At 40.4% G+C, this 71,901-nt stretch overlaps 4 protein-coding genes across 10 annotated transcripts in view; all 4 read left to right on the top strand.

Annotated features, from left to right (window-relative positions):
• The first annotated feature begins 5,987 nt into the window (after positions 1–5,987).
• On the top strand, positions 5,988–12,019 carry cxcl12a (chemokine (C-X-C motif) ligand 12a (stromal cell-derived factor 1)). The gene is made up of 4 exons (XM_031739024.2): positions 5,988–6,140; positions 7,770–7,887; positions 8,819–8,902; positions 10,552–12,019. Exons 1-4 carry the CDS (start codon positions 6,074–6,076, stop codon positions 10,577–10,579), a joined length of 297 nt encoding a protein of 98 aa, XP_031594884.1. The 5' UTR covers positions 5,988–6,073; the 3' UTR covers positions 10,580–12,019.
• A 27,791-nt stretch (positions 12,020–39,810) lies between these two features.
• Positions 39,811–54,029, top strand: ercc6 (excision repair cross-complementation group 6). Of its 7 annotated transcripts, none has more exons than XM_031738992.2 (22): positions 39,811–39,911; positions 40,494–40,702; positions 40,792–41,020; positions 41,182–41,302; positions 41,420–41,534; positions 42,131–42,836; positions 44,143–44,274; positions 44,939–45,097; positions 45,979–46,114; positions 46,367–46,537; positions 46,630–46,806; positions 48,060–48,176; positions 48,622–48,717; positions 49,397–49,615; positions 50,052–50,162; positions 50,640–50,759; positions 51,017–51,111; positions 51,595–51,740; positions 51,840–52,415; positions 52,557–52,722; positions 52,860–52,938; positions 53,030–54,029. In XM_031738992.2, exons 2-22 carry the CDS (start codon positions 40,507–40,509, stop codon positions 53,474–53,476), a joined length of 4,314 nt encoding a protein of 1,437 aa, XP_031594852.1. In that variant the 5' UTR covers positions 39,811–39,911; positions 40,494–40,506; the 3' UTR covers positions 53,477–54,029. The 7 variants fall into 7 exon arrangements, with proteins under 7 accessions (XP_031594852.1, XP_039477810.1, XP_039477809.1 ...); XM_039621876.1 differs by having other exon boundaries at positions 39,814–39,859; XM_039621875.1 differs by having other exon boundaries at positions 39,840–39,911; positions 40,497–40,702.
• Positions 54,030–55,904: 1,875 nt separating this feature from the next.
• On the top strand, positions 55,905–60,266 carry drgx (dorsal root ganglia homeobox). Its single transcript, XM_031738968.1, has 6 exons — positions 55,905–55,962; positions 56,765–56,865; positions 57,391–57,492; positions 59,175–59,347; positions 59,663–59,775; positions 59,887–60,266. Exons 1-6 carry the CDS (start codon positions 55,905–55,907, stop codon positions 60,264–60,266), a joined length of 927 nt encoding a protein of 308 aa, XP_031594828.1.
• A 6,563-nt stretch (positions 60,267–66,829) lies between these two features.
• LOC120443423 (cardiac-enriched FHL2-interacting protein) overlaps positions 66,830–71,901 on the top strand; it is an 11,816-nt gene continuing 6,744 nt past the window's right edge. Inside the window, exon 1 of the mRNA XM_039622100.1 lies at positions 66,830–68,932. Within this exon, the coding sequence (XP_039478034.1) occupies positions 66,830–68,932 (2,103 nt within the window). The remainder of the gene's footprint in view (positions 68,933–71,901) is intronic.

Consider the following 71,901-nt stretch of genomic DNA (forward strand, 5'->3'; position numbering starts at 1 on the left):
AGCTCCACGGCTCTGTCTACATCCTAACATTGCACACAATCTATTTTTAATAATGTTATATACATTCGTGTGTGGTTTTGTGCCTTTTTATTTATACCCATATGATTGTATGTCCATGCACATGCAAGCGGACACATAATCCCCTTCATGTTCATTTATGCCTTCATGAAAAATCACCTTCCATTTCCCTGCTGGGGGATTACTTCAAAGCCGCCAAGCAGGATGAATAACATGTAACAATATCTCGTATTTGTCCATGTGAAATAGGACAAGATACTCTGTCTTCGCTTCTCTGCTGGTTCCATTTCCTCAGTCTGATTAATAGGTTTTTGATTGCAGCTACAGCCCCGAGCCCGAGAACACAGAGCTCCATGGCTGCTCACTATTATAGCCTCCTAAGTTACACAGAGAACGCATAAAAGTGACGGTTATGTTAAGCTGCTCTGTCATTTTGACTGACAGCTGTAGCCTTAACTCTCCCTTTAAATGCTGCTTAAGTGTTTTATGTAGTGACCTGTGGATGCAAAAGCAGTAAAGAGACAGCAGCTGCGGTGTTACAGCTCAGCAGAGGACTGACAATAGAAGTACCCTGGGGGTTGTCCAAGAAGAAGTGGCGAAAGGAAAGGGGGGGAAAGTACTTTCTTTAAAACTATGCCACGATTCCTCGATAATTGTAGTGTAGGAAATGTGATATGTCCAGTGCACTTAGCAAATTAAATTCAAGCACGGGAGACTGGAGGCTGCAGGTTGTTCCACAGGTAATTATTTTCAGCCTGGACGATGTGCAGGTTTGCTTGGCAGGTAGACAAAATTGTGTTTTCTTTGTTCAGCCAATATCATGTTTCTCAGTCTTCTCATTAGCTCCTGATGAATTTCTGATATGAAGTCCAAACATGTAAACGCATCTCTCTGGGAGCTGTGGGGAAGTGGATAGTTTTAGATCATACTGTCAGAGTAAAATGAAAAATCTGCTAACTTTAGGGAGCTGAATGCTTTTTCAGCCCTGGACAGTTCAAGGATTAGTATTGTAGCGCTGTTGCAAATTTAGGATAAACATGATTACTTTTTTGCAGAATAAACAGCAATAAAGGGAAAAGCAGTGATTTGTAAACTTATAGATTGACATACACAACTGTGCACAAGCTGCAAAAACTCAAACAAGTACAACTGCATCTTGTGTTACTTTAAGACAATGTAGCACACATATTTTTAGATTAATGTTTTGGTCTTTTTATTGTAATTAAGCAGCAACCTTTGTGTTCACTCTGTTTCAGCCTACGCTAGACTACTTTACAGATCAGGCCAGACTGACTTTTTGCTCTTTCTGACACTTATTCACCTCTTTCAGCATCTCTCAGAAACCTTAGAGTACCGAGACTCATGGCTGCTTGATGACAGACAGAATCAGTGTAGTCGGTAACACTTGTGCTGTATAACACACAGGAATGAATGAATAATGAAATATTAACTGACTCCATGTGTCCTTTAAGCCATTTTTATCACAGAAATGGATCAAGTTTAAGGACAAGCCAAAAACATCAACTTTGTGAGGATACACTGACTAATGTAGGAGCCAAAGAGGCTAAAAAGAAATAAAGGGGGGGAAAAACAAACAAGGGGGCTAAATGTAGAAAGGGATCATGTGTCAGTGTCTTTGTCAAGGATTAAACATGTGGCCGGGGCTGAAGCACGGGGCATATTGTTTGTGTTGTGGTTTTCAGTTTTGGTGACAAAATAAACTGCAGGAGCTTTCGATTGTGAGAAAAAGTGTATCTGGTTATGTGTATCTGCCCTGGTATTTAATGTGTGTCTATGTACAGTTGCAACACAGTAACAGTTAGCTGGACAAATGAGTCTATATACAAGTTTGTAGTTCAATGACTCCAACATACGCAGAGTTGAGAAACTACAATAACTACAATAATCTTTAACAGGTCAGACAAAAGCTAAAACTTTGGTGACTTATCTTTATCGCATTTTGTGAGAGTGAGTCACAAATCTCTTTGACCCATCAAAAAAAACCTGCTTAAAGAGAAAAAGAATTAAGCCACATTTCTTCAATTTACAAAACCGTGACCTCATGAAACCATATATCATCACTCTCGACTTCAAAAAAGCAGAACCGGCAGCGTTACCCTGAACGCTAATGGGTCCCTGAGCTGCTTCTCCGCTCCTCCTGGGGAACATCACACAAGCAGCTGAGGGATTTTTGTTCTCGCGGCCGGACACCACCAGGTGTCAAACTCTATGGATCCACCACCAAGTTGCTCCACACCAGCTGTGGCTCATGTGCCCTGTTCTGGCATAAATTCACAGCTGAAACTATAAAAACTAGCACAACTGACATTTACTTCAACCATTTAATGTCAAGTGAGCATTTCTTTTGTTATTCTAGTGGAAAAAAACATATCTACTCTATCTCAGCAATGCAAAACCCATTCTATTGTTACTTAATAATAGGAAAGTCATGTCTGGTGTCTTGGCGACAGTTACATTTTTTTTTTTTTTTTGCACTGCAAGAAACAGTATCTTGAATCATGTTTTGTTTGTTGCGAAAAAGAAAAATGTAAGTAGTTTTGTTCATGACAGCATTGTGACGCACATAGAATTTTGTGCGGTTCCCAAACTATTTTGGATGATGATATAAATGATAAATATCGACACTGATTGTTTACGATTTGAAGCAAGAAAACAGAGAGAATTAATTAGCAGAGGCAGGGAGGAAACTCTTTACACAGTGAAGAAGTGGAAGGAACAAACATGAGGATTATGCTTAGAAAAAAATAGTGAAATTGTGCAATTTTATTTGAGTGGATCTTTTATTAGTTTGGATAAAATGAAGCAGAAAACTTCTCTTTTTGCGCTTTTAGAAGATCTTACCAGTGGTAATAAAGCCATTGTCCAGACCATTGTCTCCCCATTGATTCAACATCTATTGCTAAAGACTTTGTCGACAGCCCATTGAGGTGGTCCATATGGTGGTAAGGAGGCACCGGGCTCGTGACTTTCTGGAGGACGTAGAGAAAACCAGACAAAAGGCTGAGCCAGCAGGCCCTCAGCCTCACACAGCCTCAATGGGGGCACTGGCAGATTCCCTACTGGGGCTAGCTGCCTGTACGTTCTCAAACCAGTCTGATCTATGGAAACTGGCAACCCCACCATAATACGTTCAGCCATCCATACTTCAGCCCCCCTGCACCACATGGTCTCTTTTTAAAGGTGAATAATGGTAGAGGAATGTTTAACAATCTAGTGGCATGTGACAGACTTGCATTTTTCCTACTTATCATCAACAGCATACAGACTCTTTTTAAATGAGTATGTTTAAACATTTGTTCGGTAAGTGTTATACGAGACTAGAGAAATTTAGACATTGTGCAATCTGAATGGATCAGGAGATTTGGCACAGTAGGCGAGGAATAAACAGTGTGTATGTATGTGAAGTAGGGATAAATATGTAAACTGTATTTAGACATTTATGAGACGTGACATTCTCAAGGATTCAAAAAAACACAAAAAAAACTCTGGAGGACACCTGCTATCCCTTCACGACTTTAGAGAAAAACCTTAACTCTTCCATCTTACCTTATTCTTTGACAGTACAGTAAGATACGACTCACGAAGAGAGCAGATGGACCCCTAGAGTGAGACCTCCCAAACCAGACAGATGGGCTACAGAAGACTATGCTGCAACTCAAAGTTACTGGATGCTGGACAGGTGTGAATAACACATAGCAGGTAGACATGTGTGTGCAATATATACAAACCACTATCGACCATTATAGCCATCAGAGGTAGAGCGCGACGTTTACCAATTGGAAGGTCAGGACAGACTGGAGCAAATCGAAGTATCCTTGGGCAACATCCTGATCATCCTGTGAGTGTAAGCGTGTGAATTTTAGACAAGTTTCATTTTTAGAAAACGTACCCTAATAAGGGTTTCTATAAACATTTGCATATGCTGAGAAAAAAAGAAACGTTTCATTTCGGGAAAACACAGCCAGACAACTTGTTAATGTAAAAAAAAAAACCCGAAACAATTGGGCAGATGTTCTGCCAAATCTGCTTATGTAACCACACTATTATAGTCCATTCACCTCTGGCCAAGAAAGTAAATCTTGCTTACTGTTGCATGTCGCAATACTTGAATGTGCTTTGACTTCTCTCCCGTGACATGTCACAGGTTGCCCCCCACTGACAGCCTGAACTATGCGGATAAACCGAGTAGATGTGAGAGCATGTGTGTGTACTTGTGTTTGAGACAAATGACTTCCATTTGCATGCTTGCGCAAACCCCGCTGCACACGTTTGCTGTTTGTGCAGGCTCACAGGAAAGTGCAGTGAAGTGAGCATAACCTGTAGATTGTAGCGACATATCAGGCATCCTGTGTGAGAACAAGCAAGGTTGATGAGGTGAGCACTTTGATGAAACTCTTCACTCCAAGCTGAGAGGACGCTTACTGAAATATCAGGGCGTTCGTGCTGCGCTCTTTACTTTTTGCCTACTCTGTCTTTCTAACACGCACGCTTGGAGTTAGCCTTTGTGGCCTGTGAGAGAAGTCAATATGTCCTTTCAGCTGTCAGCTAATTTTACCCTCCGAGCGTCTCCTCCCGTGCGTCTGGTATCCATGGCTTTATTCATCACGAGATCCAAAACACAGACAGCCTGCAACAAATCTAACAAAAATGTCTCAGACAGACGCAAAATTATGAACAAACAGGTTTACAAAAAGGGTAAGTATTGGTTATGTCAGGACTTTATTGTCACAAACACTTTGGTCATAAAGCAGATCTTGCCCACACAACAGAGGAATTGTCCTTTTTACTTACGATACCGGGTAGAGAGTTAAAACAAGCGCATAACAATGTTATTCTCCTTGAACAACCGTCTTCTATTCCTCGCTCATTTTCATGATAAAGTGTGCTGTCAGCAGGTGGTTTGCTTTCCCACAGTTGGTGTGATGAGAGGATATGTCTGCAATAACTGAAAAAAGAAAGAATAGAAAATACAAAACCAACCACTTAGTCACATTATTCATGTTGCTCTGAGATTCTGAAAAAAATGTCTCAAAACACAACCTCAGTCTGTGTAAATATAAGCTTTGGTTGTCTGCAGTTTCTATTTACTTAGTGGAATTGCATTGAGTTCAGTTGTGTGTATTTAACTTAAACAACCTAAAAAGGTAATTATGGTGTTAACGCATTAGTATAAGGTATCATTTGATGAACATGTGAATAGGAATAAATTTCTCAGATCTAGGCATATACACCCACACACTCTCCAAAAGGCCAAAAGTGTTGTTTGCTCTTTCTACACCACATTTTTTACTTTTTGGAAACATTAGTGTGTACTCACGCAAATTCTTCCCACTTTTACTTAAGTAGGGTCAGTAAAGTCCCTGCGATGGCCAGTTATAACACGAAAAACCAAGAAGCATGAAAAATGCATGCACAAAAAAATGTTTCTCTTTCTTTTTAGCAGCAGCTTCAAGGACAGTGCAGAAGAAATCGTGCCAATTGCTTGAAGGTACACTGGATCCTTGCCGTATTTTTTAGGAAATAAATAAACAGCTACCAATCAGCTTACTGCCAAGTCTTCTTTCATGTAAAAAAAAAAAAAACCCATACACAAAAAAGAACACTTTCATTAAACACTTTCGTCAGAGGCATGTGCACACTTGCGCGCCTGGGGGTCTACCGTGCGTTAATAGGCTGTATCCGAAAATCCTACTAAAGACAGGAAATAATAAAAAGGTCCTACAAAATAAAAGCATGAAAAATTATTATTATATTATTATTATTATTATATCATCAACACAGATCTATTAAAAATGACGGCTTATCTATGACGTGTTTTTCTGAAAGTGATTTTTGTTACAATTTGATGCCTTATTACTTCATAAATATCCGTTAAAGTAAAGCATCTACTTTTACTTGATGACCGGAAACACCATTTTTTTATGGTAGCTTGACGCAGTGGTGCCTAATTTAACACTCCGCCGGTGCCTCGTCTGTCAGAACTCCTCTGGACTTTACTCTGAGCGGTTTCGGAACTCTTTGACAGTAACGCAAAATGGATGTGAAAATACTGGCGGTCGTGGCTGTACTCATGGTGATGATGTATGCACCTCCAGCGCAAGGTATGGATTTATTTTCGGTGTTGCTGTTTTATGTTGCTTCAGATTTTGTTTAGACTATTGCAGCTGTGATGCGTATTGGAGGGAAGTATCAGCAACATATTTGCTTATACGCTGTCCACCTGTTGACTTGTCTTGTCTGTAGTGCATTCATTCATCCATTCATCCATCATTTCTTCCGCTTATCCAGACACCAGGGACAGGCTCCAGTCGAGCTGCGACCCTGGATGTCTATAGTATTTCTATAAATAATCATCCCGATAGAGTTCTGCAACTCTGTCGGGGTCCAGTACGTCCGCAGTTCTTATTAAATACTTTTTTTGTTACTAATTATTTTACATTAAATACAGTTACTGTAAATCAATGTGTATGTATAATAAATTAGTTACCAAAAATCTGAGCACGAAATCAGATGAGAAATTCCAATTGCGTGCACTCGGAGTGCAAATACTGTGGAAAGAAAGTCGGGAAAAACGTAAATTGGACCTGAGAATTTACATTTTTATTTACATTTTTTAAAATTGCATAAATCTCTCATGCATTTTTTTCCTTGAAGAAGTGAGAGTGCATTTTTCGCCGTGCGTAAAGCACGGCAGGCTGCACATGTGGCTCTTGCCGTATAGGAATTTCCCCGCTGGATCAGTGATCAGCGTGTGTTTGTCCTTCCCTTTGTTTTCTTTTAATTAGCCACAAATGAAGCCAAACCTCAGCTAGCCTACGTGGCGACATCAATCACCCAACTTGAAGGTGTTGCGCTCTTTTGTCATGGTAATCAGGTGTAAAAATAATTAGCGTAGTTTAATCCGTTGGGGCAGGTTTCACCATCTGTGACTTACAGTCGGCCAGTGTCGCTTTAAAACAATTTACTGACAAGTAAAACAACTGTGTATAAACGGTATTTGCGCTAAAACTAACTTCTATCGGCGTGACTGTTTTATCTATTTCCAACGCCGCTTTTAGACGTAACGAAAAGGGGGAAAAAAAGATTCTCTTTATTTTTCCACATTAATCAACTGTGACCATCTCAGTGTAGGAACCTGAAAGCTGAGGCTCCATTGGAAACTGCGCACATCCATCACGCAGGGACCACACAGTACACACTGATGTTTGAAAGAGCTTAGTGTTTGTGGGTGTAAAACCCCCGCTAATAATGTACTCAGTCTCTGTGTTTGCTGTGTGGGATGAGCAGAAACTGGATTTTGTAAAGCTTAAATATGGAATTTTCATCTGTCAGTGTCATTTGTTAGTCCTATTTGGCAGTGTTGACTGTAGGCTTCTTGTCAAGGAAAGAGATAAACAAGTAGAATGGAGGGATAAAAATCAAAAGCTTTAAATCCAAAAGACTCTGTATAGTTCAGTGCAGGGAGCATTTTATTTATTTGTTCATAATCAGAAGAGGGCTTGTGCATGCTTACTTTGTGCTTTGATAGTCTAAAGACTATATATTTATATATTTGCTTGCTGTATCATTTTTATCTTATTTGCTGGTGGAATTTGTGATATTGTATTATGCGTATGTCATTTCATACAGGAAAGATATTTAATTTAATCTAATCTGAATTATTGCTTTGTTTAAATTTTGCTTTACTTTAAAATAGTTTTCTATACTCAACTTCTCTTTTGCTTTCTCAGCAAAGCCCATCAGCCTGGTGGAGAGATGCTACTGCCGTTCAACAGTCAACAGCGTCCCACGAAGCTACATCCGAGAACTTAGGTTCATCCACACACCCAACTGCCCCTTCCAAGTGATGTGAGTATTGTTTTTGACTTCTCCAGGCAGCACGTTTTCTGTCTGGACCATATAAACGTTCGACAGGTTTCCTCCTTGTTCGGACATTTCTCACCATCAATCTCTGCAGGGTGACAAGCCAGAGAAAGGAATCATGCATGAATGTGTACATACACGCCCCTCAGTCGCTCGCTCACTCATTCACAGACAACAAGTCGGTTTTTTGCAACTGGCCCACTGACGCATCCACAGGAAGTGGTCCGTTTGAGTATGAGCGAATGTGAAAAGGTGGTGGAAATTGGACGCAGTTTGGTTTTTTAACCGGGAAGCAATAATTGTGGGTTTTGTAACTGGCTTTGCTTCTCATTTGCTTGTCACGCAGCGTTTTCTCTTCATACTGTTCATGCAACCTTTAGTTCAGATCGCATTTGTCGCCACAGCTTGTGCAGTGCAAATTTATACATGAAAGTGTGTGTGGCAACATGGACGAAAAAGGGTCAGTTGCATTAGAACTTCAGAAGTATGGAAAAATAAAATTGCCATATCTTACAAGTTTACATAAAGAGACATAAAAACATATTTGAAGCTCCTTAAAACAAGATCTGTTGCCAAATGAGGCATGGTCCCCCACATGGAGACATATGATATGGTTGTAGCCCATTCTTTAAATAACCACAGGACTATCATGGCTTTAGAAAGTAGCCTGCGCAATGCAACATATTCTAATTTGACCTAACACTAAAGTACCTTAAGGGTCACTATCTTATCAATATTAATGCATATTAATTTCTGTAGCAGTATCACTTACAAATTAAGCCACTACTGTTAAGCGGTATCAAACTAGCAAGTCAGTGTTAATTCAGTCAGTTGATAACAGTGTGTTAAGATACCCACTGTTAATGATTATGCATAATTCAAGCTTTCATCCTCATCTTATCCTTTCTCTAATCAGTGCCAAGCTGAAGTCAAACAAGGAGGTGTGCATGAACCCAGAGATCCGGTGGCTACAGCAGTACCTGAAGAACGCTCTCAACAAGTAAGTATCAGCAAATCCAGCAGATTTTAGTCATGGGGTCATGTTTTTTCTGCAATACACAATCCCGTCTGGCTTTAACAAATCTGTTGGCACAAGTGGGATATACTCACTTACACTCTATAGAAATTTAAAGCAAAGAATCTACAAATCCAAAGGCGCAAATGCGCATTTGGATGTTTACCAATAGACTATTGTGGGAGTAAAAGCTCTCAATTGCCCAATTTATATTGAAACCCAAAGTCAAAACATGCTGGTACATGACCAAGTGGGAGTAGAGACTGTTTCCACTTTCACATACAAAGTGTGGGTGCACTTAATCTGCTCTTAAGTGCTATTACAGGTTTGTTCCTGGTCATCACGGTTCATACTGGAACACAGTCTAGCAAATGCAGTTTAATATATTTACACTATACACGGCACACTTGCATATTGTTTAGAGTTTAGGACATTTAGTGCATTAAAAGTTACATCGGAGAGTAAAGATAAAGATAATGTTCTAAATTTGTAAAAAAATAATGTAATATGATGGGATTTATGGTCACCTTATGCAACTCTGAATTGCACAATCAAGTTAAATTCATACCGAGACTGGTGGCGTTAAAAGTCACTGTCTCCTTGCTGCCCTGAGGAAGCAGACGCTTTTCTGAAAGATGTTGGTACAACGAAGTTTATAGAAGGGATCAAGTTGCCATGTCTGTTATTTAAAGAACGAAACAAACCCTGCACTGTGCGATGGAGGCGGATAAAAGAGTTTTTGGAATGTCACATGTGGATTCCCGTCTTTTCATGTAAAGAAAACTAAACGCACTTCGGTATTTAATCCAGCTTGTGACATACACACTCAATACACACTGACAGATCCGCCCGCAGTCTAGCAGTCAGACGGCCTGTCTCAAGGATGACTGTGGAGCCCTCGGGTTGATGAGGCGTGAACAGCCCTCTGCATAACAAAATAGCACATGTAGAGTGCATGTTGCTTGTTTACAATCAGTCAGATCTAATGTGTTTCCACTTACACATGCAGTCATAGAGGAGGAGACATAAACCTGCTTGTAATGTGTAGAAATGCACATGATTATAAGCCATGCGTTATTTTTGTAAACTAAATGATGATTGCCTTTTTGTATCTGACGAGTGTGGCAGATATAATTAAAGAACCCACTCGAGTTCCAGGTGTTTATACTGTTAATATCCTGTTTATCCTTTGGCATCATCGCCCTGAGACTGCTTCACGTCAGTGCTCTGCAAAATTACATCTTCAGACATAACATTTTCAGAATGGCCCACCAACTGAAAGTGAATGCAGAAATCAAATTACATTTATTATTGCTAAGATGGTTAGCTCATGATTACAAGTCAAAAACATTTCGGCTTTCTAAACACGCAGCAGCTGTTTTTACTTGATAACCTGGAACTGAAATCAGCCGTGAGTTGTGCCACTGGACTAAATGCTCATTAATTTCCACTTTTGGTGTTTACTACTCACAAGTTACCGTGCATTCATCTATTGTTGTGTTTTGACACTCTATTATATAGAGTGTCAAATATATAGACCATGTGAACAGTCAGCACCAAAAAGCCGTATGATTCTGACGTTGTAGTTCCCGTGTCTACTTTGTTCTCATGACAAATGTGCTTTTCCTTTCCAGGATCAAGAAAACCAAACAGGGCAACTAAAAAGCCTGCAGAAATCCTCCCGAGCCACCGCTGAGGATTTGGACGACATCATCGCAGATATGTAACATGATACCAGATCATGTGTTAAGTTGTAGAGCACTTACTCTAGCTGACACGCTGCAGCCTTTTGCATGGATCAACTTCAAAGTCTTCACCATGAACACCATGTTCCTAGCACTGCTGCATCCTTCACCACTTCATTTCACCACTTATAGATATAACGAAATATTAGTGCAAAGTGCCATTATATCTGTGAGTGCATACTTTCCTAACCATAGTGTAAATACTATTTTGTTAATGGACTTTAAAAGTAAAGAGCTATTTTTGGAGCTTTTTCCATTGGCTTCTCTGTTATTTAGGAAAAAAGCAAAGACCCCACCCGGCGGGAAGGGGCTTAAAGAGGGATGACGTGGCTTAGCTAGAAGGTTTCCTCCATATCAAACTTTACTGAGCATCCCATTTGTGAGGAGCACAGTCTTGTGGTCTGTGGATCAGTTTATTCTGATCATGTCAGATTTCAGATTACACAAATTGATGTATAGGTTCTCCTCTAAAATAAATAATCAGTTTAAGTTAATTGGCACCAAGGAATTTAAGTGAATGCCAGCTGCCCCCCGACTGAAAACCCCTATAAAAATAGCAATTACAATTGTTTTGTGATGGAAATTAATGCAGAAAGAGCTGCAGCATTTCCTACAGCTGTTCTGTGGCTGATTATGCGGCCGCGTCTTATTTCTTTTTTTTATGTTGTTCTTTGTAAAAGCTAAACATCTGGTTTCCAAACAGTGTTTTAATGAGCAGCCAATAAGACGAGATTTACCAGAATCATAAAATTGTGTCAGTTACCGAGAAATTGTGAGAAGAAATTGTGACACTGATCAAAATAGCCTCTCAATGTGAATGCCACTTCCAAACATGGGTGCGCAAAAAAGGTAATTAAAATAGTAATAAAAACAATTGGTAACACAGACGGCTGCAGTAGAACAAATACTACCATTACTGGCAATTAATTTATGTATATAGATGTGACTACCTACAACTGTCATGCAGATAGAAATGCACTTTATACCTGATGTATTCATGTTTTAGCAAAAAAATGTATTATTACTAACTTTAAACACTACATTCTGTATTTTTGTTTTTTTTAATGGTTTATCATCATGTTTCTACTCTTTTGTGATCATTGAATGTGTAACTGAATTTAACTGGTTTGATTTTTTTCCACCCTTTTACTCATTTAAATCTCCTCTTCCTATGTAAAATTTATCTCATACAAATGTTTTATTTTTGTACTCTTTTATGCATTTATATTAAATCCAAACATTTAAATGAAGGAACTGTACTCTCGCAACTGAGCCATCCAGTGTTGTTTTTTTATTTTTATTTTTTATTATCAAACATGTATACATCTGGTCAGTAAAAAGGAAATCTTTAAAATACTATGGGTGTTTGATTCCTGTACATCACAAGCCTCATTGCCACTGATGCACACATACACACTTTCCATTCGAGTGACTCTTATAATCATTAAATTGAATGTAAAGCAAGCTCTGCCAGGGCCGACACACAGCTGCTGCAGTCCTACAGTACCAGCAGGTCAGAGGCTAAATGTAAGGCTTTGATGAGAGAACATGTGTTTGGCTTTACTCGCGAGGGTAAATGAAAGGCAAGGACAATGATCCTGCCAGCTATTTAACTATTAACTCAACAAGCGACTATTAGGAAAGCATTAGCGCTAAAAAGGGTGAACTTTTAACTTCCCACATGGGGCCTTCTTTAAGGCTGAGCGAGGTAGTATATCTAATGTGAGTGTTGTGCTAATAGAAACAGGGAGAGAGAAAGGGATGCAAGATGCAGGTAACAACCCATTTCACTGTGTTTACTGATTTCCTTTCAAATCCAGTTTAAATGTGAGAAAATATGAGTCAGCAGTAGCTTTATTTCTACTTACAGTTTGGAATATAAATAAATCAGATATAATCGCTATCTTAACTGGTTTCACTGCAGGGATCTGCAGGTGGAAACTTCGCAGTACTTTGAAGATAAGGGAGCTTATCTAGTGTTTAAGTTTTTAGTCATACAGCGGAGATTTCCATCCTAGAGTCTTTGTGTAAGACGCTGTATTACAAAGTGGATCATTTAAACATATTTACTAAGGCTCTGCCAGTTCCACAATCTAAGACGAGTAGCTCATACATTATTTGCCTTCTGTCATTATTATTTTACTACCTGCTCATCTTGTCTGCCTACATTATCACTAACTTATCTACGTAGGCTGCACAGGAATCTGCTACATTGAGAAATTATCCTTAATGAAAAGCAGTTGTTTGTAATACTTAATAACTCATTGTGTCTACGAGACCGCTGCCAACACCCACCGGTTTAACTAAGCAGGTGTTGTGACTGGAACCATGGGGGTAGGGAGTATTGCAAACAGGGAATGGTTTAACTTTAGATTTTATTTAATCAGAAATGGAAAATGTAGGTGGAAAAAATTGTGTGAGGGTATCGCATAAATCTAGTAAAGCCAGGTGATTCATATAAAATGCATTGTTTCTAATAAACAGAATGGTTAATACAAGCATCTGAAGAGGTTACTGCAAATAGTCATTAAACAAAAGCCTTTGGGAAATAAATGAGTTGTGTTAAAGCACTAATACATCCTCACATAAAGTTTGACGAAGTGGAACAGAACAGCATGATTATCGGAATAATTATAAGATTTACATGAATGATCTTCCTTAGTGCCATGTGAGTACTTGAGGCCAGCTGGGCACCCAGCCTAAATAAACACACACAGAGGCCTTCAGTGCCAGAGAGTCTCAGATATTCAATACTGTATCTTAGAGAAAGGCACAGATATAATCAGCTATGACTCACTGCAATCTTGCACATAAAAAGTCCCTACGCAGCAATGTTCACATAAGAAAAAAGGTGAAAAAAGAGAAAAGAAAAAAATTAAGTGATTAAAAAAAGACATGTGACCATGAAATAAAGCCAGTGTTGCAAAACTGAGTTTCACAAAATTGCACAATTTTCAAAAGGAATACAAATTTAGGAGAAATCAGAAGGCTGCTCGGCACCTTGGTATGACTCGTACGGCCAGCGCTGCTCTCGTTTGCTCAGAGGTTGAGGAATGTACAAGACAGGAGAAGACATATGAAAGTCATATTCAGCGTGGCCTTCAAAAACTCCATTGGGGTTTTGACTTCAACCACAATGTCAGACAAAAAACCGACACCTTGACACATGAATAAAGATTTGTTACATGAAATGGAAGGAATGACACAGAAACAAGGGACGAGCTGAGTGTGTGCGCTCATTTAACTTGCAGTGCAAGTTCCCGCCATCCTTAGCTGTAAAGGTTCCCAGATGTGGAACCAATGAAACTCCACTTAGTGGTTATTCATCATGAAAAGCTGAGCATGAAAATATAAAATATTGTCGTGCGTGAGTGTAAATGTGTGCATGAGAGGGCAAAGGGGGTCACAGAAAGCCACTTCAAGAAGGTCGCACTGAACACTGCCCTCCTGGGTCAAACTAGTTTTTAATAAAAGCTGCAAGGTGGGAAAGTTAACCTAGGTCAATTATTAATATTTGCGTGTGCATGGGTGTGTCACTTCCTAGCTTTACTTCAAGACATTGACTTTGCTTCAGATCCGTACCTTCAGCCACGCTGGCAGTTACACATAACAGTTTAAAAATGCTTTGCAGTTTGTCACCGCTCGAAATGTCAAGGGATGGTGGAAATTGCCCCGCGGAGCGTTTTAGGTGGTCAAAAATGCAGACACTCCCTCGTCACTGCGGTCTGAAGAAGAAAGAGAAAAGTTGTGCTGCACAACAATAATCTCCTGGAGCGAAATGAAATATCAGACTTACGAACTGTTTGAATTGGCAGGGCGAGGATGCGAGTGCACACAGATCTGGTGCTCTCGCATACTTTGTTCCACTGAAAGTGTTTACATCTGCTTATTCTACAGTACATGGAAAAGCTCTCTGAATTGCTAATCTTTTGAAGGATTCCAGAAGTTACCCGCAAAATTCACAGAGGAAGAAAAATCTATTTATAAAACAATATTGACTGCTGAACTCATGGCCTTTATTTTTCTTTGCTTGTTGTTCTTGGTATCCATATTCATAAGACGGTATTCACTTCTGTTCTCCCAAAGGGGAACTTGACTTTTTCTGTTTCACCCATGCCATTATTAGCTCAGAGCATGGGGTCAGCTACTGCAGGGCAGATCCTTGGCCGTCATATGGGATTGATCTTTGTTTTTTTGCAGTTGATAGGTTGTCTCTTTAAATCCTTTGGCACCCTGAAGTGCTATAAGGTTAAAGATACATGTTCATGCAACTGCTTATTTATTATGGCAAGCAGCATACCAAAGAGGCAAATAAAAAATATCATAGTAATTACACGCTCTTGGGCGTATGAAAGTTGGCAAGACTGCATTTAGCTAATAAATCTCATTGTATTATTAAAGCTGTGGCTTTCTTTGGAAAAGTTGACTTTGGAGCCTCAATGAGTGCGATAACGCGCTCAGTTAATACCATTCTCATGTTTCTGAAACAATATATTGCATTTGAGAGTGTCTGACTCCAGTTATCTAGTGGTTATGAATGACAAGGACACTGTTGGTAGAATATCACAGAAACTCTTCAGAGGCAATCTCACTGAGGTGAGCTTTCACCCTGAGCAGATGTATCACGGCGCATGTATTTGCATATCTTGCATGAAGAGCTGTCTCTAATCTTTATCATCTCTCTGAGTGGATGCCCTTAAGTACTGATTCTTTCCCTTTTCTAATCAAAGTAGACGTCCAGATGTTGTCCATCTTCCTTTACTGAAGCAAATACAATATACCAACTGTATTCAGTCTGTGAGAGAGTGTTGAGCAAAAAGGTTAGGAGCCAAATGGAGGCAGCTGAAGGCTGAATGACCTAAACAAAAGCAAGATTTCACAGCTCATAAAAAAATAAAGCATTTAAAAAAAAAAAAAGCAACTCAAACAAAAAACCCCCAAACAAGCATGAGGAAACAAGGAAAATAGCACAAACCAGGGAAAGTAAAACAAAGGAAAGAGGAAAGAAAGAACTATATATACACAGAGAGAGCTGATTAGTCAAGAGGAGAAATGGTGAGGAGGCACAGCTGAACATATTGAAGACAGGTGAAGACAGTTAGGATGAGGATGACAATTACAAAGGAGGGAAAACAGAAAGTAAAAGCAGAACAAGACACAACAGAAATCCAACCTTCAAAGTAAGGCGGAAAGTAAAACAAACAAGCTACTAAACAGGGGCGAGACCCATACAAGAGCAGACAAGGAAACAAAGAGGAAATAGCAACTATTCCGAGAACAAAGATCAAGACATGAACTGAAACGCCTTACTGCAAGATTGAAACTAATCACTGCAATAACTGTGAAATAAAAACAGCAAAAGCCTCAGTAATATCACATGAAACAAAACTCACAATCTATTAGAATAATAAAGAAATCAAAACAGGAGTTCAAAAATTCAACAAACACAAATCAAGACCACAAATACTAGAACAGCTATAAACCTCTTGGGCCATGACAGCTCCACAGAAAATTTTTGGAAGCACTCTGAGAGGTTTCTGTTCTCTCTCAACCAAAGTGTCCCTCCTGCTTCCTCCTTTTTGTTGTTCCTTATAACCTGCCCCAGACCAGGCCACTGTCCTGAGGCACTGTGTGCACCGAGCTCACGCTCCCCAAGGGAAACACAGGCACAGTCAAAGCTGTTCATATATCAGATGACCTGTTGCACATTTCCACGAATCAAGTAATGATTTGTAAATGACTTGTTGATTGCGTGAAGGGGGGCACCGAGTGCTGTTAATTTCCTTAACACTGCCAGTGACCCGCCAGAGCATTAATCATAATTATGACAAAATTACTCAGCTAAGAGTCTTAGAGGAGTTGGGCTCTGCGGCGGATGTTGAGTGACCAACATGCAGCGTGTAACAACACTGTCATATGCGTTTCTGTTTGTGAACGAAGGGGAGGCAAATAGAGGGGCCCCTGTGAGCGGCTAAAATAGCCCTCCTGAAGTCTCTCTACCTTTCATGTGCTAATATTTCCAAGGTTATGGGTCCCAACTCCATCCATCTCCACACAGCTGTTCTCAGAGATGTGGGGCCTTCCCTCCACACAATAACACCAGCTATGGAACCAAATTCCTTCAGTGTGAATATGTTTTCAAGCCCAGAAGAAACACAGCAATCGCTTGATGTTAGGTATGGATGAGACACAAAGGAGTCACACACTCAGGGGACAGTAGGAGGCCTCTGTCTGTGGGGCCCAGAGAAGCTGAAACACTACCAACTTTAAACCTCACCCATATATCTCATTCTGCTTGCCTTCATCTCCATTCCTTTCAGGATTATCACCCACATCCTAATTGGTTGATCTCTCCATGATGCCTGCATGAATGGCGTGCTGAATGTCCCTCCATATGTAGCTTTGGGCAGCATGTGATATACAAAGAGAGTGGGCAAAAGCCCATGAAGGATGTGACACACCATAAAAAAAAAGAAACAGTTACTCTATTATCTGGAAATGTAGCTGATATACTGTACTTGCCACATCTCCAGCGCTTCTATATAGAGATGCTTCTGTTGGCCTGCAGTATGACTCAGTGGCTGAGCATGCTGCCTATATGAAACATACGGGAGGTCTGATCTCTAATACTATCCACCAACATTATTCATCCACAAACAATTCAGTTTCCCAGAAACAAAATGAAGAAACATCAGTTTTACCCATGATACATCTGAACGGCATTTTGATGCAACTGATACCCCACAAATATTTGGGATGGTCTTTATTTCATTAGGTATAGCTATTTGCATTTCTCTGATCTAGTTTCAAATTTGACAAGGACTGTTTAAGTCAATACACTTGTCAAAAGACATGACTGAGTGGTGGAAACATGTAACCTGTGTTAAATTTGTGTGTAGGTGGCACTATGTGACTGTGTCAGATCAGAAAGAAAGAGGGTTCCTGCTTCAAACCTGCCACATGGCTGCAGACACACTTGCATGGTTTCTCTTCGGTACAACTGCTTTATTCTGCAATCCAAAGAAGTGCTTGAGAAATTGAATAGTGATTCTAAATTGGTTGTAGGCCTCAATGTGAGAATGGCTGTCTGCATCTGTTATTCCTGTGGTAGAGTGGCAACCTGTCCAAGATCTACCCACCTCCCACCCCATGACAGCTGTGATAGACCCCTGTCCCCTCTGCAACTCTGCGTTGAAAGTGGGTGGAATGGTAAATATGTACATTAGGGTTTTTTTTGTGTGTGTGTGTGTGTGTGTGTGTGTGTGTGTGTGTGTGTGTGTGTGTGGGTGTGGGTGGGTGGGTGGTGTGGGTGGGTGTGGGTGGGTGTGTGTGTGTGTGGGCAGAGGTGTGTATTTTGTTTTAAAGGGGTAACATTTGAATTTGATTAAGATTAAGGTAATGAGAAACACCATAAGAATTATATGGACAGAAGTAAAGGACCACCTATACATAAAACCTACAGGCCATGGAAACCCATGCTATGAACCTGCATAGTTTTTATGCTTATGTTATTGCCAGAGGAAGTTCAGAACTTTGCAGTTATTGAGGCAGCAGAGGGTTGACATCTTACACAATATGCACCTCAGCAAACAGCAGCTTAGCTGTACGGTGTTTGGCACTTTGTGGCTGAGATGCCGTCTGAGGTGCTGAGATGCTCTTTAATGCTCTTTAACAGTTTGCAATGACGCCACTTACAGCTGATCGCAGAAGGAAGGAAGAAATTTCACAAACTTACTTGTTGCAAAGGTGGCATCTTATTTCAGCACCACACTTGAACGTAACTGAACTTAAACTCCAGTACTTGTGTCCATACACATATGCAGCATGTCCACATTGTCAATGTACGCATGCTGCTAACTAATTAGCCTCTAGCACTAAAGTCACTAGCAGACAGTCTATAGGTTCTGGTTGTCTAGGTAACCACCTGATAAATCTCCTACCCCCTCATTTGTCAATTAACCGTAGTCTTTGTATCCAGTAGTAGTTGCTTCGACTTTTTGTGTCAGAGTTGAATTGGTACCTTCCCACTTTGTGCTGCTGACCCTCACTTTGTCTTGTATCACTACAAGTTCCCAAATTCCCCCAACATTCCACACTTTTCTTGTTTTTGCATCCCTAATAGTGACTGTTTCTGTAAATCTAAACTTACAATGACTAATGAATATTATTTTCCAGATGCGATAAAAATAACATTTGACTATCTTTGCTCAGATGTTAGCTTTAAATCAGTCTTCACAGCACAACTGGATCAGAGCAATAATCAGAGCAGGATGATCTCACACCACGCAGGCATCCAGCTCTCCTCTCCTCTTTCGCAACCGGCCCTTGAGGTCCAAATTCACAGGAAACCACTGGAGGCACACCAAGTAAGTCAAGTAAAGCTTAGAGCCTTCTGCCATGTGCACAAAGGAACAGTAAAGTCTATCCACCTTATAGTTTGCTTGGTGCATTTGTCTCTATTCATCTGGCTGACTCAGAGACATTTTCCTGGACTCACATCTATTGTTATAAACGAACACAACCTCACAGACAAACCAGTTGTCTGTTGCACTTTAAATAAAACACATCAAAAGAAGCTAGAACAAAGGTTTTCTAATAGCCAGACTGAAAGGAATTCTATCAATCTGGTATGAATTGTATGATACATAGTGTAAAGGCGATCTTGTAAGCTGTCTGTTTATTAGTGACTCCAGTAAAGAGGGAGAGAGTTTAGCTACTAGCTGTTATTTATGGAATAAAATCTAATAGTGTATTCCAATCACCAAAATAAATAATTGCAGCACTTGTACTTTACCCGAGTGTTCTCACCAGTCCAGGATGCAGAGATCATAAAAGCTGTGTTGAAAACATGAACGTTGAACTTCAGAATTACAGCATAACCGAGACTGATCTGGCATGGCTTAAAGAGACTGCAGGGGCTTGTTTCCCTTCCTTTGGCCTCTTCATGAAAGCTCACAAATCAGGATGCACAGTTGCATGGTTTTTGCAGGACTGGCCATAAAGTGTACTCTGAAAACCTGCACCAGAAAAAAAAACATACATGTGCATGCATAAGGCCTGTGTACACTGAGGCAGAAGCTGCACAAAACCATAGATGTAGTTATTTAAAAGAATAATGGCTCAAGTGATAAAAGATCAAATCCCATTGGTGACTTCAGCGCCAATAAGATACAGACACAACAGCTGCTCTGTGAGATTAGTAATCAGCTAAGAGGCTTACTAAGAAATTTATAACCAAACCCAGATGAATTTTGATAATCAGAAGATCTACACTATATTTGCAAAAGCTACAGTTATTAGCCATGAAGTTACTTTCGTACTCTCACATGGTTTAGATTAATTTCAGTGCTCCGAAAAACAAACTTTCTCATGCATGGATATGCTTAAAAAACTGTTCAGCCATTTGGGTTTACTTCTGACAAATTGCAACATGTTAATAAAACAGATATGAACTGAGTCAATTTGAAGTGGAAACAACAAAAGAACCTTCTCAAGAAGTTTGGCTCATCCTAAATATTAAGTAAACCCAAATCACGGACAAAAAAAGAAATGATACTTGGACTGGATAAAATTATTGGAAAAAAGCTATTTTAACGCTGGCACCACATCACCCTTGTAGATTTTGTTACCTTACTGTAACTGCTATGCTCCAACATCCTCCTCCCACACAGGCAACATAAACACTAGCAGAGTGCTTTCTGCTTTCCTCGAAGTGGAAACTTCAACAAAGCTGGCAAAGCAGCCAACATGTGAATCTTCCACTTTGTTAGAGTAACTGAATACGTCTCTCCACCTGCAAGAAGAGGCTGAACTGTGAGCTGTTCCTTCTCAAACTGTCACATGCATTTAAACTGAGTCTTGTTGTCTTCTTTTTAGTGTACTTCTCTTTACAGAGCACAGCTGGAGAAGCCACAGTGTCAAGTGAATGTTTTCAAGTGACGAGAGCCTGCAGCGCTGGCCTAATTTGGAGACTCAGTAGCGAGAATGGGATAGTGAAAGGAAAGCTGTTCTTGGGTGGTAGCGGACAAGCCTCCTCAGCAACATTTAATGACACTCAGACAGAGCATGCTGCTGTCATTTGAGGTATTCCTTTAACACATTAAAATCTAAAGCTTTCAACAAACTGTGCAGCCTCTGGCTTTTACGTGTCACGATAAAGAAATACTCTCGCAAAGTGGGTTGTGTCTCTATCAAAGTACCACCAAGCGCCGGCCATATCCGTCTTCCACAAATTCACTGCCAGCTTTTCAAGGCCACTTACATAAACAATCATGTCAGCATCGACAACCACCTTTCCTGACATAAATATACACCCACAAGCACGCTAACAGTGCCCCTCCCACTTTCAAAAAGAGGCTGTTATTTTCACAGTTGTGGACAAATTTCTCTGTTCTTGCTTAGCTGTGGGGGTTTAATTCAGCCCTGTGAAAAGCACCGCTGCAGTATCCATTCCTGCTCTCGCTTTGGATGGTTAGCTCAGCGCAGAGCTTATTTCAGCCGCCGACCCCCTGCTGGGTTTTTATTGCTTGCAACCAACCATCAAGAGTTAATATGAAAATGAATGTTGTCAACATGTCAGGAATGAAATTTCAAACACAATAAAAGTGGCACAAACGTGATAGCCATGGTTGATATATGTCAAAATAAAACTCACAACAGAAGAATCACAAATGACAAAAAGGACTTTTATGTGTTTTCCTAACTGTAGGGAGTATTAGCATATCTTTGTCCTCCTTCCATTCTTGTCAAATGAACATCTGTGGACATGGCTGTTCAGAAAAGATGGGTTTGCTGACAGCATTGAACAGGGTAGCTCATTGATTTACATGCCTGCCCTATTTACCTCATCTCCGACAGATTTTATTGGATATAATAGGAGAGCGAATTCTTGGATGAAAGTACCTACTAGACATGATTACAGCATCAGTAACAAAAAAAAAGAGGAATCAGGGTAATAATTTAAAGATGTAGGGCAGACTGACATAAGAAGGAGGTCAAGGAGAAAGTAGTTCTGCTTTCCAGCTACAATGAGTAAAAGACTTTGCATGAATCAAAGAATCAGAAGATGGAGAGAAAAAAGAGTAGAATGACAGATAAAAGGGAAAAGATATAGAGGAATAATTTGGCATTTTATTGGACAGTTTATGAAAAAATACAGTGGAATTAAATGCGTGTTTGTGTGTGTGTGTGTGTGTGTGTGAGAGACATGAGTGGCTGCTTTGTGTGTGATTTCCTCTGGGGTGAAAGATCATCTCGCACCTTCTCAAGCCTGTTAATTTCACTCCAGAGAGTGAAGCTGTTATTGCGGTCCCATTCAGTAATTACTCTGCAGTCCAGAAAATGCTTAAGGTTACATCCATGTTACCCAGCCCCTCCAGCCCCTGGGACGGACCTGAAAATTGCTCTCAATGCTATTTCTTACAAACTCATTACTCGGGCTCTCTGTTTATATATACTGTCCTTATATAGAGCATTTATGAATGTGAAATTGAGTCCAAATTGTGCTGCACAAGCAGAGACAGACAACAAAGAAAACCTAGAGCAGTTTACCTAAATCCAGATTTTTCACGAGCGACATGGGGTTATGTCTGATTCCTCCCTTACAGGCTTTGTCTGGATACTTTCTGCCAATAAATCTTTTCAATTCTCAAAAAGCTGAAAAACAAAACACTCATGTGAAAGCCAGCGTCATTCTCCATCCAACTCAGACAGTTTCCCAACACGTTCTGTCCAGTAAAGCATGGCATTCCCCCATAGCTTAAAGAAAAGTCATCAGATTTCCCCACTGCATTTTCAAAGTGCCTGCTTCTGATCGAGTGATAAAAATGAATGATGATTGGCATGTTGAGGCTTGAACAATTAGGAGAAAGCCAAGTGTCTGTAGGTGGTTCTGGGAGACCGAATGTCAAACAGGTCATGTCACATTCACGTTTTCCTGGTTAATCCTCTTAGTTTGCTCACCAAAGTTCTCGTGCTCATTTTGATGTGGACATGAATGTTTTCACCAGATAGATTTAATCACAGTCCATCCAATAGCTTTGAAGTCATTTTAATTTCAACTTTAATTAAAACCGTACATGTGAAATTTGTACAAATTTGAGAAAAGAATTGAGGATCACCAAAGCCATTATCTAAGAATAATATTATAATGGGGACGCTGGAATGAAATTCTTGGCAAACAATCCATTATTGACATGTGTTAGTCATACACCAAAGAACTGAACTAGACTGACTCACCACAGGCTCATAGCTGAAAACACACAGCCATTTCATTTTTCAGGTTTAAATATTAGGATTCCATCAAGCAAATTCAACATGTGTGCATAAGCAAAGGAAATGACTCAAAGTACTTTATCGTTCATCTTTCAAATACTTTCATCATGAAGTACTACTGTTCAGGTTAAGTAAATGTTTACAGAAGCTCACACGCTTTAATCGCTGTTCTGGCTTTTTTTTTCTTCTTGTCTTTATTTTAATGGGTGAGGATCCTCAAGCTAAATTCCAATAAGTCTGTGTTTGGTCTTTTGCATAAAATGACTAAATTTCAAAACAGTTTCACTTTGACCTCTGCCTTCAACAATAACAGCTACAAATCCAGTTTCAGAATGACAGTTTAAGGGAAATGTAGTCTTTGGCAGACTTTTCAATTTCCTTGTTTCACTTTTTTGATCTATTCACCCACATGCACCATGGTGAGCTTCTTCTCTCTACAGACCCCCATAGCTGGAACGAGTTCCCCGTTTCATTCTTGCACTGATGCTTCACAATGAGGCACCAACCCTTACCAAACCTGCCTCCACAGGCATTCAAGTTTAGGCCAAACGTAGGAGAAAGAAAGCATTTTATTTTCACTGGATGAAGCAACTCAGCTGTCATTAACAAAACAAAACAAAAAAAAACAGTAGAGGTCAGTCTTTGAAGAAATGCACTGCAGAATCCGACCTCCAAAGCATGGGAACCTCTTGTTTAGGATTCTCATGTACTGAACAATGTTTTCATTCCACTTTGTTTTGTCTTGGACAAATCTGCAGAACATCTCAATAACCAGCCAACTAATTTACAATTTAAATAACTTTGCAGTAACTGAATTATTCTTTTTACACTTTTTAGTGAAGAAAATGTGTTATTATGTTCACTGAAAGGAGATTCAAAGAGCAATCAGTTGGTTTTGGTGGTGATCTGTATCTTTTGTAACTCATGACGCTCCTTACGCTAACAATAAGACTACACAATGTGGTTGAAAGCTCTGGAAAAAAAAAGGGGGTTAACTTTATTAACAAATAATGTGGCCACAGTCAAATGCAAATGTTCCCAAAGCTAAAAATAGAGAATAAACTAGACATAAGATAAAAGTTCTTATATTTCTTTCATTTGCATCGGCTACTAAAATCAAAACTAATATTTCCACTGTGGAAATAAATTGATCTTTATGATTACTTTTACTTTTTTGTGCTCATTTGAGCTTCCATCGCCAGTATACCTTATCTTTTTTGTCTAAATCTTTTTTGTCAATCTTGCATTTAAGCAACATTACGGTACATTGTGGTAGCTAAGATTGCAAACTAGTTTAATTATTGACTAAATTAAGCTACTTGCACTGGTCGTTGGAAAGGAAAGAGCAACAAATTATGAACATATGCAGGCCTGCACGCTAGCATTTATTCAAAGAAACAGTAGGCAAATCTTAACATATTACTAAGTAGTAATAAAAAAAACCTTAAAGTTTAAAGATGAATGGTGTAAAATCACCACAAAAATTTACTGGGAAAAAAAAGCAATCACATTAATTTTGTATGACAGTTTAGCCACTCATCCTCAGCTAAACCCTGACACTGTGACACAAACCAAATCAAAATCAGGTGCCAAAATTAACGCTGACAGATTGCTAAAGCATACATGTTACTGCTCTGGAAATGACCTGCATCACTTCAAAGTGGAGCATGCTGTCGCCTATTAAAGGCACATTACAAAGCCACATGTCCATATGTGCTGTATTGTGCTAACTCGTCATGTAGTCCACATTATTTGCGCTCAAATGTAGCTGCAGAAGTATGACCTCTCTGCGGAGGCATGGTATCTGTTAAAGCAGATATTGAGTTTGTTATTTCAGCCCCAGGAGGCAGAGAGGATCTGTTTTCAGATGTAACCATGGGGGTGCTGGTGTGGATGTTTATTTGTCTTTGTCATTGACAGAGGCTGTTATCTATCATAAGGAATCACCACTGATAATCCAATAAAACATCACCTACAGATGCTGGTGAGTGCCACGGGCTGATGTACATGCAAACTATGGTGCAATTAAGCCAACCAAGCAAACAACCATGTCCGGCGATCACTAGCAGCCATTAAATGTGACTCTGGGAATCATGGGAGCCCAGGCTTGACCAATATGAAGGTAAATTTTATTTAATGTTTTTTTCAGTTAGTTTTATTTAAATTGGTTACTCAATTCATTTGATTGGTTCCAATAAGAGATATGTGTGATGCATGTGATACTGGCTTTGCAGCGAGACATCATCCTTCTTAGATCATTCAGCACTAAATGCCCTACTTAGACTAAATTGCATTTGATGTGTTGAAAGCTCATGCAGGCAGAGTGACTGACTGCTTCAATTTAAAGAAACTAAATTTAAAATGCTCTGAAAATAAATTCCATTGCAGAGGATGTGTGTGATGATAGTGTGAGAAACTACATTTGAGTCCCACTCCCACATAGCCTGTCTCATTTAATTTAATTTTTTTTTCTCCTCAGAAGACTTTTTTGAGCTTGATAAATCAGGGAATCAAGCACACTAGCTGTTAATAAATCCCCACAACAGTAAAATTGTGTTGCAACGTGATCCCGCACCGCAACAGTTGCAACATTTTACCCGAGGAGGCTTGTTAAAAAGGAATACAAACACATCACTTGGATCTTGAGGCTGATACAAACTGAACGTATTAGAGAGGATGTTGAGATGTTTAGTCTCAGGAGCCCCCAAACCCTTCTGGGAGAATTGGCAATGTGGGACCATAAAACTCCACTGACCTCTAACCTCTCAGAGGGGCTCTGAAAACATAGAAAGCACTCATGAATTTTAACAAAAAGATACATATAAATGTATAAAGAGGGGAAGGGATGATGGCAAGCGGAGACAGCAGGAGGGAGAGGGCAGCAGAGGGGAAGAGAGATCTGCACAGGAAGGTTGAGTGTGGCCCTTCAGTAAGTGTTAAGGATAATAAAGACGGGCTTAAGAGGTTTCAGGAGCTGTTGGTGGATAACAGCAGGACAAATGAGAGGTTCTGTCTACCAGCAGCACTTGACTGACCCCAGCTGAGTAAACAAAAAGCCACGAGAAACTGGAATTTACCTAGAAGGGAGGAAAGCTATAGGAGGCTGTTTCTCCTCTCAAGTGTGAAAAATCATTCTTACAGAGAATGGTAAATAGTTTGGGGTTTTATAGCCATTAAAAATGAAATGAGCATGACAGTGTGGTGATGCAACTGTCACGAATTCAGTTTTATACATAACATATTAGTTTCCTGCATTTGATTTTACAGTGTAAATAAAACAATGATGTTCGTGATGCCTTTTCCTCTCAGAAGACTTTAGATGACTGATAAAATTCCCGATGTTGCTGATTTTAACTTCTTAAAATTAAAGGGCTTGGTTCACATAATACCACAAACCAAAGTACCATTTATCTATTTATATATGATAGATGTCTTTAAGATTTAAGGGTAAGTCAGGAATTAATAGAATTTGTGCTTTAATCATATTTGAAACTATACATTTAAACAATGTAATGGTTAGGATAATTCACAATGTTAAATAATATCTGCTGGCAGAAAATTAGATCAGAAGATTAATGCCATCTGTCTGAAGGGTAGAGCCAGATAGTTTTGCATAGCACAAAGACTGTAAACAGTGGGAAGCCACTAGCCTGGCTTTGTCTATTGTTAACAAAATAAACCTACAGCTTGCTATTTCTAGTGTGGGAGGAGTAATGTAGCTGAATCTCATAAAAATAAAACCTCTGGAAGGCACTGAGTTATCATGTTTACCCTCCAGTTGTACAAATTAAGCCAAGTATGACCTTAAATTTATTACATTTGGTACCATTTTCAACACAAGATGCAAAAAGAAGCACATTTTCTAAAATTTTTAAACCATATCCTTTAAAAAGATCTGATTCCTTCAAGTTTTTTTTTTACTGAAAAATGGCAGAGCACTCCAGAGGAAAATGATAATTGTACAGTTTATCTCAGTCCTACGTAATTGGAGCTCAGCCCTAGGGGCTCATGTCCAGCATGTTTAACTTGTTACTGAATCAGCAATGAATGACTTTCTTCACAGAAAGTTTCTGGGAGTGGTTTCTCAATGGGCATCAAGCAGTCAGAACAGCAGTGCTTCCCTTGAGGGAGGGAGTTGATTAACAAAAGCTTGCTGAGAACTGGAAGACGTCATATGGACTGTGTGCCAGTTCTCTGAAGCAATGAGAACATGTATGTGCCAGCAGTCATAGTAAAACTACTTCAACAGATGCATTAGATCATGCATGCAAAAGCAGGCTAAGGATAAAAAAATAAAATACAAATAAACATCTGTCAGTTTTGACAACAGATGCCAGGAATGTTAAATCAGCAGCTTTTTACTGCTAACTGTGAAGCACAAAAGACAGCATCAGAGCTGATGGGCAGGTGAGACCTCACACAGTTGTGTTGATGCAGCTACGGCACTGTGCACAGAAAAGACTGAGTTGTAATAATAAATGAAAAGTAAATGAAAAGTTTTCTTTCTTTTCAAAGCATCAACTTTGTGAAAAACCTCTTCTTTGTGTGTGTGGTTTGTTAAAGAAAGGCGTATTTGATTAGCTTCTCAGTTTGAAAACTGTGGCATAAACTGGCGCGCAACCTCTACAAATAAAGTCATGGAAAACGATCTCGAAGATGAAAGATTTCCTGAATGCGGATTTCATCGGCTCAGAAGGAAAAAAGAATTATGAAAATTATTATTTTTCTGCAAACCAACAGAGCTTTGTTCTACACAGCTTTCCCTCCTATTTTTGTTGGCAAGAGAGACTGTAACAAGTCAAAACTCTCTTTTAATTCACGTCTTTACAGCCAAGGAGTGCATGTATTTTTTTAATAACTGCACATTTGATGAAGCATTCCCCAGCCAGCTTGCTGTTATGTGTTTTTTTCTTCTGTAGACATTATCTTAAACAGAAACTAAAAATCACTGAGATAGTGAGATCATTAAAAAGTGAATATTGATGGTTTCAAATGTAGATAAATTCCTACTTTCTTTTCTGGCTCATGGGAAAAGCCAGTAGGCATCCTACTTTTTACTCTACTTTTATAGCCAGTAATTATTCTGTAATCAATAACTATGTTCAAGCTCTGACACTATTTCCTTCTTGGCTTCACTCTCACCCCAGACTTGATAAACTTGTTTATCTCTTTCTCTTTGTGGAAATTACACATCTGTGCTCATTTTAGACCACCTGATCGTACCGTAATGCTAAGGAAGCATTTAAGCGATGCTAGACCAGTTCTCTGTGATGAAATATGCTGACCTTGGTGAATGAACTCTGTGGGCTAGGACATTTCCTTTCTCAGTGTCACAGCACATTAACTGCAGCCTCTACAGAAAACTATAAAGATAGCTAACTATATACGATAGATACGAGAAAAAAAAATGCTTAAATATTAATCACATTTTTAATAAAAAGCTCCCAAAACAATGTAGACATGTGAAAAAAAAATCCTTTGTCATTAGTTCAGTGTCTGAAAACTGTAAACTGAATAGAAATATGGCCTACTAATATAGCCTGCATGTTTACATGCAGCAGAGTTGTGGCCAGCCTTTTCCAAGAATTGCTTTGTTTACACTGAATAAAGATGTGTTGGATTCTTCTGTTGCTCCCAATTTTCCTGTTTTGGCTTGAAACTATGCATCACTGTCTTCAGCTAGGAGTTTCCCTGCTTGTCCACTCTGGACAGACTCCGGGTCACCATAAACATGTGGCAAGATGACGACCCCATTATCCCGGTTCATGGCTCCTCAGGATGTTGCAGAGCGAGGGAAAACTAGTTCTGGAATATAAAATATGCCCCGATGCAGGAAACACAATAGCTTGTGCTGAATACTGACAATAAAAATGGCACGACCTTAAGCATTTGCCCCCAAACACAGACTACAGGCGAATATAAATGGATAGCGGTGTCACTAGGTCTGACATGAGAAATTTTGGTGCCTGCAAAATTGAGATTAAAAATGACCGAGACAACAAAAAACAGTTTAAAAAGCATCATTAATCTCAACAAAGGGCAAATAATAATTTTATACACAACAAGGGACCTAGGAAATTTTCACTGTGAAACAGGAAACATCTTTCATGGAACAATGAGGCTCTTGTCAACAGTAATGTGTAACCTATTAAAGTCCACCCGCCTGCTTATTTTTTGTATTATAAAGAGTTACGTGACAAGATTCATTCTTATGTTTGGACATTAAGCACCTAGATGTTAGTGCATTCTTGGTGGGCCCAGCTGTTGAACTCATGTTGAACTAATTGACAGGTTTACATTTCACTGTGTGTGGATTAATGATGAGACAGTTCAGCTGATAGCCTCTGGTGTACCAATCTATATCCATGTCTCCAGAGAGATTCGGAGATGTGCTCTCGTCAATAATACAATTAAGCTACAAATGTTGGAGTATTTGTCACAACACATGAATAAATACTGAACACTAACTTTGTTCTGTCTGTCAAAATCTGACTGCTTACCAGAGGTGCTTATTAAGCAACCACATCTTCAGTCTTAATTGTTTTTAATGAATCAGTCAGTCAGTGTCAAATCAGATCAGCAATTTGCTCCCCTTACTGGTGTCTGCAGCATTTGTTAGCTTAGCCAAATGATTGTCTTGTTGAAAGCTTATTGTGGCTAACCTATTGCTATCTGGACACCGAAGCCAACCAGAATTAGAAACAAACATCTTATTGTTTACTTAAAAAGTAAACTGTGATCTGAAATGATCCCAGTGGAAGTGATTCCTAGACCCTGCCCCATCTCCTCTCCACTGCATGCATTTACAGGCTTGGTAAAAAGAAAGTATACCTTGTAAGGTTTTACATGCCAGGAAATATATATGTTTTCAAATCCGGTTATAACCTCTGAAGAACATGTGACATATAACACCATGCCATTAATAAAAAGCTAAGTCAAACATTGTAGAATGACCTTTACGAGCTTGAAGGAGAACTTCTGTATGATATTTTTCTTTCAGATCATTTGGGAGGAATTTTAAATGTTGTTTCAGTTCACTGAGACCCTTAAGGTCCTACTACCACATTTGATTCAGATCTGGACTTGTGGCCATTGCAACACTGATTGTTTTCTTTTTCATTCATTCTGTTGCAGATTTGATGGTGTGCTTCAGTTCATCGTCCTGTTATATGACCTCTTACGTGGGTCAAGATTTAGCTGTCAGACAGATGACTTCACTTTTGCCTCTGGAAAACAGAGAAGTTCATGGTCATCTCAGTGACTGCAAGGTGATCAGGTCCTGTAGCTACAAAATAAATCCAGTCATTAGCCCTGCACCACTGTACACGACAGTGGATTTAAGGTGTTTGTGTTGATATGCTGTTTGATTTTTGTCAGACATGGCAGTGTTCATTATGACCAGACAAGACAGACATTTCCATTTTGGTCTTGTCCGTAAAAAGGACAAGTCTTGTGCTTTATTCAGATGCAACTTTGCAAACTTAAACTGTGCCGCCATGTTCTTTTTAGAGAGAAGAGGCTTTAATGTGGCAACGCTTCTAAACAAGCCATTCAGTCTTTTTCCAGCTGTCATGAACTTTAACTTAAAACATGCTAACTGAGGCTTGGATGTTGTAGTTCTTCCTTAATACCTATGGAAGGAGTAAGAGCATACTTAGTCGTTTTACACACTGCTTCCGTATTTTGGTTTTGGTTTTGTCAAATAATTAACGATGCAGTTTTATATGTCATGTGCTGTTGTTCCTTTGAGGCTGTATTTTTTTTAAAATGTAAGACCTGCTAAGAACCTACAAATTTTCTTTTTATTACCCCGATATGTAAAACTTTAAAACTGAAAAACATTGTACATTTGTGCTACCATTACTCCATTTTTAGGTGGGTGTGCTCCCCTCTTTGTCAATTAACAATCACTAACTGAGGGAAGAGAGCCGGGAAGGAAGGGCAGTTGTGGGTTAGGAAAGGAAGTCGACTCGGCTGGCAGCAGAGAACTAAGTGTATTTTCCATGACTGCCCACCTTGTGTTAGGTGACTGTGAACTGTCAGGACAGAGGATGTGGTAGAGGACAGAGGATGCACAAAGACACAATAAGAATGCGAATGAAAGCATTCACTTTATGCTTCCCTGCTGACCTGTAACACACACAAAGGTTTTATTTTTACTCACCGGCATGTCTCCTTTGCTGATTCTTCGGCCCAGAGCTGATATCAGATTTGGGTTACATAGCAGTTAACAGGCTCTCAAGACTCAAGGCTCTTGGCATTTTATCTATTCCTGAGTCAGCCTTTCACTTTCCCAGCAGTACTCCTCATTTATCTGGAAGTGTCTTTAGTGCTTATACATAAATCTGCTGTTCTTCAGTCTTGTATACTTTTGAAGAGATATGGAGTTACCTCAAACCCTACAATAAAGGGTCACATTATGGCCAGTGCCACTCAGTCTTAACACAGAATAGACTTTATGCTTACCGGGCTAATTTAATGTACTCTTTATACTCTGATGGGACACATGATACATTTGCAATGGGAGCCTGAAGCTCTGGTTTGCCAAGTGTCTGTTGAAAGTGTAGAAACCAGAACATACTGGCAGAGAAAATATTTCATGAGAAAGTGACAGAGAGTACTTACTATCATCTAAAATAAGTTACTGCTGACCTTTGATATGGTGTTTTGTAAAAGGGATTTGGTGCAGCACTTCATATATTACTGCAATGCACTGGCTTTTTTACTACATTGGTCATTGCCTCCCACAGTTGATAGCTTTGTGCAGCTGGAAATAATTCTGCATCTGCGATTAAAATTGGTCTCAGAGGACAGCAGCATGTTTGATTTGGTCCACTAAAAAGATTAGCTAATCTTATGCATGCATTTAGTTTTACTGGTCAGTTTTTTTCTCATCATATCATTCCAACATGTATCAGATTATAAAAGAGAGTTTAAAAAAAAGAAAGAAAGACTGCAAATCTGTAAATCTCTACACGTGCTAGCAGCATGCTACCAGTGTGAAGAGTGATGTAGTTTCTCTGCTTTTCACTCCACTGGGGACAGCAACAAAGTCACTTAGGCCTTTCTGTTATCGGCCAAAGTAGAGCCACTGCTACATACCCCGCGGCTCTGTTTGCTCCCGGCTGGATGGCATGGGGCAGGCTTCTAATCATGCTGAGTGAGGACAGGGGCCAAATCAGTGGGGATAAAGGGTAAGTGTGGCAGAAGGGCAGGAGCAGAAGACAAAGCTGCTAACAAAGCTTTCGGGTAATTTATGATTCCCAGGGTAGGCCGGGGCCTGTTCCTAGATTTGTCGGCTATGAGCAGCCTTAACTCCATGGTCCATGGGCCTTCCCTTGAATAAATCAACAACTCTAAATGCTGACATACTGAGGGCTGCCCCTAGCAGCATATCGTCCCCTCACAACGCCCCACACTCCTGTTGTAAATCAGTTGGGGATCACAGAGATGGACAGGCAGACACAGGGAGTATGGACAAAAGACTCCCTTGAGGCAAAAACTCCATAAGGACCGAAGGTTTCTGTCTCTTTTTAATGCATAGTTTTAGTTGCGCAATCTTACAACCACAGACCATCTTACAACTGGAAAATGTACGAAAAATAAACAATAATAAACATGAATCAAATTTGATTTTCTTGATGCCTAATAAAAGTCCTTCAATCTATAATTTTTCTCTCTCTGTTTTGAAGTATATTTAATAAAAGACAGTTGGTGATTTATTCACCAGCTCCTCGAGAGACACTGAACCCCAAATTGCATTTGCCAAATGAATGACATATAATAAATTGCCTTTACTTGCCCAGTTAAAGGATTTCATGTTCTTTCTTAGATTGCAAGCATATTGTGACCTCTGGGCTCATGAAAAACTTGCCAAGGTCATGTGTTCTTTTGCACAACCTTAAATGTGACCCAACAGCAATGATAAACTCACTTTTCATATGAACTCCCTAGCCATAATGCAAGACAGATGCTTTTATACTTAGTTTCTCAATATATATCTGCACCAAAGTAGCAAAATCCTTTGAGATAATAAATAAATTATTTATCTCAAAATGTAATGGGTTTTTTATCCAAGTCTGTTCAGCACATAAACACTCCCGAGGTTGAACTTTTACTGTAGATAATGTAAGTCTAGAGTTATGAAGAAGTGTTGAGTTGTTTCCTGTTCCCAGCAAACTGGAGTATGCAGTGGCAGGAAGAGAGAGTTTTGAACTTGAAGCTTGAGCTGACCTTTGTCACCAAGCTTACTCTCACTCATTACTTTTATTGGTTGTGCCCTTATTTGTCCCAACTTTGGGAAATCCCAATATTTTCATCTTTTTCCCCAAATAACATCTGATAATCCACTTTTTAAAAAGAAAGTCCACCTTTTTTTTATCATCTACCCTTATGATCCTTTGTACGTCTTGGTTCAGCATTCCACCACCTTTGACTCATGATGTTGTGCTGTATCACTTCAGTTTACTGCCAATCTGCAATATAATTTCCCACTGGGTGAGGTCTCTGCGCAGAGGTCCAACAGTCAAAGTTCTGTGTGTTCAGCACACATTTCCGATGACGGTACACATGTTTCTTATTAGACTGAGAGAACAAGCACACAACAAACAATAGGGCTGTTCAAAACTTCTCTATAGATGCATCCCATGTGGGTACAATAGCATCAAACCTATCTCGCACCGCAGGGTAGCGGCACAGAGAAATGTGAGGAATCTGACAGTTAGTGCTGAAAGGCGTGGAAAATCACAGCTCAAAGGCAAACGAGTCAAAGAAAAGTGAGAGGCATTTGACAGTTTGGAAGTATTTTTTTTTTCCATGCCAGTCAATAAGAGGGTAGACAAAAGATAAGTTGCTGAAAATTAACTGTATGAAAAAAGAGTTGAGTTAGATTTGAATTCACAATTAATTTTACTGTTTGTAGCTTGTCGAGCATGAGCCATAACCCTGTTTAAACATTTGGGAGGTTAACAAATCTTAGTAGTTTTAAGGTTTCCTGTTGTAGGAAGTTTACATTATCAGCCTTCCTAGGTGCTCCCTATGCACATGAGTTGACAGATAAACTGCTGTTTTTTTTACCAGAGGCAACTGTCCACAGTACATCTATCATCAGTTTGACAACTGCAAATGTATGTTTTAGCAACTTGTGAACCGAATGCTGGAAATCAGACCTCTGGAAAAGTAAAATATGCCCTTGTCTGGAATTGTCTAGTTTCTGCTCAAGCTATCTATTACATCCGTTCTACTGTATTCCCTCTGCTTGTGTTTCAGGTCATGGTCTTGTGAGGCACTGCTGCCACTGTATATCATCATAGAAGTCCTGATTTCTGTGTTGTGGTCTGCAGCTATCACTGGTTGGAGTCCTCCAAGCCGCAGCAAAGAGAAGAGTCTAGTTATCAATGGAGAGTGATGCAGAGCTAAGCCAGCTCTCACACAGTGAAACACAAAGGCACACACACATAAACACGCAAGTACTCATACGATACGTTTTGCCCACATTGCGGTTCTGGTGGTTTCATGTGATGTGTCACCGAACCACACAGACCTCATCCTGATTCTCTCTGGTGTGGTTTGTTCCAGCTGTGTTTGAGGACTACTAAATACACACTTGTGTGTGAACTCACACTAATGTGTTGACACAAGCTGACCTGGAAGAGGTAGGCATACAGTGTGTGTTAAAATGTGCTCAGCCTTAGCTGGAGCTTGCATGCAGGTGATTTCCTGTGCTCTCTAGGAATCACTTTAAAACCTTTTATTTGATGATTAAAACCGTTTTCCCCGGGCCCAACGTTTCTGAATTGTTCACCTCCGAAACAAATTTTTTCTCAAGATATTTAAAAGAGCACAGCAGCGTACATCTGTCATGTGGTTATGTGTAAATGCACACCTGCTGCTGAGTGGAATCACATCCAGATGAATTAGACATTTACAGCAGCATGGCAGTGGTCTGATGCACCCGGATGAGAGCCTAGCCCACCCCTGTAATTATTGTCAGACACACAAACAGACATGTATTAGCTGGGACAGGAGAGCACATGGGAGACATTAGCACTGCCAACACTGACACACATGTGTAAAGCATGCTGTGGCTGGAATATACATTAATATAGACATGACGATGCTTTACTCATGTTGATTTATTAACCACTTTGAGGCTTAAGAGAACATCATAGGCCGTATGTCTGCCCGGTTGGGCCATGAAGCAGGCACTCAACTAAGAAGCACAAAGCAGGGGTTCAACTTAATGCTGCACACATCAGCAGCTGAAATTAGGGGACTTTATTATGTGCGTGTGTGCTTTTTTAGTTATCTTTAGCCATCTGTACACATTAACTTGTGTGCTGGTTTTGGAGAGTTTGTCTGCCTGGGTGGGATGTGCAGGAGGCAGACCATGTGATGACCACTCACTGGCTGAACATACCCCAGAAGACAACCTGCAGTGTTCTCACATCGATGCAAATCGTGACAACCAGACATCACACTAACTTTGCTCCAGGGAGCTGTAAGGCTAAAGACCATTTAATGTCTAATCCAACCTCGTCAGATGTTTGCGTTCTCATATGCCCGGTGTGGGGTGATGAATAGAAGCATTCAGGGCTGCAGTGCATTTTTACTATTGGCTTTAGGACAAGTAAGCTTGTTTGGTGCTTACTTACGGTTTCCTGCACCATTTCAAAGAGCTATTTAAGAGTTTCTTTTAGAGTTGCCGTTGGGTTTAATCTAAAGGTTAGTGCACTTAGTTAATGTTGTAATAATAGAGAAAATGTGTAGATGAAAAGTCCTTTTTAAGTTCAGTTTTAATTCCACAGTGGGTTTGTTAGTTTCAGTTTTGCTTTTATTTTGCTTTATCTAAATTATAGGGGGATTTTTCAGGGACAAGAATTTCACAATACAAATAGAAGTGAATGTTCTGAAGGCTGCTGACTCACAGTCAAGTAGACTTCCCAGAATTTAAAAGAAAAAAATCAAATTAAAAATTAAAAAAATGGACCAAAAAATAGACCACTATGGCTCATTGTGTTAATAAATTTCACAAAGACTGCAAATCAAGAAACACACAACACACACACATTTTTTTAGTTATTTATAGGTATTTTATAGGTATCTATGATAACTAACATTTTTTGGTGAGGCAGGTATTTATATATTTCTTTTAGGAACCAAAATTCTTTCTATGAAGTCATATCATGAGGATATGTCTTCCTTATAGCGACAAAAAATAAGCCATCATTACATAAATGATTGAACTGTAAGGTGAAGACATACTTTAAGGTTCAGTTTTAGGTTAAGGTTAGTCGAATAGTAGTTATGGTTATAATGACTCTCCAGGAAATGAATGTAACTCAATGTAATGTCCTCTGAAGTCATGCTTTTATATGCTTATATGTGTGCACTGTGACAAATGGAAGTGTGACATAGAGTAACTCTATCCCTGTGGCCTGCATGTGTATGTTTATATACCCACAAATTTATTAGGTGTCAACTGAGACACGGAAATTGGAGTGTATATATGTAAGAAAACATTTATTATTGGACTACAACTCATTATTTTCACTGTCATTTACTCTGCCAATTATTTCCTTCCTCAGTCAATTAATGTTTTAGTGCATAAAATGTCAAAACAGGATGAAAAGATCCACATATGATCATATATTTATAAAGGTGAAAGAGGCAAATGTTTTGAATTAAAACATTATCAAATGCAATTATCAAATAAAATAATTTGTCAATGCATTTAGTTGTCATATATTTTGTAAATCAGATTCGCATGAAATCATTCATTTATTCATTGATTTGTTCTCCTTGTGTAAATGTGTGTCTTGAGAAGAAACTAGGGTCTGTCACAATAACAGATCTCCAGTATATTCACTTGAAGAATGAAGTGTGAGGGAAACAAAATGTCCCAGAGCCATGAAATTACTCTGAGAAACAGATCTCCACCATCATGACCATTCTGAGAAGAATGAAATTATACATTAGGTTTGTGGGGGGGAAAGGACCAGATGAAATGATCATATTTCAGTTTTGCTTTTTTATTTGTGTGTGTTTTTAAATACACACAGAGAGAGAGAGAGAGAGAGAGAGAGAGAGAGAGAGAGAGAGAGAGAGAGACATTCTCGTTTTGATATCTTAGTGAGGACGTCTAATTGACATAACACTTTCCCTAGCTGCTTACCACAACCATCAAAAATGAATGCCTAACTCTAACTCTTAGCCTAAACCTAACCATAACCTAATTGTAACCCTGACACTAAAAATTTTGAGTCTGAAAAATGCCTCCAAGCTCGTGAGGACAGGTACTTTTGTCCTCACAAGTGACAGTTGGTCCCCACAAGTATAGTAACATTCCAATTTTTGGTCCTCACAAAGATGTCTAAACAGGTACACACACACACACATACACACACACACACACACACACACAGCATTTCAGTAAAGAAAGTCTTAAAAATTAAAATCCCTTAGTACGAGGCTGAAGAAAGGATCTGGTTCATCAACACAGCTAATGGACCAGTTCTTATAGAGACTGTATTCAAGCGCTACTCTTCTCAAGCACTTAAAACGCTTTTTACAATATGTGCCATTCATCCATTCATACAAGCACTTTTTTCCACGTCTGACTGTTTTCTATCTGGTGTTCACACTCTGATGAACACATTGGAAGCAACTCTGAGTTCATTATCCTGGTATCCAAGGATACTTTGGCATATAGACTGGAGCAACTAGGGTTCAAACCACCGGTCTTCAGATTAGCAGGTTATTCCTGTTCTACCTCCTGAGCCACAGCCACCTCACAATATCAACATAGATTAAGAGCAAGATAAATCTTTGCTATCAGTTGGAAGTACGTTTTGGACGTGGATCCAGTGTTTCAGAAGGCAACCTATAAATTAAATGACGAGTAAAACATCTTCTGCACACCTATGAGAACTGTTGGATTCATGAGAAGAATACTGTATAAACAAAGATAATGAACACAAGGAACTCCCTTGATTGTCTCTCCAGCTGCCACACCAAATTCTCTTAAAATGATGTCATTCTCAAGAAATTCATCTGGTCCCAGAGAGACGATAAAGGTTACCGTTACTGAAAGCGAGGACAGTGTGCCAGCGACAGCAGATGAAACACAACTTCATACTGGAGCATGTATCAGCATTTTTACAGTATTTTGACACAAAATCCATAAAAAGTAAGGACCACCCCGATTTTCACATATATAAATTCAAACCTATAACACTGCCTGTAAATCTTGCCCCCCCGTGTTATTCTACTGTCAGGATGCAAAGTAGCTCAGAGCAGCAGTGTTAATAGCGCTCCGCAGCACCCTAGGAGATTTGCACCCAACCCTCATATGCCTTATAAATCTACAATCTATTCTGTGCATACAAAGAATGGGATTTATCACAACTGCATGCATTTAAGATAAACAGATCTGCTACCTGCAAGCTTGACATGGTCTATCAGTTAAATTTAACCAGTTGAACTCTCCTACATTATAATGCACATAAAAGCACAGCTGTATACTAAATATTATCCCCCTTTTCTCGATAAAGGCTGGCAAGTACTGGTGAAATACGTGAGCGATGGAAGGAGAAGATAGAGGTTTGCATTCCTCTTTGCAGCTCATCGTGTGAATGCATCAGTTTATTTGCCACCTATGATGATTTATAAGCAGCTCGATAGTTTATTTAACCCTTTTTGACTCCTGTATGCGGGGCCCTTATATACACTACCCTGAGAAAAAAGAAAAAAAAAAAACAAAGAAAACACTGTGGCTGTGAGCTACCTGATCACAGCTCTACACTCTGCAGGTCTTCTACTAATTAAACTACAAGGTTTTGCTGCGGCACACTTTTATTTTAGTTCAAATCCCCACCAGTATCTCTGGAGAGGTTCCACTGAAGGTGACCCACATTTACTGGTTAAGCAAATAAAACAGGCAAATGTCTCCATTTTCCTACATTCACAAGCCAAGGGTGACAGCAATATTCATCCCTATATAGTTATGTTTGCTTACACAGATAACACTGTTTGTAAAGATTACTGACTGCTGCTCATGCGCTACAGTGCAAGACGGAGAGGAAATTTTAATTAAGCCCTTCATTTATTTTTGCATGAAAGTGGAAATAAACTTCCTCCCAGAGGCAAATACTTGGAGCTCCTCATCCATGAAGTGCAGGCTTTCCAAGACTCAGAAAAAAATCACAGACACTTGGCAAATTAGAGGAAAAAAATAATATATAGTGTCTTAGTAACATGTTGGAGCCCCACGTGCCACCAGAAAAGTTTCTGTGTGAGTCTACAAATCCCAAGAAATCTATTCTCCAAAGGAAATGCCCTAATTTGGTGTTTTAATTTTAGTGATAAAGAGTTCTGCCTAACATGTTTATCCAAAATCAACAAGCACTGTTCAGTTAAGCCAAGGTCTGATGACTGTGAGGGTCATAGTGTATGATTCCCGTTATTTCATAACATACTCATCACTCAGTGATCCTTTGTGCCTGTAAATGGGATCATTGTCATCCTCTGCCATTAGTGCAAAAAACTATTTTATCAGAAGATAAAGATCATAACTTCTGTGCTGATCTGCAGTGATCCTTCCCTCTAAGGAGACAAAACAATAAATACCTGCAAAGCAGGTAGCAGACCCACCAGATCTTCAATCTTATCGGCATTTTCCTTTAATTTGTCACATTCCTGCATATTAATAATGACTGAAGAGTCTAAGTGGCTCCTAAAAAATGCGAAGAGTTGTTTTTGAAAATGTGGTTTACAGTTTCTCCCATGTTATGGCAAAAATAAGTGGTTTTGTGGCGCCATCTAGAGTGCAATGTTCTCTGCTGCTGTCAACCAGCAGAGGACGCTGTTCAGCAAGTTAATCATTGAACGGATGCCTTCACTACCACCGGAAACCAGGAAGAGGCTGGTGAGCAATATGACATAAAGCGAGCCAGTGATGTTGTATAACTGCACGTTTTGTAAGTATCTCATTGTCACTGTCGCTTTGACGCTGGGCTTAATGGACCAAATTTCACTCAAACAGCGAGAAGCAGTGGGTGCTGTAGTAGGAACATATCTGAACATGTTTGGTCCTTTGAACGTCCTCTGTTTGTTGAAGCTGAACAGCTGATGATGTTCGGCTCACTGTTAGCTTAGCACGTTAGCCTAGCCACGTAAACAATAGGTTGTGAGAGACTTGAACGTTTCTTTCAGTTTTATGCCTGTCCTATAACTCAGCGTCTACCCGCTAATGTGGTACATTCTTTAATTTAAACGGGTATTATTTACATTCATTTCTTCCCATTACGAGCCTCCACATTCACATGATAATTAGTTTAAAAGACCCTTCCGTTAATCGTTAGTAATCATGGATATAAGCTAGGTTTTGATTCCGATCGTTACATAATAACGTTCAGCGTTAACGTAGCCTCTTTGGACCTAAGAAAAAGACGACAAGCAATAACCGTTTAGTTTTATTTCTCTATTTAAAGCAGTTCTTTAACAGCTTAGACGAGACAATGGCTTAAATGACTTGTTTGACATCTGTTTGACACTTCTAGCAGCTGCTTCACTATGCCTGTAGACGGTACAGAGGACCAGGTGCCCTCCTCTCTCTCTAGCCCGGCTAGTGCGGCCCTCACCCCGGGAGGGACGGAGGAGGATGGAGCTACAGGCGGCTCAGCAGTCTGTACTTTCCCTGAAAACAGTCAGGCCCCGGAGGCTGCTGCAGCCTATCCTGCCAACACTGGACCTGGGGAGGGCAACAGCGGTGAGCTGTGCAGCATGTTGAGAGAGGAGATGGAGAATGTCATTATATCCTTATAAAATCATTTCATGCGTTATCTTGGGTGCATTTAGCTGGGAAAAGGTCTGGAGCCTTGCTGCAGATTGACCGACAGCGCATCCAAGCAGCTTCTGCCAGTTCGGGAGCTGATGAGCTCCAAGGTCTTGGTGTGGCTGTGTATGACCAGCACATACTTGAACAAGGTGTTTTGCAGCAAGTGGACGAGGCGATCCAGGAGGCCAGTCAGGCTGCTGTTAAAGCTGAAGCCGAGAAGGAGTACCAGTCTGTGTTGGATGATGTCAGGTACAGGAATTTAAAAAAAAATGTAAATGGTGTGTGTGTGTTGTGTTGAAGTAATCATATTACTGTGTTGAGATGCTATAAACTAAAACATTTTTTTATGAACAAGTAGCAAAACGTCAAGGGACTAATAAGTCTTCTGCTTTTAATCATGTGTGTTGCAGGTCTGTTACAGCATCTTTAAAACATATCAACAAGATTATTGAGCAGCTTTCTCCTTACGCAGCCTCCAGTAAAGACATCAGTAGGAAGATTGAGTCTGTCAAAAGACAGAAAGAAAATAAGGTAAAATACTACATATGTAACGTTTTAAAATAAAATAATCTGGTTTATATGATGATGGTGTAATAACATAATAATAATAATGGTGTGATTGTGGTGATGAAAAAACTTGTCATACAGGAGAAACAGTTGAAGAAAGTCAGAGCCAAACAGAAGCGACTTCAAGCCATTCTGGGAGGAGAGGACACTCAAAGGGTGGAATTTGAGTTTTTGGCAGAAGATGATGGAGAGGAAGGTAACGTGTTGTTTTTTTATGTACTGACTGGAAACATTAACCACTGATCAGTGGATGGAAGCAACTCAATTTTTTTGGCGACCAAGATGCCTAATTTGTAGCATTCACTGATTAAGGTCCATATTAGGTGGATGAAGGAAATTTACTGTGCAATAATGGCTGTTTAGAATAGCAGGGTGTCCGTTTGTTTTCTGCCTTCAGCAGATTTCACTTCTGACACAGGCTTAAATAGGTGTGACAACTCTCCTCTTATATTGTTTGTTGCTACACAAGTCTGTTCTCACACATAATATTGTGCAATACACATAACAATACACATAATATGTATTTCACACCTACAATTCAAGCTAGTATAACTACACTTGTCCTCAGCTGTAATAAAGGTTATACTTTCAGTATATTCCATGACTGCTCCGTGACTTATTCTGTGAATATTTAACGTGCAGTCACATAATTCCTGCACACTAGCCGAGGTATTTCTTTCTCTAAAACATAAATAGACCCTTCTGAATCCTTAAGAGTTTTCCTGTAGGCATTCATGTTGATTCTGGCAGTGAAGAAAATCTCTGAGTCTGTATTTGTGTGTGTTATACCAGAAGCGGGACCATCCACGTTGGGCAGCATGCTCATGCCATCTCAGGAGACCGAATGGGAAGAGCTTATCCGGAAAGGTCACATGACTCCTTTTGGAACCCGAATCCAACAGAAGGAGGTAAAGAAGGAGCCTCGAAAACTGATGCTTGCGGAGAACTCTGCTTTTGACCAGTACCTGGCAGACCAGGCCAAGTTGGCTACTGAGAGGAAGAGAGTCCCTCTCCTTAAGAAGAAGAAAAGCTCTGGGGTTGGAGATTCAAGAGAGAAAACCAAAAGAACGGTTTCATCTTCCAAGGATAAAAAACTGCGTAAGCGTATGCGAAAGCTCCAGATAACTGCTTTAAAGGCTCATCCTAAGGCCCGGCCCAAGGCTGAGCCACAGCTCCAAAAGCAACGGAGAAAACGTCACACTGAAGGAGAGGAGACAGACAGCGAGGGGTCAGAGTACCTCCCCAGTGACGAAGGAATAGATCCTGACCAAGAGGAGAGAGAAGCCATGGAGGAGGGCTTTGGATACGATGATGATGAGGAGTATGAGTTGAAACCATACAAGAGAAAAACCGAAGGGAAAGGGAGGAAAAAAGTAAAAAAAAGTGACAGTGAGGAAGAATACCACCCTGAAAGTACAGATGAAGAGGATGATGACAAGGGAAAACCGAAAAAATACAAAGATGATGGAGATGTGGAGTATTATAGGCAGCGAATAAGGTATGATCATGCACTACTAACATTGCTCTAAACTCGTGTTTGGATCTGTGGTTGGGTGCAAAGGTGTGCAGAGTTTTTATAAAACGAAAGCAGCAACTTATGCCTGCATATGCCATGCTCAAAAACCCACCAGATTGTTCCTTTTACTTTGCATCACATTTGTAATGGCAGTGCTGCGTGCTATTGTTATTCCTTTTACTTAAGGAGGAAGCAGTTGTCTCTTTTTCTGCTGGCTCCATAGTGCAGAAAGAGAGTTAATCCCAGATGAGATTGGCAGCTGTTTCTTGACTAAGCAAATTCACTCCCTGCTCTTCTTCTCTCTCTGCTCTCACACTGGCCTAATTATCCTCCTGCACATGGTTTTATACACTCACTCACTCTAATGCTCAAATTAATGGAAGAGCAGCCCTAATGAGATTTCATATTTATAGCTGCCAAATAAATTGTGTTGGCATGTGTCCTTTTTCTACACTATAGTGACTGAATGTCAATTCCACAGCATAGACACGGCATGGATGGTGAGACTAGCTTATACGTGGAATGATATTGTTAGAGCGGGCGGTATTTGTAGTTGGGTGGGAGGTGGAGTGGGGGCAGAAAAGTGTAATTAACTGAACCAATGCTTAGTCTTGACTTAATTAGAGAGTGTGGTCTCCCAGGCCTAGCTTAAGGACCAGTTTCGTGGCAGGGTGACAGGACCAGGCCCAAATGAAGATGGATTCTTATCCTCTGTACCTCACACCTTTCTGGGGAACTCGCACTACTAATTGTCTGTATCAATCTTCATTTGCTGTGCGACGACTGTGCCTCTAACTGCCCTCTCTCCTGCACTATTAAAACTGTTTTCCTTTTACATTTCCCTTTTTGCTGTAGATGTTCCACGGCTCAAGGGAAATACCCTCAACTCAAAACATTCACTATCCTTACACCTGTGTAGACAAACCCTCAAATAAAGCATGGAGTGCGAGAGGTGCAAATAGAACACCTTTCTATCCAGTCTCCACTTATCCTGTTTAGGTTTGCACTATATTCACTTGAAGTGTCTGATTTAGTTTGGATCACTTAGTTGTTTTCATTTTGCATCTGTAACAATATACATCACTGAAAGTTGAAACAGGTTGAGTTCTTCACTGTTGTTCAGGTAGTGTATTAGTCTTTTTAAAAGATGAAGCAGGTGTTTGTTCTCAGCACCCAGGCTCACTGAGGTTACCCCTTGCGGTTGTGAGCTTCTAACTAAAATAAAGAAATTCATTTTATCACATCGGTGTGCAAACACTTCATCAGTGTATATTAATTTTCTCAACAGGAGATGGAAGCGTCAGCGTCTTCGAGAAAGGGAGGAGAAGAGAGAAAGGGGTGAGGAGCTAACCGATGACAGCGATGCAGAATTTGACGAAGGCTTCAAAGTTCCTGGTTTCCTCTGGAAAAAGCTTTACAAGTAAGTTCAGTCTGAAACATTGATTATGGGAATGAGTTATCTTAAATATCCATGCATGTAGATAGAGCCACTTTTATCAAGTGAGAAAGTGATAACAAGGACTAATAAAACATTTTTCGCATAAAGATTATATGTGTACTTTGTTCTGCATCACAGTCACTGCTCTGAAAAAATAATGATTATTTCATCAGCAAGCTATGCGATTTATTTGGTCACTGCTTCTGAAGGTTGCTGGTAGTTACTGTTAAAAAAAATCTGTGGGCTACTATGAAACGGTTATGAGAAAAACATCAGTTTGAGTTTTATGTGATTGATAAGATTGCCAGCCCAACTCTCATTGTGATTTTAACTCCATTTACCTTTGCAATGTTTGTCACACCTACTATGCACTTTTGCATGGATTTAATAATAGTGTAATACTCACTGTGATAAAATTGACTTAGAGATTGCAAGTGCAGTCATTACTCTTCACATCATTCATTGCCCCTTCAGCTCCTAGGATTATGTAATTTAATGACACTTGAGCAACGTGGACTGGTCACTGATGAGTATAGCTGATCTATGAGATTACCGGCAATCCTTTGTGTGTTTATGTGGATTGTCCATGGTTTCTTTTACAACCATGTGTTTCAAGTGTTTGCATTCATATCAATGACCTTTTCAGGTACCAGCAGACGGGTGTGCGGTGGATGTGGGAACTCCACTGTCAGCAGGCAGGGGGCATCTTGGGGGATGAGATGGGATTGGGTAAAACCATCCAGGTCATCAGCTTTCTGGCTGGACTGAGCTACAGCAAACTGAGAACCAGAGGGTCCAACTACAGGTGTGCGCACACACACATGCGTACACACAAACTGTGTCCAGAGACTGTGTGTCTGTATGGTATGAATATTTGATTAGGGGGATTTCTACTTGAGAGTGTTCATCTGAATTATTAAACATGTTTCAATTATCAGACTCTTCACTTTTTTTCTTTTTTTTTACTGCGGACATCAGAGAAAACACTGACACTCTGTGTGTGGGTGTGTGGGTGTGCTTGAAAGCGAGATCGCGTTAGAGTGAGTGTCTGCATGAACCCTTAAAATGAATTTCAGGCTCATGAGGTGGGGGTAGAGCAGGTGGGTGACAACAAATCAACCGCCAAAAACATGACGGAGCTCTGCTGATAATCTGGTTTTACTTCCTCGAACAACACTCATACATTTATTGGGTGGAGCTTCCCTGATGGTCAATACTCTGTCTACTATAGACGCCCACAAATTGATTGCTTGCAAACTCAATTATGGTCCAGTATCAATAGCTTCCACTAGGCAGAGGTTCATACCAGCCCATTAGTGTATCTTTTGTGTGTGCCTGTGTGTGTGTTTGGCAAAGTTCTTGTAGATTTTCACAGAGGAGCTGAGGATATGTTCACACACTTTCTTTGATTTATTATAAGTACAAGGCTTTGTAGTTGCGTCATTCCGCTGTGCGCTGTTCCTCATCCTTGAATGCATCATATATTGCCATTGCAATCTAAGCATATGTACTTTATTTTACTTATTAGGGAAAAGACCTTTTATTTTACACTGTAAAAATGATGGCTCTGATGTGCTACTGAAGCCTGCTCAGGTTATCCAAAGTTTAATAAAAGTTCCATTGTTTGCCCATCTTAATCTCTGGTTTGGGATTAAACACTTGTCTGTGGTGTTTGTTTCACTGTAGGTATGCTGGTCTGGGTCCAACAGTCATTGTGTGCCCAGCTACAGTCATGCACCAGTGGGTGAAGGAGTTTCATACCTGGTGGCCTCTTTTCCGAGTGGCAGTCCTACATGAAACTGGGTCCTTCACTAGCAACAAGGTAGGTGTTCATGTGTTTTATACAATCTTTTTTTTCCCTCTGGGGGGCACTAGAGGTCTTTTTACGGTATTATCTCCTGACCTTACCTCCCACTCTTTCCCTCTTTTTAAAGCCACATTGATAATGATGCCCTACAACATTCTTTTAAGTATATGATACTAAACATGGTTAATAACTGCACTGGTTTATTTTGTTTTATTTTTTAAAAATATTAAGGTTTGCGTCTTTGTTTTTTTTCCCCCGATTTTGCAGGAAAAGCTCATTCCAGAAATAGCAGCATGTCATGGTATCCTTATCACTTCATATTCAGCTGTGAGGAATATGCAGGAAACCCTACAGCTCTACGACTGGCACTACATTATATTGGATGAGGGCCATAAGATCAGGAATCCAAATGCTGGAGTTACTGTTGCTTGCAAACAGGTATTATATAAGCATGGACACATGCATGAATATAAACAAAGTTCATGTGGTTGTAATTAATCAATAAATGAATTTTATTTTCTCTTCTCTAGTTTCGCACTCCTCACAGGTTCATTCTGTCAGGCTCACCAATGCAGAACAATTTGAAGGAGCTGTGGTCTCTGTTTGACTTTGTGTTCCCTGGCAAACTGGGGACGTTGCCTGTTTTTATGGAGCAGTTCTCCGTGCCAATTACTATGGGTGGATATAGTAATGCGTCTCCTGTACAGGTACACACACAAAATTGTGAAATAATAATTTATTTCAGTTCTGGTTCTGTGTCCTTTTCCTCTTTTGAAGTGGAGTAATGTTATTGTAATGGAAATATCATTCCAGACAGGAGCCAGTTAATCCAGCAACTCTACTATTTCTGTAACTGTATCATAAGGGTGGAGCATAAATGGGCTATGCTAATTTGAAAATACCTTCTATTCACGTATGCACAGTTTTGGAAAGCTTGATGGAAGCCATTAGGTGCAGTGCAGGATAATGTAGGCCCATGCAAGGAAACTTCTGTGCATCCCCAGTGTGTGAGAGAGGGAGAGGCTAAAGTAGAAAGGCGGGGAGCTAAATTGTAGCCCTTTGTCATTAGTGTCCAATCGTTAATAACTCACTGACTGAATAGATTTAATTATTTAAGATGGCTATTGATGCTTCTTCCGCTGTCGATAATAAAAACCTTTACTAATTATTAATGTTATTAAATGGTCAGAGAGGGCAAAGCTCTGCTGCCTTATCTTCTTCTCGAAATTCTCAGAGCAGCAAAACGGGCCCTCAGATGATACATAAAGTGCATGTATGTTCAACTAGATGTATGTTTAAAAAAAAAAAAAAAAACATGTGTTTGAGGTGGGGCTTTATGAGCATGTGGATATGGGCTCTATTACTGAGGCATGCATTTGCAGCCCCATGTGAATCCACTCAGCACCTTCTGCCGAGATCACTGGATCATCTGCTGCCTTCCTTGTTTTTGTTTTTTCTTTCCTCTCCACTTTACCCCATTGAGCTCAAGATCCCACCATGTTATTGTCCCCTCCAGCCTTGCCAAGGGTGTCTTTGATCCCCCCTGTGCATCCCCAGTGAGTTAATGTTTAAAAGACTAACTGGCTTTTAGCACTGACCCCACATACAGTTTAGCAGGCCATTTGCAGTGGGGCTTCTAGTGTGGACCAAGTGTGTCTCGATCTCCCCCTCTGTTTCCACTGGAACTGGCCAGCAGCACTGATGAAAGAAGGCTGTGTCCCTCGAGACCAGCAGCACTCAGATCAATGTTGAATGGCTTGTACCGCTTAGAGGGACAGCAACATGAGGTGATGAGAGATAGCAGATGAGTGGCCAAACAACAACCATGCCTTAGGAAACATGAGCGCTGACAGGAGTGAGTGTGTATGTGTTTGCTTGGCATGCTGACCTGAAGGTTCCTTTTGTTTTAAAGCAGTTTGTTTATCCTTAAAGGTGTGATTTTTATTTATTTATTTTTAAGGTCCAGACAGCATTTAAATGCGCATGTGTGCTGAGGGACACCATAAATCCTTACCTGCTCAGAAGAATGAAGGCAGACGTCAAGGCTAACCTCTCCTTACCTGACAAAAATGAACAGGTATTCATCATACTCTAAGACTCTTGACCCTGCTCTGTCTAAGTATTGAACAGCCTCTAACGCCTGCATCTCTTAACAGGGGAGATGTTTATCTGATTGGATGTGACTATTATGTGCCACATCTAAGGAGTATTTGATGAATGTGCATGGCCCCTGTCAGGTGAAACCAGCTAATAAAGTCCCAGTAAAGTAAAAGAAGCAGGTATTCATTAAGGCGGCTGGTCTCTGGTCTGTCCTTGTGGCTGACGCTGGTGGACTTCTCAGTCCACTTCTGCTCATTAAGTCAGTCCCTCAGGACAGCGGTGGCTTCAAAAAAAGCCGTCGCTTCCTTCTAATTTCTCTTCTCAAACACTTCACTTCATCAAGGGGCTTTAAAGTGGATGTTCACTGCTCATTATAAACTCCTACACTGCCCTCTATTGTGTGTGTTTGTGTCTGTGTGTAGGTTCTGTTTTGCAGATTGACAGAAGAGCAGCGTCAAGTGTATCAGAGCTTCTTAGATTCCAAAGAGGTCTACCAAATACTAAATGGGGACATGCAGGTGAGCCTTCATAGTTTGTGTTTTGCTTTTGTGTTTGGTTGACACACACTTTACGAGGATAAGAAAAGCCAAAGTAGAAGACTTCCTGGAACAAGACATTCATTATTTAACCACCTAACCGAGGCATTTCCGTTTACCTCCCTCTCACAGAGCCATTGTGTGGATTTTTATGAACTCTCGTACAATTAAAGATCCCCACCTTTAAGTGGAATCTGTGGAATTGAAATTATTTTGCCATGTAAATTATGTTAAACACCTAATAGCTTGACTTTGGTATTGTTTAAGAGGTTCAATTCGAGAAGGTTGTACAGTTGTGTTTCTCACATTAGTGAGACCCTTGAGAGAGAAACTACCATTTATCACCACTGACCAAATGGACGTGGTTGGAGAGCTAGAGGTGACCACAGATTGTGCATATACGCACACATGCATGCTCTTACAGACGTATTCAGTGGTCACTCTCAGTCCATTAACCACCATTACTAATGCAGTGACCACTGGGCCTTCATCAGGAAAACTGGCTAAATTGTCTTTAAATAAATTATGTAACTCATTCCTGTAGACTAACATATTTTTTTAAGGTGCAACACATTAAAAATCTGTAAATTTATCAAAGTTGACACCAGTTCTGCTGACAGCGTTCATGAAGGAATCTCCTTTTTCTTTTTGTCTCACGTAGGTGTTCTCAGGTTTGATAGCTCTGCGTAAGATCTGTAACCACCCGGACCTTTTCTCAGGCGGACCCCGGATACTGAGAGGAATCCCTGAGGACCAGCTAACTGAAGAGGAACACTTTGGCTTTTGGAAGCGCTCAGGCAAGCTGATTGTTGTGGAGTCGCTGCTACGTCTCTGGTTCAGACAGAGCCACAGAGTCCTGCTCTTCACTCAGTCCAGACAGGTGAGGAACACTTTCCTGAAATAAGCACCAGTATTAAAGACGCATTAACAATGGTTTGTATAAATACAAAAGATTTTTGTAAAGCCAAGACAATTCTTCCCTCCTTTACATCTTAAATTGTGGTGTCATGTATATATATTTGTACGTGTTGCCAACTACCTATAAGCCTGTTAAATTTAGTGTGTCTGTGAGCGTGCGAGACAGAAGGAAAAAGTGAGGAAGTGAGAGAGTGTGTATATGTGATGGAGGCCCCAGCTGTTGCAGTCAATACCAATGAGATTATACCTCAGAGGGAACCTGAGACCCTCCCTGTCGGTATCTCTGTCCATGTAATATTAATCTGCTCTAATCCTTTTAGAGATAATCCAAACCTCAGCCCTTCTTTCCCCGTCTTTATCTCCTCTTTCTGCTGTCTTTATCATCCCACTCCTTCCAGATGCTGGACATCTTGGAGGTGTTTGTAAGGGAGAATAACTACTCGTACCTGAAAATGGACGGCACGACTACAATATCTTCCCGACAGCCTCTCATCGCTCGCTACAATGAGGTAAGGATTAGTCATCTCTAATGGCTGTATGTGTTTCCAATGAAAATCCTGCCCTGAGGGACCAAATGCTTCAGTGGAATCCTTCTCACCCCGAGGTGGGGACGCTAATTGATGAAAATCTGTTGTTCAAAGTGGGTGTGCTCAGTTTTCTGTGTGTGGAAGATGTTGAAATATCACTTAGCATTAAAGCGCTCTTTAAAACTAAAACTTTTTAAAAATGTGTTGTATCTAATACCAAATCTGGTCAACATACACTGCATTTAGATAAAGCTGTTTTATCGTCTTTAAATAGGGTTTAATTTGAGAATAATTTGAGAGCAGGAGATTGTTATCTTACTTGCATTAAATTTTAACAATTTACTAATGAAATTTTTTTTTACAGGATTATAGCCGAAAGTGATTATCAAAGAGAGTATAAAATTGCAGATTGGGTTCATTAATCACCAGTATTTTCTCTGCTTCTCTCTTTTTTTTCAGGACAAATCCATTTTTATCTTCTTGTTGACCACTAAAGTCGGAGGTCTGGGAGTCAATCTGACTGGAGCCAATAGAGTCATCATTTATGACCCAGACTGGAACCCCAGTACTGACACACAGGTTAGACAGCCACACGTAAAATAATTAAAAACATTGACTCAGTGAATTATTTCTCATGTGAGTCTTAATGTTCCTTAGAGTTGTGATTTGTCACATTAAATTGCCTACTTTTTTTTTTTCTTGTTGGATGCCAGCTTTTCATGCGTTTCCAATTTCTTGTTGCCTGGTTCACCTGCTGCTCTGTAACACGCTTTTCCTCCTTTCTCTCTGAATGTTCGGCTTAATCATTTGCTCTGAATGTGTTATGCTGCTCGCAGGCTCGTGAACGGGCTTGGAGGATCGGTCAAAAGCAGCAAGTAACAATCTATAGACTGCTGACTGCTGGGACCATTGAAGAGAAAATCTACCACAGGTAGACAGCAGTTTACTTTTCTAAGCACTTTATAAGGATAATATTCAATTGCAAAACCAAAATCCTCCGTTGGGCATTGTGTTTTCTCTCACCCAGCCTTTTTGTTTTAGTTTTCTTTCTGTTGATTTCACACATTCATGAGTATTGGCAATGACGTGACTAATTGCTTACATCACTGCTATATTAGTACTTGCACTGTCCCGGTTCTAGGTAATTGAAAAGCATTCCTGCATTATTAAATGGCCAATTGAGGACTTCTAAACTGTTGCTCTGTTTGTTTTTTTGTCTGTAAAGTGCTTTCAGAAAGCAAGTTGGAAAAACTGCAGGCATTGTGTTTTGATACCTACAGTGGTGAGGTTAACTAATGTGCTCATCCATCAGCCAAACTACTCTGTGGTGACAGGGGATCAGGACTGCCTGCTGAGCTAAAATGGCAGCTTGCATTCAAGTATGTAATTCTGTATTTTATCTGCTGTAATTCAGGCAAATCTTCAAACAGTTCCTAACCAATCGAGTACTGAAGGATCCCAAACAGCGACGGTTCTTCAAGTCAAATGACATCTATGAGCTGTTTACTCTAGCTGATCCAGATGGAGGTCAGGGAACAGAGACAAGTGCTATTTTTGCAGGTCTGTAAAACAAATGTCATTGTCCATTTCATTTCATTGGGTTGCTAAAAATAAGCTTGAGGGATTTAATTTGACAAGGTTTATTTCACCCTAAAACAGGCACAGGCTCTGACGTCAAAGCACCCAAGAAACCCGAAAAGCCAAAGCCATCACACAAAGAAAATCACAGCAGCCACGCACCTAAACACTCCTCAGCATCCTGCATTAATACAGTTACAGACAGCACGCACACTCCTGCATTAAGGGCCGGAAGCACCTCTCCATGCAGTAAAAACTCTCAGGGTAAACAAAATGTCCCGATAGACAGTCCAAGCACCAACCAGGTTGCTGTAGATATAGCGCCTGCGGGACAAAATAATAACAGTGACTGTGATGCAGCCAAACCAGACACAAATACCTCAAACTCAGCCAGTTTTCACCAGCACAGAGGCAAAAACTCTGCCCGGACCAGCCCACAGAAACACAGGGAGAAGAGGAAACACTGTGACTCGGACGACTTGGACAAACGCAAACATAAGAAACACAAGCGCTCCCGGGATGCTCGATTCGAAGGCCACCGCATCTCTCATTTGGTGAAGAAAAGAACATATAAGAAATCCGAGAGCGAAGACAACGCAGCAGAGGACCAGAAGAAATCAGACGATTATGTCTTGGCAAAGCTGTTCAAGAAATCTGGTAGGTTTTTTTTTGTTTGTTTGTTTGTTTGTTTTGTGCACTGGCACCGTCTGCAGTATCAGACATTTTTATATACAAGATTTGCGAAGCGGCAAGCTTCCTTTTCTTATTCTGTTGCTTTTCTTCCATGGTGTTTCTCAGGTATTCATAGTGTGATGCAACATGACACCATCATAGAGTCTTCCAATCCTGACTATGTTCTTGTGGAAGCAGAAGCCAACAGGGTGGCTCAAGATGCTCTTAAAGCTCTTAAAATTTCCCGGCAGCAGTGCAGACTGCGCTTCAACAGAACTCCTCCCCCTGCAAAGTATGTAGTCTCACACTGATACTGTGGGGGGTTTTTTTTTCTGTTTTTGTTTTTTTTAGAGCTTCACTAATTTAATTTAAAACAAACGTATCATTCTCTGAAATGTATTTAAGTCATTCTCTTGTTTGCCTTCTCAGGAAACGCTTTGGACAAAAGAAGAATTCTCTCTTAGCTACACCTTCTGTTCAGTCTGTTCCCACTTCAACCAAATGCAAGGTAATGGCCAGGTTCTCATTAAAAGACGTCACTCTGTGGTTTTTCATTTCTGATGCCATTTTGGGTGTATTCATTGATTTCTTTTGTTTAGGATGCTGCTATTATAAAGAAGTCTGTGTCAAAGAAACCAGGTTCAGGAGCTCATTTCAGCGGGGAGGGCGCAGAAAGTGACTCGAATTCCACCCCGCTGTCATCCTCCTCTCTGCTGGCCCGGATGAAGGCCCGTAATCACCTCAGCATGCCCTCCAGGGGAGAAGAACCAGAAGAGGAGGAGGAGGATGCCTCGGGAGCTGCAGGGAGTCTTCCTGCTGCTCCGCCCACTGAGCACGATGAGCTGTTGGTGGATCTGCGCAACTTTGTAGCCTTCCAGGCGAGTGTGGACGGACAGGCCACCACCCAGGAAGTGCTCGAGTATTTCAAACCGAGACTGACCCAGGAACAGGCTCCTGTCTTCAGAGAGCTACTCAGGAGCATCTGTGACTTTCATAGGACCTCTGGTCAGGAGGGCATCTGGAGACTCAAAGAGAGCTTTCGCTGAGGGAAGAACATTTAAACACTCTGTCAAGCTCAAGCTTACAGTTGTCTTGCAACCTTCTTGTTGTTGCTTGCATCCAGGAAAGACATTTTGCTGTACAGTCTTGGGTTACCTAATGAAGTCATAATTAGTTAAGCAAGTCTTGAAGGTAGTTTCTGTGATTGAGTTTGGCGGTTGTTCTGTTCTTTTTTTCATTGTTGCTTGTACCTGGTGATACTTGAATTCATTTATTTTAATTTGACTAAAACGGTGTAATACCATATTCAGATATGTGTTTACTCTCAAACTTTGTTCTTCAAAAACCTCAGAGATGTCAGATTATACCAACTTTCTATTAAGTTTAAGCGTAGGGTGCCATTTTATACCTCACTAAAGGTTTTTGTATATTTTATAATAAACTTTCTTGTACACTGTAGAGTGTTTTGGTCACTTCAAAACAAATTAATATTGCCTCTCTGTTATTTGCAGGCATTTTAAAAACTGTCTTTTATATTAAAAAAATAAATGCAATCCTATATATTGCATGTACTGTATGCAATAAATCTGATGGCTGCTTTTCTGGCTTTGTTATTTCAAAAATACACAGATGTAAAGGAAGATTTATGATTATGAATATATGTCAAACTATTTGCATGTTACAAAAGACGTGGGACAGTTTTGAATCAAGAACACAGATAAATGTGCGGATATTAAAATAACACGATAACTCAAAATTGGACGGAAAAGCTTTTATTTAACTGTGGTGCTGACCAGGGTCCTGAAATGGTCGACGGCCAAAAATTCTGCAGGCCTATGCAAAATCTGCAAAACCTGAACTAGTTAAAGTTTATTTGTAAATGTGTCTCTACCTACGGAGATGAGATGAGTAATTTCATTTAGTCTTTTAAGCAATCATCAGAGGATGGAGAGGAAAGGCGCTGACAGGAAGCACACACGCAGACACACACACACACACACACTCTTAAGGCCTGCACTCTTGTCAAGAGTTGTCTAGACCAAATATTGGGATAAAGTTATCAACCGTTATTTGATTTCAATTTTCTCCACGCACCTCACCGAGGTCATAATAACAACTTTATTTTCAGTGGTGCATAAATTAATTACGCGCATTTAATAACTAAAATATCATTATATTCCCCCTTTAATAACATAAACGCTGCACGCCAGGGAAACCCTTAATAGCGCGGGGCCCTGTAACTGGCCATTATCCGCCTGTAATGATATTACAGAACCAATTACGCGCCATTAGAAGGGATTTTCTGCACTTTATGTGGTTTAGTCCAATCCCGCACTCCTCTTCTAAATTTCAGCTGCTTCTCGAAGCCTCATTTTGCCTCCACCTCAGAGACGCATGGCGTCTGCGCTCTGCCGTCCCAGATGCGCTTTAAAACTAATTGAAAGGGTCCCGCAGCAGATCATTTATCTGAGGAAGCGAAATAAATCGCTGGACCCCTTGCTGTGAACAAAATCAAAAATTTGGCCTTGTGAGTGTTCTACATGCGCAAACCCTTGTAAAGTGGACCCCCTAACACACCCTGACGAGCAATTAAACCACCCGACAGTCAATCTAAAACCCAAAAGCAGTCATCCTGCTTTTTTTAATATATGAAAGAACCAAATAAAAAGTGCAGTGGGTATGTGTGCATGTTTATGGTTAGGGAATATGCTTGACTCTGGAATAACAATCACTTGTGATGAATTTTTTTGGCACCAGAGCAGAGCTGCCGTTTGCCACCCCGGGTATGTCTCTCCTCTCCTTCTTTCTGTCTTTCTCTGACACACACACACACACACACACACACACACACACACACACACACACACACACACACACACACACACACACACACACACACACACACACACACACACACACACACACACACACACACCAGGGGTTGGGGGTGAGAAAGACAAAGCCGTGATAATCCGATTAGGACCAATTAGGCGTGAGATTCAGCGACACTAGCTGAAAGCCTTAACACTCTGTAGACAGTTATACAGTTATAGAGACATCTGGACACTCCCAGAGAGAAATAGAGAGACAGACAGAGAGAGAGAAGTGAGTAGTGTGTGTGGGTGCGTGTGAGTGTGTGTGTTTGCAGGAGCGAGAGAAAGAGTGTGGGGGGAGCAGGAGACAGAGAGATCTGGACACTCCCAGGCAGAGTCAGAGAGTCGGTGGAAGTGCAGCAGCCACTTCTCTCCGAAGCGCTAACTCACTCACATCAGCATCCTCACCGCAGGTAGGATGCTCTCACACATCAACTTTGAATCTCGCCAAATCCCGCACGATTCTGTATCTTCTGCTGACGGTTTAAGAGTGTTTTTGTTGCTACCGTCACAGATCCCCATTACTCTAGGTGTGTGGGTTTAAGCTGAAACTTTTGTCTTTGTTCCAGGTTCCGTTTCGGAGTCTCTTAAGCGCGCAAAGATGTTCTACTTCCACTGTCCGCCTCAGCTGGACGGAGAGTGCTGTCGCTCCAACACGCGTAAGTTCGCTGTCTTACTGTTTTTCCAGCTACGGATTATTTCTAACGTTACTCTTAAAGTTGTTCTCCGTAAACTTTTGTGACGTTTAGACAGCGCGGGGTGATTCTGCGCGTAAAGTGTGTGTGCTGTCGGAGACTTGAGAATGGGCCCGAATTTATCTTTACTTTCTCTAAATTATTATAATATAATAATTTAACACAATGTGTTGTTATTAATTGTTAATTAAAACAACACCGACTTATAAAATGTATTTTTCATGTCGTGGTAATATGTAACTAAAAACTAAATAAGTGAAACGGTTTCGGTTGTGAATCTGAATATCGCATGTAAAACAGTCTTCAAATTTTAACTTGAAAGTGTTTGTTGCTCATTGGATCTCTACTAATATTTATATAACTCCAAAACAGCAGCCGGTATATTTCCCCCCACAAATTCAGCGATGGATGTAAAGGGTTAAGTCTGATTTTCCCTCTGCTCTCTTTTGGAGAGAAGAGCTGGTGGTTTGGCCCCGGGGCAGAAGGGGCGTTTTGTCCCGGGCACAGATGTTGGGTGTCATGGCTTTTAGTCCGTCATGGTTCCCCTTAGACACCTAACGTCAGTGTTTCATGCAACTAATGGAAACACAAAATGCGCGTGCTTTGGCCAATATTTGTATTTTTATAGCCTTTCTTTTATCACTTTTATCACTGAACTTACCTAAATACAACATGAAGTTATTAACTCCTTATTAAAGCAGTATTATATTTTTTTTCTAAGTGTTTGAATTGTTTCCAATTTCTCCCTCTCCCTCTCTCTTTTCAGTGAATTCAGGCGGATTTGGCAACCACGCCCCAACTGATTTTGACGATGGATTTCTACGTAGGAAACAGCGCAGAAACAGAACAACATTTACTTTGCAACAGGTAATTATTTACCAGAACAAATATAAAAATACACATATTTAAATGCAAATCAGAGAAGAAGAAATGGGCCTAGCTGAAACTTCTCTTAAAGCAAAGCAGGTGTAGGGCGCTCTAGCTTTCATCAGGAGTAGGAAATAAATACAAAGTTGGACAAGTTTTCTATTTTAAGGCAGGGGGCTTTTCCCTGATATTCACCACAGACATAAAAAATAAAATAAAAATAAAACCTTTATCGCAAATTTATTTCCAAAAGCCCAGAGGCAATGATGCCATAAAATCATATGAAAATAGAAGACGACGAAAGATCTGTTGATTATTTTATTATAATTGTAGATTGTCACGCGTGTATTTAACTGTAAGTACTTACAATTACAGTCTAATCTTTAACATCTTTATTTAGCGTTATTCACTATGTCTCTGTACAAAAAGAAAGAAACAAAAAGAATAATCTGCTTATATTCAAATCAACTGGCAAATCATTTTAATAATTAAAAGTCTGCCCTCTGTTTTTTTGCCAATGTGCAGTTGGAGGCTTTGGAGGCTGTTTTCGCCCAGACCCACTACCCGGACGTGTTCACGCGGGAGGAGCTGGCGATGAAGATCAACCTGACCGAGGCCAGGGTGCAGGTATGGCTGCAGCAGTGGTAGTGTGTCCTGGGCACGTTTGACCATGCAAGAGAGGGTAAATTAAGGCACTCTGTCATTCCGGCTATGCACTTTAATAACATCAACATAATGGTGAATATTAGATTAGCTTGATTAATCGGTCATTCATAATTAACCAGCGATAATGTTCTTCACTAATTCGTCCGCGTCTCTGAGGTAGGAATACATCATCCGCGCAGATCTCGTTCTCGTGACACAGCCAGAAAAGAGAGAAAAAACATGTGTTTTAAAAGAGGGCAAAGTCCGTAGCCTCCACAACTCCCTTTTCCTATCTCCCTGATTCTATCACACACACGCGCGCGCACATAAAAGAAAAAATGGGCAAGCATGCACCTTAAATGTGCCAATTTATATTCCGCTCCTGCCCTGCACATATGCGCGGTTATAAACTTGGCCAGATGTAATTAAGTTATGTGTCCTGTATGTAATTTCCTGCATTCCAGATTTGCTTTTGGGTTTTGTTGTGCGCGCAGATCTAATTGTGGGAAATATAATAGTTTGCCTTTTGTTCCCCAGGGTCATCTTACTATCGCTTAAACCCAATGGCTGGGTTGATAATGGAATCCAGCGCTGTAAATTAGGGATTGTAAACAAATTATTCCCCTCCTAATCCGATTACCACATTCCTATTATTAAATCTGAACATGAATCCACCGCAGTATGCAGGGATATTAAACTTACATTATTATTAGAAAATAAATTTCCTTTCTGTTGTAGTGTTGTTGCCCCCCCCCCCCTTTTTTTTTGTAAAGTGTCAATGGGCCTCCCCCGCATTAAGAGCACGCCGCAAATTGAGATTAATGGAGCAATTATAGCCCATTCAGAGATGGGTGTGTGTGGGGGGGGCGCGACTTCTAGCTGGAAGGTGCAGGGGTGAGATAAGTCCATCGGCTGTATTGTTGTCCTGCCACCAAAATGTTGTCCTTTCTTTATGCCGAATGAATGCATGTGTTTTGTTTGGCTGTTGACATCATTTATACCCCCGGTACAATAGCAGGGATGCAGAGCACATGCACACCGACTCTAACCTCCATTCACACATCATGATTAATGCCTGCTAGAACCAAGTCCTAATCGAATCTGATGTTGTCAAACAATCACTAAATAGGGAAATAAACGACTTCATCATTGCCGCCTCTCTCTTGGGCAGCACAACTGTCAGTGGGAAGTCATTAAAATATGATAATGAAAAATTGCTCAATTAAATGTTGTTATAGGCACTGACCTTCATTCGATTAAGATACCAGAACTTGGCTATATGTGCTCTCAGCTTTGTGGATGCTGAAGGTTTTGGGGCTAAGTCAGGGACTGTGGGAAATCAGAGCATTGCTTTGACAGGTTCAAATGCCTCTTGATAAGAGGGGTCACAGAACAAAGGAAAGAAAGAACATTTCGTTTAACTTTGCTGTTAACAAGATTAAAAAAATGTGAATATATATTTAATGTAGTTTCAATTTCTCTCAATATTATGCAAGATAGATTACAAGCCTAAATCCAAGGAATTAAACTGAAATTATTAAATCTGCTGGTGTGTCATTGGGCCTATTTTAGAATTCCAGTTTTAATTTATGGTTTAATTAATTTGTTGTACTTTTTTGTTTTTTTCACATTTTTAATTAATATTATTTTTTTGTCAAATGCAGGTTTGGTTTCAGAACCGCAGAGCAAAGTGGAGGAAGACTGAGCGAGGGAGCTCGGACCCTGAAGGAGGGAAAGAGCAGATGAGTGAGGGAACTCCTCCATCTCGCAGCATCAACTCTCAGTCCCCAGTGGACCAGGGCAGAAAACATAAAGAACCACTGGAGATGCAGCCAAGGTGAGAAGAGACAGACAGACGACCGTCGTCACAGTTATCTTAGTGAAACAGCGTCCTGTTAAAAGGGAAATTTGTGAAGCACTGTCGGCCAGTCTGCTGTTGGATTCAACTAGAAATTAGAAAAGCCAACATTAACTTCTGGAGAAAGCTCCATATCATTAGTCAATAATTCTAATTCATTAGTGTATTTAGGAAATAGCTCAAGATATTTCTAGATATATATTTCTAGAATAATTTGTGTGTTTAAAGTTATACCTGGATATTTAAGTATTAAGTAATTCCTAATACTTAATTAAGTATTTCTTCTCTCTCCAGTATCAACAGGACAGTGGGTCCTGGTGGTCCCTTCTTTCCATCCTGCTTACCAGGCACCCTCCTTAACTCTGCCACCTATGCCCAGGCTCTCTCGCAGGTCGCCACTCTGAAAGGTAAATATGATTTTTGTTAACTGATGAATAAAGATGGTAATAAAGATGATGAGGATCTTTTTTTTTTTTTAAGTTGGCTTATCACAAATTCCACTGATTCTCATTTTTCAGGTAATGGCTTGTGCTCGTGCTGCGTTTCGGACCCCATGGGCTTGTCCTTCCTGCCACCCTATGGTTGTCAGGGTAACCGCACAGCCAGTGTGGCCGCCCTGCGCATGAAGGCCCGTGAGCACTCTGAGGCTGTGCTGCAGTCTGCTAACCTGCTTGGTGCAGCAACCGGACCAGGTGCCAGCGTGGGAGTCCTGTCAGGAGTCGGCGTGAGCGCAGCCGGGGTGGTAAGACCCTCGGTGGGTCCTCCCATTGAGGTGTCAGGTGCTGTCGGAAGAGGGAGAGATAGCTCCAGTCCCACCTTGGCTTCCAAGGTCCCAGTCCTGGGCAGCAGTCCTGACAAGCACCCTCACTGCCCTAAGGAACCACTGGAGAAAAAGTGAAGACGTTGGACACAAACGTGGATGTACCGATACTCTAAATCTGTGTGACTGTGCCTGCTGTAACTACTCGACCCTGGCTGTATGAGAAACTAAGCACAAATGACTGACTCCAGAAACAGCCTGGGACAGACTTTTCTCATATCACACTGTATGGATGCAAACATTTAACTATTTATTTGACAGTAAGTTATGATTGTGAGAAATGCTCAGTAACTGGGGCCTCGTTCCCTTCATAAAAGCACAACTGTGGTTTTTGGATCTATTATCTGTCTTCATGCACTCTTGGACTCTTTCGATGGACTTAGATACAATATGTGTGCGACAAAGACATATTTGATAATGTGAATTTAAATAATCCTGATGTTGTTCCTCTCATTTTCATTAGGAGGACTGGTGGTTACGTTGTAAACATTAATGCATGTAAACTGTTAGCGTGCAAGTGGCTGGCAGGACAGCGAGGAGTTTTGCAGGATTTTGGGCAATATATTGTTTATGGCATCAGGTCAAGCAATCGCCTCTCATTCTTTTGAGTTTAAAAGTGAAAGTGCACTTTAATATTAATCAGGCATTTTAAGTGTAAATGTGTACATGTGCCAGACTACCGTATGCTCATGTGTGAACCCCAGGCAGGCTAAAGCAGACTCAGCGAGAGAGCGGCAGTTGTCCCTTCCACTCTGTTAGCACATCTGTAGTGCCAGCAGACAGGGAACACACCAGTCCTGTTGTGACATGTTCTTTAAAACAATTAAAGATGTACTCGCTCATGTTCCTCTCCTGTTGCCTCTCGCTCCAGCCATCTGTTCTAATACATTATTTATCAGCTTCCTTTAAAGCTGGGAGAGGAGAGCATTCGTGACTCTTATTATTTATTTACTTTTAGGAACGCTTGCGCTCACCCTTCCTCTCTGTGAGCCTTTTTTTAAATTTTTATTTTTAATAAACCCCATTAAAGATGATATATGCTATTTGTTAATGTTGGATTTACATTTGAAAAAATATCATCTGTCATCACCTCAGGGCTCTTCACAACGTAGTTTATCACGGGCAATATATTTGTTGATTCATTATTCTTAAATATCTCCCCTCACTAGAATGACTCTTGAATATAGGATCGACTGATCAGACTGAGAATACTTAACCGCAGTGCACACAACCAGTAGTTGCTGATTCAATTTGCGTCCTTGAGGATTTTCAGGAAATTACTTTTGATAGTCAATAACACAATTAAGTAAACTACACACACATTATCATGAATAATTGATAAGAAATTATGTATTACCATGAAGTAGTGATTCAATAATTGATGAGGCGACACCCTGGTGACACAGGAGAGGGAGATAATGTCAGAAGTCGTGCCAGGTTGTACACAGATCATCTTTTTCTTCTTCTTTTTTTTACACCATTATGTGTGCATGTTGTAAATATCTGAAAACTATACCAATAAAGTGAATCTTTTACTGATTGTGACTTTAAGACTTTTTGGTAGGATTTTTAATTTCTATGAACCCACACAACATTCGTGTTACATTTTCAGAGAAAATGCCAAAATTTAGGCAAAAGTTTCAACTTGGAGGCCATTTTTTAAATTTACATATTTGATATCATAAAACACTGCAGGTATAGAAATATTGCATTATGTAGCAAATGCTCTCCTAGATCTAAAAATGGCCCAAATATTATTACCAAAAACATATAATGCTTTATCTTTAAGTGCATGAGAGAGCTCCAGAGCAAAGATGTTGAGCCCAGTGACATGGCAGCTAATGATAACACAATATCCTTATACAAACCAGCTTCTTCTCCAAAATGTACCAGTATGGACGACGTAATCCGGCCAACTCATACAAAAGACACGGAAAAACACATTCAGTCTCTCCAAAATTGAATACAGCAGTTGTGGAATTTAATCATTAGCCAAAACAAAGGATGCTGAAGTTATAATGACTCCGATCATCATTAAGTTCTGCATGGTGCCCATAATTCACTGCTTTAATATTTCATAAACAAGTCAAGTTGGTGTTGACATTCAGCTGTGCATGTGGCATCATTGATAATTTTCTGTCACCTAAAAAAAGTCCTGAGGCGGTTTTGTGGAGCATTGTTATATCAAATTAGCTGGAGAGTGGCCAGAAAAGCAGACAAACATGGTGAATACGGGGGACAGCAGTTGAACTCTGTTCTTACAGTGCAGTTAATGGGCTTCTTTTGTTGCAGTAATGAAATATTTTTGCAGGGATGTGGGGAAGAAATGTCCTGAAACAGGGAGACGCTGCGCACATGCACCCATCCACAGACGCACGCAGACAATGTAAGACAGAAAGAGGCTGTACACTCAAGAAAGAGTCATCCATACATGCAGCGCCTTTTGCTTGACATTAGGTGCAACACTAAATTTTTAGTATTTACATACCTAGCTCGCAAAGTCAGATATAAAGTAATTTCAGGCCTATGTCCAGTGAAGGGCCAAAACAACCTGCTAAAGTATCGTCTCTGCTTTTAATTCCTGCAGCGGAGCTGACCAATAACCCAATCAATTAGAATCAATTAGGCTCATTTCTGGATGGAGATTATACAAACAAAGCATATCTTAATGCAGCAAGTAATGTGCCTGTCTGCTGTTTGCCACATAACCACAGCTCTGCTCCCCCTTACTCAGCAGAAGGAAGAGCATCCTCAGCGTTTGTGATCAATGCTCACAGTCCCCGGCAGCTTCTCAATAAAGCTATTCTGAAGCAAAGCTGGAGAGCTGCATTGTACAAAAACTTGAGAGGTTTGTATCAAAAGTCCACATTTCTGCACAGAACTGTAAAAACTGGGTGTTTTGTAATCTAAATTTGCCCACTAGAGGGACTTAGTGAGCAGGAAACTGATGTGAGTGGCATCATGTCTAACCTAAGTGGGGAAATTGAGCCTTTTGGTTCATGACATACAGATTATTTTTGCTGAGGGATGTTACAAATGACATTTTATCAATCAAAACAATTTTTTAAAAGAAAGTACTCGTAGATTAAAGGCCCAAAAGTAAATAGCAAAACAAGATTTTATGACAGCAACTTGCATCTGTTATTGATATGAGTGGAACATACAGCTGATTGTCAGCGACTGACTTGGTTCCAGGGTGGAGAGGAAAATAGAGCATGAGAAGGGCGTGTGGGTGGAGTCTGTTTAGAAGGGCGGAAAGAGATTAGTTAAAAAGGGATTACATCAGCCTTTCCTAAAGTTTAGTGAGCTCTACGTAAAACCATCAGTGTATGTGTGTGTGTGTGTGTGTGGGCATGTGCGGAGGAGTGCGTCTCCATTAAGGCCCATGTGTGTGTGTCTATCATCCTGTCAGGCCAGCCCTGCACCCGCCAAGAATCCCAGGAAACTATCTGCTGCAGCAATCTCCTATTATAGCAGCAGGCTGTAGGAGGGGAAGGAGCTATGGGGGTGAAAGGGGGAGGTACAGTTCCTCCCCTTCCTTTGCCTTATGGCCTTTTCTGCTGGGGGTTGAGTGAGGCTGTAGTCAGGGAGATTAGACGGGCCATGGTTTGAGTACTGTAATAAAGAGAAAATTCAGGTTAAAATTAACCTCTCAGACATGATGTGTCAAATAAAAAATAAAAGCAAATGGATGAAAAAAAAGCCCAACAATGCTAGAAAAACATTTCCCTCATTTTGGTCTCCAACATGAAGTTTCATTCAAGCAAAGTGGCTGGAGGCCACTTGTTGACACTCAATATAGTGCTTGTCAGTTCTGTTCAACAAAGAAGGTGGCACTTGAGTGTAACGCAATCAAGTTATTTCTGTCTCCCAGAAGGGCACCCAAGCTACAGCCCCTCCATACACCCTCCCAAACACCCAGCACCATAGCACATCCTCAGGAGATTAGTGTTTTCTCCTGGTTTAGATCTCGCAACCTCCTCACAAACTTGCAATATGTTTCCAGTTTACTGACAGTTAGTTCTGGCTGCTAATGGCCAATAGTAGCTGTCCAGATTTATAAATAGTTGAGAGGCTGTTTGTTTCATCCATCTGACACTCGACACCAAAGGATTTCACAGACCCGCATGCTAGCCCGAGCCCTCATTCTGGTCCCCCATGGTGGACACTCTCCCTGGGACAACTCCTCTATTTCTGTCTAGTCTCCAGCCCCGAGTCCTCCCTGCTGCCTGCTGCTCAGAGACCTGACAGTGGACTACATAGAGGGATTTTTTGGATTTCTGAGAGCTGAAGCTGTGAGAGGGGACAGATCAGATCAGTGTCAAAGGCTTTTTTAGAGAGATGAAACACTTTTGAGGAGTTTACAACAAGGCGCAAATTATGGAATATAAAACTCAAAGGTAAGACAAGAAGCTCAGTCTGCATTGTTGTTCATATTTGAAAGAGAGACTTAAATACATGAAAAATGCCCCCAAAACATGACCATAACAGATGCACATAACATTACTCTTAAGCTTGCAATTTCAATGATTTTCACACAGATAAAAAAAAAAAAATAGAGAAAGAAAATCTCTGATTCCATTTGTAAAAAGGTAATACACATTCACTTACTGAAGGTACTGTGCAGTGTTTAGCTGCACTTATAGAATTTGGTTTTGTTCCACTGAAAGTTGCTGACATCAGTAAACATTTACTGTTATCCTTTGAGAAGGTACAGACACATTCCTGTTCAGTCTTCTGGACTGGATTGGAGTCCAATCTGAAAACGAGTCATCTTTGGTGTCAGGTTTTAGCTAGAGACCCGTCACTGCACAAAAATAAACCTGTCACATGCAAGAATGAGCTGAAATCAAGCTGGCAGTTTTACAAGACACGATTGCAAAAAAAAAAAAAAAAAAAAAGCAGCCAAATGAGGCATGGCTATCATAATTGTGCACATCTTTAATGCTTTTTTTTAAAGAAGTTTCTCTCTATATACCAAATATTTTGTTCGAGTCAAGACAGGCTGGGATGAAACTAAAAATCTAAAATGTTTTTATTGCTTTGATTGTTTTCTCAATATTTCTTTTAATACACTGAAAGAAGATGCTAGTTGTGAGTGTACTGGTACAATAAAAGACATGGAACATGTGGCCTTGTTCAAGCTACTGCGGTTTTTTGCTTAATAGAGAAAAGTGTTGCATTATAGTTTTAAACTTCCTTTTATTTCTGCGTCGCTCTTATTAGATGCTGATGTAGTCGGTCAGTACAGCAGTGTGGTGAGTAACTGTGTTATAGATGTGTATCAGATGGATAGCCTCCAGGTCAAAAGATATTAATGAACCACTGGGTACTCTGAGTAAGGTGATGGCTGCTTGGCAGCTGCATAGTATTTAACCAAAATATACCCATGATATTACCCATTTACAGTACAACAGAAGAAGAATGTGATACGTCACCTATGTCCTCCAGCTGGGAAGAAACAAACTACATTATTGCGGATATTTTAAACTATATTTTAATATTTAACCCAGGGTTTATGATTTGTATAATTGTGGATATATTTTCTAATTCAGTTTTGTGAATTTTGAAGCCCACCACAAGAAGTTCATGAGTGTGAATAATAGGAAAAGAAAAGCTTCAGTGTCATCTGTTCTACTACTTAGACCTTACATGTGGCCTTGGATGTTTTGAGTTACATTTAGATAAGGCTTTGCAGGCTTATTTATGAAAGAAGAACATTCTTTGTAATTAATAATAATTTAAAGGAGTCTAAATGACATATCGCTTGTTTGAAAAAAAAAATAGATAACAGATTATATACTTTACTGGCAGTAGATTAGGTAATTTTTACATGTAAAATCCCAGAATAGTAGGAGCTATGCTTAAGGATATTATAATCTAATTTCCACCCCCTCTGTAAAGAAAAAAAAGTTTCAGTGTCACACTTGACAAGTCCTCATAAGATGTTTTCCCTCTTTGACTAAACAGAAAACAGGCTGATTGAAGATCAGCAGCATTAGTGACTTGAAAATGTGACATTATGTGTTCATTTCAAGCTCTGATTACTCAGTTTCTCTCTTGCACTGCGAAGTCAATTTGTGGTGCATGCGTGCCCATCTAAATTTGTACAGATGCATCTTGATTACCCTAAATAACTCACGTGAGGCTGTCTTCGCCGCGCCTAGCAACAGTGTAGTTTTATTCACAACATGTCTCTGAAGGTCACAGTGATTGAGTGGAAGGATTTACAGCACTGTTTTCAGAAGCACATACAGTACATTGTGAATTAATGCAAAAGAGAATTTAAACCTATCAAGACCAGCAACCAAAAACTTAAGCACCACAACAAATGACATAGGAGGGAATATTGTATATATTTTAGTCTTTGGATAAAGTTTGCAATAATAGCACTCATCCTGGCCTATTTCTCATTTCTTTTCTCTTCTAGGAAAACAACAAACTCTGGGATTGTTTTGGAGAGAGGCCAGCTAAATGGCATGATGCCGTAGGAGCTACTGGCTTTACAAAATCCTGACCCAGGGCCCTAAATTCTGGGTGCAGCAGCTCCAGCAGCAGGCAGAGTGTGTAATTTTGAGGTCTATGTTTGCATGAATGTTTGAACAACTGAACGCAGACATTTTTGTTTGCAATTCTGCATCATGACCTCTGTTGAGAAGCGCCGCTCTTGCCGAAAGAGTGGCGGGCATCGAAGGCACAGCGATGGAGGCTACAGCGACACCTCCAGCGGTGGGTCCTTCCTGGATGAGAATGACCGTGAGGTCTGCAGTCTGACAGACAGGGCATTCAGGAGTCTCTGTATCGGCGATGAAGCTGTTTATAATGACTCAGACCTAAGTCTGTCTTCACCCTGCAGTCAGAGAGACAGACAGCTGGCCTTTAGCCAGAGCGGACAGGACAGAGAGGACGGAGAAAGGGAAGAACTTAAAAGAGCTGCACGTGAGAACTTCAGCCTCAAGGTGCAGCAGTATGGACAGGACTGGAGCCATGGAAGAATGTATGGAGGTGAGATTCACAGAGATCCACAATGGGAGGTTTATGGAGAAAGGACACAGGGGAGGATTTCTGCCACATTCCAGCACTCCGTTGTGGAAACCTCTCAAAAGGAAAAGTCTTTAAAAGAGGAACGGCTCAACTTTCTCAGCAATGGAGCCACAGAGTTGAGTTCACAGCAACGCAAAAGCAACTCCAGAGTTTCCTCTCTCATCAGAGCATTTAATTCTGAGCGACACAGGGATGGAGTAGGGATGGATGACAAAATCAGAGAGTGGAAAGATGACACGAGCTGGGACAAATCAGCTCTAATGAGTATCCAGAGGGAACTTTCTGAATTCTCATCATACCAGCAAAATTTTCACAGTGGTCATTTCCCCTCTTCTGGTCCATTCTCATATGGAGACACCAACCTCCACTCCTTTGGATCTGATGTAGCAGCAGTGTCTCACAGTTCTGCATCTTCTTTTATGAGATCTTCACACAATAAACAGAGCATGTTCACACAGGTCAGCTGCAACTCTAATGTCTTTATACACAGTGAGTTTAGTCCCTTCAAGGTGTGGAGGGACCATAACAGGTTTCCCTTCCAGCAAGGACAAATCTCAGGCTTTATGCACTGTTCTGAGTTTGCTAAATGGTATGAGACACCTATGTACAAGGAGCCTTCACAGATGGGTCAACCACAGGGTCATTATACAGGTATCAGACAGCCAAGGAGTAACTTGGCACCCATGATTTCACCAGCTCTTCCACGTTCCACCTCGACATCTACAGTGCTACAGAACGCTTCAGCTGTGAAGAAACGCTGTGAGTCAGAGTTGGCAGGTCATTACCCTCACAGAAAAAGAAGCCAGAGTGTGGGAACCAACAGGCTTCCGTCCCATCGCCCATCGACTGCATCACCCACAATCGAGATGTCTCGACGTGTGAGGGACACCATCAGCTCTGTCAAAGCCCTCCAGCACAAAATCAAAATGATGACAGAGCAAAATATTACTACTGAAGTGACAGAAAACCAACAAACAGTACTTTACAGAAATGAAAATGTAAGTCTAGGCAATAATGCAGTAACGGTGGCACCTAACACTATTGGCAGTAACACAAGCGCCACGCCATTTAACATCAGCCAGCTGCTGACACCTCTGGTCCATGCACATCAAGAAGCTGTTTCTTCTGATCTCCAACATTATGCAACTTCTCCTCAACCTGTCGAGCATCCTCCAGTACGAGCTGAAAGCAGGGGTGCGACTCCCGACATTAGGATGTCCACCTACAAATCCAGAGCCACGAGTCTGCTCTTCAATCTCAAAGACAACAGAAAACGAGTAAAAAGCACCTACAGTCCTACCAAATTTAAAGCAGCGGAGACACCTGAGAAAAACAAACAGCCACCAACACACGAGCCTAGAGATACTGTGATAGATATCCCTGAATTTCCAGATTCAGAAATTCAATTTTCACAGCTACAAGAATCCAGCAGGACAAGTGCTGCTATGAACCAGTATCGCAGCCCAGAACTGTCACTTACAATGTCAAATTCTCAACCTGTAATGGCAACTACAGGCCAATATGTAGAATACTCTTTAAGCGATTACCAGAGAGCTCAGATGCAAGCCCAGATGGTTCATCACTCTGGGTTTACCGGATTTTTACCTGAAAACTACACCGGCAATAAGCTGGCTAATGGACAGAATCTCCATGAAGATTTAGCATCATTTGCTCCCTATAGGCAGGATACTGTGGCTGATGTAGGAACTTTAGGAGGGGCTTTATACACACATAAACCACCTTATTCAGCTACAGAAACACCAAGGCTAAATGCTGACAACAATCAAAGTGGAGAATATTTAATAAGCAAGCCAAACATTGAACAACCTTTTAATGAAACAGTGGGAAGGCTATTCACAAAGGTGGAGAAATGTGAGCAGCTCAAACACAACAAACATGATTACAGTAATGTCTCCTTACAGGATAAGTGGAGGCAGACAAACAGCCAAGATACAGAAAAGCTCAGCATGAATGCAACTATCTCTCCATGGAAACAAGAAACAGCTGCTTTAATGGAAAAGACAAGGCAAGAAAGTCACCAGGACAAAAGAGTGCTTCAAACATATTCTGGATGTAATGAGAAAACTGATTTGAAAGATCATTATTTTAAACAGGATTATAACAAATATAATGACAATGAATGTATAAGCCATCAGATGTTTTCTTCTGCTAAAGACAAACATATAGGCATGGGTGAAACAAGTCAAAGAAAACAATATATGCAAATTCCAAGGGGACACGAGGTCCAGAGTCTTCAGCCTTCAGAAGTGAAACCACAGTCTGAACATAATATACACATAAATTCATTTAACCCAGACAAAACATCTGCCCCCCAAATAGCAGAGCAGATGACGGAGAGACAGTTTGTTGAGGTCAAGGCTAAACAGGTCATGGCAGAACATATAAAATCCCACCACACCCAGGCAGAGGTGGCAAAAGTTCAGCAGGGGGCTCAAGTGGAGCAGCCTAAAGCAGAACCCTCTAGGTTAATTTTAGCAGGGCAGAATGATTCGGAGAAAGACTTAGCAGAGCGGGTCAAATCAGGACTGATAAAGGAGGAGAGAGTGAAACAAGCCCAAGCAGAACATATTAAAGAAATTAAAGAGGAGAAGATAAAAGGAGAACAAACAAGACAGTTCAGAGAAAAACAACCAGAGCTTGCCAGAGAGGAGCAGACAAAGGCTGAACAAACCAGAGTACACGAGGTAAGAGATGAGCCAAGAAATATTACAGAGGAAGCAAGAGCTGAGCACATTAAAAAGGAGCAGGGTAAGCAGGTCAAAGCGGAACGAGCTGAAACAGAGAAGCTAAAAGAAGAGCACATAAAAACCGAACTGGCAAAAGCCGAGCAGGCTTGGCAGACGAGAATAGAGGAAGCTAAAACTGAACAGGCCACAGAAAAATGGATCAATGTAGCCCAGGAAGTGGAGGTAACCACTGAACAAGTTAAGAAAGAGCAGACAGAAACAGAACAATCTGGAACAGAAAAGGTTAATGTAAAAATGGCTGGGGCAGAAAAAACAAAAACAGAGCATGTAAAAGAGCAGCAAACTGAAGGAAAAGAAGTGAAGACAAATGTAGCTGAAGTGGAGAAGATCCAAACAGACCACATTAAAGCTGGGAGTTTCCGAAAAGCAAAGGAAGTAAAAGCTTCAGTTCATGTGAATACAGAGCAGTCTATAACAGAAACAAGCACAATGCAAGAAGCCAAACCTGAAGAGGGAAAAGCAGAATGGGCAAAGCAGGAGCGAGCTAAAGCAGAGCTAATAAAAGCAGAAATCATGCAGGAAATGTCAGCTAAACTCACAGCTAAACTAACGGCTACACAACTGGTCAAAAGTGAGCCAGATAAAGTCAAGCAAGTCAAGACCGAGCTGGCTAAAGCTAAAGCAGAGTTAGCCAAAATAAAAGAGAAAATGAGAGGTGAGCAAAAAGAGAAAGGCAGACATGCCATCATCATAAAAGAGGATGGCACTGCAAAGAACGATGTTCCTTTAAAGTTAAGTATAACTGAAAAAGAGAATTACCCAAAGCAAGATAAGGAAGTTCAAAAGCATCAACAGGAAGAAACAGTTATCAGAAAAGGCAGTGGTCAATCCAGCAGAGGCAGTGATGATTATGAACATCTGAGAGAGAAATGTGGCTGTACTAACAGAATTTCAACAAACAAAAACAATTCATCAGTGGCAGGGAATGTCTTATTAAATGATCCTTGTGAAAAGCAAGTTTTATCTCCTAATAAAGTTGAGAAAGTAAATAAGGAGAAATCAACAGAAGAACACAGTCCTACAAGCAGATTTATCACAGCTAACCAAAAAAGTATAGAGGAAGTAGGTGGCTTTAAATCCAGTGAAGTCTCTGAAAGTCAGCCTGTTTACAATGAGTCAGCCAAAGAATCCAAATTACCCAATGCCAATTATTCTCTAACTAATGTAAATAAAAGAGCAAATTGTGACACTGTTAGCGATAACACGAAGGACAACAGTGTTGAAAAATCAGAAAAATACACCCCTGTGAAGGACACTGAGGTTTCACAGCAAAGAGATTCTGATTGGGCCAAACTGCTACCCCATGAAAGGAAACCTAAGTCAGCTGAGCACAATGTAGGCGCAAGTAAAGATCAACATTTTATGCCTCCCAAATCCCTGTCTCATAAAGAAAGAGCTTTGACCAAGCAAGAGATTCTGACTTCCAAGATAAAAGCTCATGCTGAAAAGGAAATTTCAGCAATTAAAGAAAAGGGCTGTGCTATACGAGATGGATTCATATCCAAAAATTCTTCCAAGCAATTAGCCGGTAGTCAGACAGTTAAGATACGACAGAGGCCGCCATCACAGGAGGTGTCTAAAAAGCATGAAAGTACAATGCCCAGTAATGCAACACTGAAACCTCAGATGGGATCTTTAGGAGTACAGATGGACCGTGTCAAGTCTGTTTCACCTTCAAGCTCTGCTACTATACCAGTTAAATCTGCAGCAACCACCACTCATAATATCATGAGCACAACTGAATGCTTGCTACAAAATCAAAAGCTGGAGTCCAAACCAATGCAAAATAAAGAGCAGCCACTCACGCTCAACCAAGGAGAACAGAAAGCAGATCATGCAGAAATATCTGGAAAACCAAAAGATGGACTTAAAGACTCTTCAAATATAAAAACTGACATTCC

Source organism: Oreochromis aureus, linkage group 13, assembly GCF_013358895.1.
Source record: "Oreochromis aureus strain Israel breed Guangdong linkage group 13, ZZ_aureus, whole genome shotgun sequence".
In the NCBI taxonomy this organism is placed as follows: domain Eukaryota; kingdom Metazoa; phylum Chordata; class Actinopteri; order Cichliformes; family Cichlidae; genus Oreochromis; species Oreochromis aureus.

Coding starts and splice junctions, on each gene's coding strand:
- cxcl12a (XM_031739024.2), top strand. CDS start 6,074: ATGGATGTGAAAATACTGGCGGTCGTGGCTGTACTCATGGTGATGATG. Junction 6,141..7,769: donor GTATGCACCTCCAGCGCAAG/GTATGGATTTAT, acceptor TTGCTTTCTCAG/CAAAGCCCATCAGCCTGGTG. Junction 8,903..10,551: donor CTGAAGAACGCTCTCAACAA/GTAAGTATCAGC, acceptor TTTCCTTTCCAG/GATCAAGAAAACCAAACAGG.
- ercc6 (XM_039621874.1), top strand. Junction 45,098..45,978: donor ACCAGAGGGTCCAACTACAG/GTGTGCGCACAC, acceptor GTTTCACTGTAG/GTATGCTGGTCTGGGTCCAA. Junction 51,741..51,839: donor GACAAGTGCTATTTTTGCAG/GTCTGTAAAACA, acceptor ACCCTAAAACAG/GCACAGGCTCTGACGTCAAA.
- drgx (XM_031738968.1), top strand. CDS start 55,905: ATGTTCTACTTCCACTGTCCGCCTCAGCTGGACGGAGAGTGCTGTCGC. Junction 56,866..57,390: donor CAACATTTACTTTGCAACAG/GTAATTATTTAC, acceptor GCCAATGTGCAG/TTGGAGGCTTTGGAGGCTGT. Junction 59,348..59,662: donor CCACTGGAGATGCAGCCAAG/GTGAGAAGAGAC, acceptor TTCTCTCTCCAG/TATCAACAGGACAGTGGGTC.